At 35.8% G+C, this 72089-nt stretch overlaps 4 protein-coding genes across 5 annotated transcripts in view; 2 read left to right on the forward strand and 2 right to left on the reverse strand.

Annotated features, from left to right (window-relative positions):
* Positions 1–14743, reverse strand: part of LOC113108419 (lipopolysaccharide-responsive and beige-like anchor protein) — a 146360-nt gene extending 131617 nt beyond the window's left edge. The window contains exon 1 of the mRNA XM_026271549.1: positions 14432–14743. Within this exon, the coding sequence (XP_026127334.1) occupies positions 14432–14563 (132 nt within the window). The 5' untranslated portion in view covers positions 14564–14743. The remainder of the gene's footprint in view (positions 1–14431) is intronic.
* A 4490-nt stretch (positions 14744–19233) lies between these two features.
* Positions 19234–22883, forward strand: LOC113108413 (40S ribosomal protein S3a). Its single transcript, XM_026271540.1, has 6 exons — positions 19234–19378; positions 19900–20003; positions 20851–21038; positions 21838–22046; positions 22319–22428; positions 22709–22883. The coding sequence occupies exons 1-6, from the start codon at positions 19317–19319 to the stop codon at positions 22837–22839; spliced, it is 804 nt and encodes a 267-aa protein (XP_026127325.1). The 5' UTR covers positions 19234–19316; the 3' UTR covers positions 22840–22883.
* Positions 22884–24202: 1319 nt separating this feature from the next.
* LOC113108381 (SH3 domain-containing protein 19-like) lies at positions 24203–36365 on the reverse strand. Of its 2 annotated transcripts, none has more exons than XM_026271489.1 (16): positions 36236–36365; positions 34157–34315; positions 32537–33287; positions 32331–32444; positions 30958–31043; positions 30368–30408; positions 29975–30215; positions 29816–29884; positions 29574–29717; positions 29386–29461; positions 28628–28758; positions 26117–26181; positions 25775–26001; positions 25406–25452; positions 24461–24647; positions 24203–24334 (listed from the first exon to the last, which is right to left on the reverse strand). In XM_026271489.1, exons 3-16 carry the CDS (start codon positions 33066–33068, stop codon positions 24318–24320), a joined length of 1977 nt encoding a protein of 658 aa, XP_026127274.1. In that variant the 5' UTR covers positions 33069–33287; positions 34157–34315; positions 36236–36365; the 3' UTR covers positions 24203–24317. The 2 variants fall into 2 exon arrangements, with proteins under 2 accessions (XP_026127274.1, XP_026127266.1); XM_026271481.1 differs by having other exon boundaries at positions 26117–26184; positions 36236–36364.
* Positions 36366–39275: 2910 nt separating this feature from the next.
* On the forward strand, positions 39276–55580 carry LOC113108438 (protein FAM160A1-like). The gene is made up of 13 exons (XM_026271570.1): positions 39276–39414; positions 43942–44070; positions 45514–45720; positions 47047–47739; positions 49522–49680; positions 49887–49973; positions 50059–50226; positions 50756–50835; positions 50957–51156; positions 51851–52801; positions 54016–54194; positions 54713–54833; positions 55062–55580. The coding sequence occupies exons 3-13, from the start codon at positions 45616–45618 to the stop codon at positions 55253–55255; spliced, it is 2937 nt and encodes a 978-aa protein (XP_026127355.1). The 5' UTR covers positions 39276–39414; positions 43942–44070; positions 45514–45615; the 3' UTR covers positions 55256–55580.
* Positions 55581–72089: the final 16509 nt, after the last annotated feature.

Below are 72089 nucleotides of genomic sequence, written 5' to 3' on the forward strand. Positions count from 1 at the left end.
TTAGTCAGTTAATAATTTGGTTAACTTGTACCTCAGCCAATGTTTTATTAATCAGTTTGCAGATTTTATTAATCAGTTTGCAGATTTGGGGTCAAAATTGGGGTCAGTTTGGTTATTGGTTGCAGCTGTCACACTCATTAAAACCAAAATGCTTTATGAACACGAGTGTATTGAGCACAAAATCTGACAACCATATTAACCAAATCATAGTTAAACTAGAAAACTCTTCATATGAAGCACCTGATCTTTTCTGAAGCCGTGTCACTGCTCTTCAATACACAAAACACATCAATTTGCAACCAGTTAACATCGCACACAAACTATTTATTTTCAGCCAAATCAGAAAGTGATCAGATATTTCGAAGTGGCAAGAATACATTTAAGTTTCTACAATTTCATTCAAAGACTCGTGTAATGCGAAATATAATGCATCAGAAAGTTGTTCTGTTTAAGATGAACCCATTGCTCGAACACAATGCATCGTCTTGCTATGGTTGGAATTTCTGACATTTCCCATGATTACAACGAGCTCTATTGTTTGGAGGAGATGGTTCGCTCGGTTTCTATTTCCTGAAATAGAGAGAGTGCTGTTGCTACAGTTTACTTTATCCCAAGAGTCATGTAAGCAGGTTCCACAGCTGGCTGCTGTTTTAATCACCAATGCACCACAGTCGCCCGCCTAAAAGATGCTTGGAGCATTGCTACTACAGGCACTGATGTGATTTTAACTGCACAAAGCAGTGGAGAACTACAGGCACCCAATTAATCACATAATAATTGAAACCGTGAGTTCTAAAAGTCTGCAGTTTCATAGAAAAAAATACAGTCTGTATGTGATGCATGCTTCAAAGCATAAAGGCTCCCCTTTGTTACTGCATGTACGCATGGGGCTCGTGATACAGCGTTTTCAGAAGCCCCTGAGCAGATCACATGCTCCACACTTTGAGTTTTTGAAGCTTGAAAAGTCCCTTCGCTTCATGTCTGCAATGTGGTTCGTTTTTAACATGCATTGGGACCACAAAGCGCTTCAGTTTCACTTTATTTTCGCATTAGAGTTCTTCCAAACATTTTTGTAACAAAACGCACTGTGGTGTTTACAGCATTTCCTCACATTAGTAAAGAGAAGCTGATTAAAAACAACACAGAGAAGCTCAAGAGGTCATTCATTATTTTTCCAAAATGCTAAAAAATAGGCTTGAGGACTGAAAGTTAAGAAGTTTCAGACAAATACTTTACTTTTGCAATATGATATTTAAAAGAAGGAGAAGTTTTGTGAATGTAATATAATTTTTTTTTTTCTAAAATGCATGTGCACATAATGTATTATTAACATGTATTATTAATTTAACATAAAATGCTATATTTGAAAGTGCTAAATTGACTGATAATTGTATGTTGCAATGTTTAATATGAAACTAAATGTAATTTAATTATATTAGATGTGTCTTTTAATCTAATTTAATCATAATTAATGATAGTTGCATTGTAACTGTTGCGCACTTTATACACTTGAACAACTGCATACAAACAACACCTGACTAATTAAACTGGATAATAATGCCAGAGTCTCAACACCTTTTCATTGCCTTCATTTTATTCAAATTTCTTTAAGTGTTGTAGTGATGCGCAACGACTGGTGGGTAAATTTCTTTTCTTACTTCATGTGAAGTGATCCCTTAATCCCTATGGCATTCGTAGTGCCCTTCAAAATGTTGCAGCTTCCTTTATACGTATAATGTTTATTTCCTGCTAGTACTAGTCTTTTATCTTCTTTTTTTAAAGCATTAAATAATAGCTAGAATCTTTATCTTTCTTGACTCATGAGGCGACATATTATCGTTACCAGAGGAAATAATTAAAATCCAGACTCCATCATCTCAATTTACATGAGGTTGTATCTGAGGCAGAACATATTGTAGAGCGTTAAGCACGTGTTCATGTTTTTATAACCTCTGCCTCTAACCACAACAACATCAAATGAAAGGCTGACCAGACCTTCACAGACAGGTGACCACACAAGCTCAGCCAATGAAATGCATCCGAGCACTATGGAGTGGACCTTGTTCATAATAGAATCATTTATAAGTGAATGAGCAGCTCACTGGACGCTTGTTGAGTTCAGTGTGAATGAGCAGTGACCTGCATCTTACTCTAGCCTATTTACATTATTGATCATTATCTAATTTTATCATACAGTACACCTTATCTGATTTAACAGTAAAGTCCGCTCTTTCGGGACTTTTTATCTGTGCTAGATCAATAGATCAGTTAACACAGTTTATGGCTCTTTGGAAATGTTCCAGTCCACTCTGAAAAAACTTGTTAGCGTGTTGCATCAAAAACACATTAAGTTCTAAAAATAAATGTAGCAGTTGAATTAATGTGGACAGTTAAGACTTGACTGTCCAGTTCGTATGAGCTTGTATGTGCATGTTTGTGTTAAGAAACAGGACACATCCTGCTGAGCATGTTTCCTAACGAGACATGGCTTCTTTTGCGAGGGTTGGTTTGTTCATGAAACACTCGGCTGAATGGATGTGATGCCTCCAGAAAAGGCAAGCAGTGCTGCCACTGTACACAACGCTTACACTAACAGAAGTCGCTCTCTCTACACAGAGTACTATGTATCTGAGACATCAAAGAGCACCCCAAATGTTAAAAAAAAAACAATTTAAGCAATATTTGCATTTAGATTTATTTGGTAATGAACATGCACATGCATGGTATTTATGTGACGTGACTGAACATTATGAACTTATCATGGGCACTTGCAATAATTCTAGCTAAATCCAAATTGTTTTGAAAATGCACATAGACAGCACTGTATACTTTATGTTGCATTATGGGATGAATGAAAATGCTGCTTCACCCTCTGAAATAGCCCATTTTTAGGCAGTTATACCAGTTAACCCTGTACAAGCAGTGCTGCAAGGCTTTGTGTTTCTGACACCTGCTGCTCATGAAAAATCAAAAGAAGTCAAACAGTATTTAAATGTTTTCAAACAACCATTGAGATTATTGTATTCACTATGGTGTTTATCAAACAACACCAAAAACCTAAAGAAGCCACTTTGCAATCTGAACTAAAATATGCCACCCCAGACTATATATTCTTGAAAATATATACACTATAAAAACGCACTATAATTGGTTTAAAACATTTATTTTATTATTATGTATTTAAATGTTTTTTGTTATTTGAAAAAAAAAAACTATAGTAATTCATTAGGTAATCCATTTGGCAATTTCCAGCGACATGACAAGGTTGAGCAAAGTTCAACTTGAAGAAAATCACAGTCACTCCCACTGTCTGAATTCTCAGAGATCCGCCCTTGATTCAGTTGGATACTGCAATCAAGGAACTCCTGCTAGCAACAAACACAAAAGAGATTTCATTGCTATCAACGTTTAAGAGCCTTATGATTGTCCTGCACATTAGATTAGAGTACTGTAAATACAGGGAATTGTAAAAGAGAGTCAGTACAACCAGAGATTGTTTTACTATGAGAGTTGAGAGGGTCTGTATTACTTACTGTTGGAAAAACTTGGATCACGTGTGCCTTAATAACCAATCACATTACAGTCATGATGTCACTGAGTTGTGCGACTCTCAATCGCCGTTTATGGATAACATAGGAATGAATGAGAAGTGCCGTAAGCTGTATCACACCTGTCACAAAAAGTCAGTGACTTCTCTTATAAAAAAAATTTTTGGGTGTAAACTCTACAAATAGTTAAAGCCAAAAGTATTGCTTAGTGTAAAACATGTTGGAGATTAGCTGATAGGCTGTCCATCCATTAAATTATAAGCTGTTTCCTCCTCTAAAAAGCAGTTTATTTAGCGTAGTGAATCTTCTCCTCCATTGACATACATTAAAAAAAATTAAAACAGCCTCTAGTCTCGGAAATGTATGCATTCGCCGCTATGATTTTTTTGGCTAAACGTTGCAGGTTTGCTTTCTAGTGGCTTTGATACAACACCATGTGCCCCACATACATTTTGTCTTAAATGACAAATTATAAACAAAGGGATAGATTTACTAAAAGCTTGCAATGGGCAAACCCTCTTTTGCCATCATATAAAAACATAGTAAGGATTTACTAAAGCCATGCAGAGAAAAATTTGCTATTTTTGAGGCAGAGTAATTTTGAGTATTTTAATGAATCATGCAAGGGGATTTACTACAGTTTACTTGTATTTGCACCATTATTTAACAAAATAAAGCATGTTTTAACCCATTTTGCATCTGTTATTAGTAGATTACATGCAGCAGAATCAAAATAAAAGATTACTAAAAAGGTTCTGAGTTACAGCGCAACAAATATCCCCTTTTCATGTTGTAGCTGTACTAATTTTATGCTTCCATTAAATATCTGAGCTACAATCAGCCATTGTAGCATATTTTGGTGCAATTCCCATAATGAATGCCTATTTAAATTCATATTATGACCTTTTGACCTGTCTACTGCACTCATCCAATTCAGGATTTTAAACAGATAGAACAAGAAGATTCAAATCAAGTGAACAGATGAAAACAATATTATCCATTAAACTAAACCCAGAATGTCTGTTTTTGAGAGGACAGTACAGATATTAACATAATTGGCTCAACAAGTTGGCTGCTGTGGTTAAATACAGGCCAAGAGACGAATGGGGAACGAGTAAATAAAAATGCTTCATCAGCTGTGTGCTGTTTTATGGATGGTACTATATAACACACTAAATCTCTGTTTGTTTGTAATACTGATCATAAAGATAAAAAAACAAGATACAAAAAAAACAACATTAGTAAGGAGCAATACACTGCTTTATATATATATATTACTTCTTCCAACACACACATCCAAGCAGAGCAGCGTTTCTGTGCTCAGAGAATAATAAGACAACAATAAGACAATCTACTTATAAAGCACATAGTTTAGGGTTTACAACCACCCCTAAACTAGTAATGAACAGTTGAAGGTGTCTCTCTGCATTGCTAAACAGATTCATCGATTGTAAACAATTAATTATGCTTTATTATACAATCCAGATCTGAGTATTTGCACAGCTCTGTGCTAAATACTCCTCTCAAACACTACAGAGAGGACAGAATGACGAGACAGTGTGTTTAGTTTTTGCTGAGGTATTAAATTTTACATTTAAAAAAAGTGTTATATCTTGATATTTTACGGGTATTCATATAATAAGAACTGCCGAAATTTTGTTGTCTTGGGGAAAAAGGTGCCTGAGTGACTGACAGATATTCACTCACTTGTCAAAGGATGACGTTTGTTTTCTTTTAATATACAACATTCAAGCCACAAGCCATACAAAGCCACTTCCCTCCTCTCCATCCAGCCTTTGTCTGCTATATTTCCTGTAGCAGTGTGTATCTCTCTCCTGCACATAGCCTTAGTAATCACAGCTTAAGAAGTTCAACAGGGGTAGGCCTGTATCACAATTACTATAACTCAAGTGAGCAGCTTTTGGAGCTGGCAGCTATTTCCATTGAGCCTATTGTCTCATTTCCAGTGCAGTCAGAAAGAAATTAAGCCCAACACCTTTAGATGTGCTTCACATTATGAGACTTTGTGCTACAGTTACAGTCATGAACTCCTCAAAAAGATATGAGGAATGAGCCAAATTAGTTAAAGAGGAGCTCATTAATGTGCTCTGCGATATTTTTAAAGTATAATCAGAAGAGTTTATAGCATAACTTCACAATAACCTCACAGGAAATCAACAATGGCTTCTGTGTCCTAACTTATACATTTCCACAGGAAAGAAAGGAGAAGCTAGTCTGATAAAAAAAAAAAAATCACAATTCTCGTTGTTTTTTTTTGTGATTTGGAACACCATGCCAGCTTTGTATCTATGTTGTATATTCATATTGATGTCATCCAGAAAAACGGTCTAATAAAATATGCTTTAGGGAGACTTTAGTCAACCCAAACCTACAAGCGGAGTAGAGGCTTATTCGGAGCTTTCTTCTGTGTTCTGGTATGGAGAAGACTATTAGCTCTCATGCATAAAAGTCAATCAGAAAGTAGTAAATGGGAAGATTTTTTCCCATATGACACTAGACTATTTTATGTGGTATTATTTGCATAGTTTTACATTGTCATATAGGCCTATATAGGTGAAAATGGTAAGTCTAAAACTATGCAGTTCGATATATGTCAAAGACACTATATATATAGTATGTGGCATCAGGTCACTGGACTTTGATGTTGTTGGTGCACAAACCCAAAGGTTGTTTTTTTGTCACTGTGCTGCAGGACCACAGAAAACAGAAACAAAATGACAGAGATATCCTCTAGAGAGTAAACTGCTATTAATGTGACAACATTTTTATAAGGAATTTTTTCTGAGAAACTTACATTTGCCAACACATCTTTAGATATGTACTGAAATATAAAAGAAAACATTTCCCTGCATATTCTGACCCGTTTTTGTCACAAGAGGCCCTTGTAAAAGTGGATACCGTGGTACACTCAGGTGAACAAAGCATTCATTCTGTGTAAGCAGATAGACAAGCTTTCATCACTGTCCCTCGACACTTAATTTCATCCCTTCCAATACACTTCTCAGGTGCACATTCCAGCCAAACTAACTCTACTGGGACTTCCCACAATTACCTGGCTCTTCATCTAACATGCCAGTGACAAAATTATATTCTATACTGTCAGGCCTTGCCTGTGTCTGGACTGATATTTAAGCTATATTTAATGTGCACAGGAAGCCTCCCACCATATACTTCCTTACTGTGAAAAACAGAGAAGAGGAACAACTCTTTTTAAAGAAAAAACAATACAAAGTGACATTAATCTCAAACAAAATGCTTCTAAACAGTAGTTGTGCCACTTAATTACTTTTATTTTTTAAACACTGCCACTTCCAAACAAACTATTACAACCATCTACAGCATATTACAACACCATGAAGTAAATACTGTCAAAATTCATCAACAGGATTCATTGATTGCGAACTGCTCTGAAACACAAAGAACATGCAAAAAAAAACTTTTGAAGCTTAATGATCACATTAGGTTGTATTGCAATTTCTGGTTTTCAACTTCCAAATTTAAGTCGTTTGTTATAACACTTAAGATATTGAAGACTTTTATGACATTTAATTAAACTGAATTTAAGATTTTTGTTTTATTACAGCCTACAATTGCTGCGTCTCATTTGTGGAACAGCAGCTCAGCTTTGGGCAAAAAAAAGCTTAAACATGTTGCTTCTGAAATTATTGCAGAGAAAAGAGTGTATTTATGTTTCAGGCAACACAGTGATTTCATAAAAATCAATCACTGTTTAAAAATTTATAAACAGACTAGAATTGGACCATAAGTCATCAGCCGAAGAGCTCTATTGTAGATCAATAGCAGAATATTATTGGTTTAGTTTTATCTCCTTGCTGCCACAGGCTATATTTCTCTGTTAGGTTAATATAATTGCACATTAATGCTTATAGAATTAGGCAAATTCTATTGTTTAGATCTAATACTTTGTGAAAAAAAGGCAATGGTAGGGATGCACGATATATCGGCCATCATATCGATATCAGCCGATATATGTACATTTTTCTGTTATCGTTATCGAACCGATAAGAGAATTTGGCCAATATCTTAGAGCCGATAAATAATGCATTATTTCCTGCAGAGACACTTCAGATGTGCACTGTTCACATCTGTTTGAACTGGTTTTTAATTGCTTGAAATATCATTGGAAACACTTCAAAAAGGAAAATACAGTGAACTTCAACATCTGCAGGGCGAGTCTGTCATGAGATCATGAGATTATTAGTTACTGTAAAATAATGTAATGCAATCTTTGTTCACGCTTGTTTTAGCACATTGTTAAGAGAAGTGCGCAACAACAACAGATGCATTTATAGTCTTTTGTGCAATTGTACGTTGTAATCTTGTGTTTATTTTATGCATATAAATTAGATTTTTCTCATATAGAAAGCGTTTGGTTATGCTATAGCCTATAGAGGGTTAATAGAGTGCTTCAGTTTGCTAGTGATCATCTTTAGCTCAGCGCACGCAGCTCAAACAGCAGCTTATAACATTAATAACTATGATTGAGATTGTTATATATATATATATATATATATATATATATATATATATAATAATGAGAACACTACTATAATAAAACGTTATGAGTTTGTTTGGTTTGGTTTCCGTATTTCAGCGCATTGTAATATTAATTTAATAATAAAAGTTACCTAATATTAATAGATAGAAAAGCTGCTTTATGTTTGATTTATGTCGAATTGTTTAATTCCTTTTAATGGTGAGACATTTTGGTAATCTGGCTCTCAAAAATTATGTAAAAATGTGGATTTAGATTTATCGACCAACATATCGGTTATCGGCTTTCATATTTAAAGAATTATCGGTATCGGCCAAAATTTTCATAACGGTGCATCACTAGGCATTGGTATTGTTGTTTACTGTGCTTTAAAGTAGAGTTGACTGCTAGCAGGAAATCTGTATTAAGCCCTATTCGGACGGGACTAGTTTTACAGGGGGTCGTTAGAGACGTTTCACAGACGTACTTGGTGATTTTAATCCCGTCTGAATCTGCCACGTCTGTGTTTTTCTCACACAACCTCTGTGATAATTCCAGAGCAAATTACCTACCGTTTTTCAGCAAACTCAGTGATCCTCTGAGAAAATAATCCCATCCGAATGCGAATGTCTGTGACTGCCGGTGATATTTTATTTCACAACACGTTTCCTTGTGTGTTTTGGCCAACGTGAATTACCGTAGATGCTCTTACCGCGCGGATGTTTGATATATTTGCTTAGCGGCAAATAAATAATAATAAAAAAATAATACAAATAATAAAATCAAGAGCAAGATCGCGTAAACTGTTAATACCGGCTATTGTAAGATCAGCATCAGGTAAGATTACTCACGTTCATTTATGTACTCAGTTACATAATGTTTTAATTACATTTATTAAATATAAAAAAAAGGAAAACAAGTTCAACTAAAGGAACCACACATTAACATGGTTTTGCTATACTAGCCATTTAGTATTTATTGTGTAATAATACTAAGGCAATCATTCTGAATGAATGCAATGCACGCATACAGAGCGTGTGATCTCTGTGACGCCCAGATGCACAAATCAGACCCTCCCACCTCTGTAATAAACACGGAGATACTAGTCCAATCCGAATTGGTACATGAAAATCACAGACGTCAGGTGGTAAGAATCGAAACTCAAACGTAGTTTAGAAAACTAGTCCCATCCGAATAGTGCTTAAGAGATATAAATCCTGCTGAGAAGAGAAAGGTTAGTGCTTACTGTCCACAAAGGCTTTTCGTTGTACATTAAAGTAATAAGAACAGCTTGTGTTTGTCTAATGCAGTAAGACACAGACACACACAAACTCTGTGTCACATACACAAACACCCTTTAGTCAAGCAGAAAACAGAAAACACGAGTAACTGACAGACACTCAATCCTCACGGCTGTGTGTGTTTGTCAGTACACAGTGATGTTGACGCTCTGAGACTGCAGTATCTGATCCACCACTGGACATATAAAGGAACAGACTGGAAAGACAAGCAGAAAGCAGACAGCTCCATCCACCTCCACAGCAGCAGAAAACCCACTAGCCTATTCAGCCTCGGTTCAGAGCTTTCCTGACATCCTTTTATTGAGCTTTAGTTCACGCTTTACAAACTTTTTTGTGAAGTGTAGGCAGCCTCCTTAAAAACCACTAAAATCTTTTGAATCATTGAAATTGTTTGTGGCAGACTTTAAAGCCAAAGGTCACAGATGGAGTTTGGTTTGTGTGGGTGCATTTTGTAAACACTGATGACAGTGAAAACCTGTGTACTAGAATAGTCTATACTGCAGGTAATGTTTATGTACTGTACTATCTATGATTGTTACACACATAACTACTGTATAACTGCACATACTCTGCGCCAAGATTCTGTGCATTAATTTGTGCATTACCCATGTGTCCATTCTGCATAATTTTGGAGGACACTGTGGGAATAATGATTCAGATGATTCCTACCACATGTGCTTATAACAAACAGCAGAAACATTAAACATAACTGTATGAAAAGCTCAATGTGGTTGTGCCATTTTATCAGCATAGTGACAGTTTAACTAGATTTTTTATAAACACACACACACACACACACATACATATATACATATATGTGATGAAAGCATCCGTTACATCTGTTAAAAGATTAAAACAAAAAGTCATGGTGATCTATATGTGTGTTGCAAGTAATGTAAGGGGAAGATATGTTTCTATTTAAAGCAGACACCCCATATTGCATAAATTTATTTAATTAATGGAAAGGAAAAGAAAGAGCCTTTCCATCTATGAAGCCCACATATGAGCAAGAAACAGAAAACACACAATCAAAGTGGTGAGTTTCCCTCCATATGGAGCCTAGCAGTGAAAACAACATAACAACCTTGATTTAAAAGAACCACAGCCTGCACTGATCTGAGGCCAGTTACATTAAAACAAGTGCCATTAGATGAGCCTCACCATTACAGAAACCTTAAAAGTGCTACTCCTACCAGCACCCAACATTTGGTTGAAGGTTCGGTTTGGGTTACAATCTTCTGCATCTATATCTGCTGGGGTAACCAAATCCAGGGAGGTGTGATAAAATATTCATTAGAAAACAGAGATGGAAGTGTTGTTCTTGGATAAAGCAAACAAATGAGACAGAGAGGGCGCAAGAGACAAATGAATCCATCCAGTCCAATATGAGAAGGCTGGCTATGTGTTGTTGTCAAAATACCAACATTTCAGTAGTCTAACAACACCAGTATAATTTCACTGTCCTCTGGACCAATTTCAGCAATCCTAAAACTAATGGAACTACTTCACTTTTTTATATAATTAATTGATAAGTTAATAATAATAATAACAAGTAATTTAAAAACATTAGCATTTATTGTTTTCAATTAAGTAAACATTTCTTTAAAAAGGTCAAGTGAAAAAACCTGTTATAAAATGAAGAACAAAGAAACACATTTGGCTATAAGTTTGCGTATTCACTCCAAGACAATGCAAAGATCTACTCAAAGATCTCTGTTCTATCGACACTGCAGAAAGGCAGGTATCTTTTTTTCAGTACTTTTCAGTACTGACTAACTCGTAGTGAAAGTACTGGTATTTTAATACTGCCAGATTCAAGCCTCTCTAGGAAAATTATGACAGCACGGTAGGAAACAAGTCTGAATTGGGAATCACTTCCTGCAAGTCAAAACCTGTACAGACAGGTGAGAGCAGGCTGGTCACCTGCCCTCATGGTTTCCATGGTAACAAAGACAGGTCACATGCCTGTTTGTTGAGCCCTCACCTCAGGCTATCTAAGGTGCTTCACTTCCAAACCCCCCTCAGTCCCCAGAGACTGACGGAGACATAAGAGATGATGCTGTTTCAAGGAACTTCTAGAGTCTGTTTGTGAGATTTAATAAGACGAGCACACATTTATGCTTTAATAAACCTGGTGCAGATTTACAATTACATATTGTGATAAAAAGTGCGCTTTGTGCTTCTTCTCTGTTGATGGAGATTATTCAGGAAGTGATCTATGATCTGAGTCTGAGACTCAAACAACTGTAAATGAACAGCAGAGAAAGCAAGTTAGGCAGATAATACAGTGCATTAGTTCCCGCCCAATTTTTCTCATTTTCCCACCAGGGATTTCTCAAAAGTCTTTGTTAAAGTCATGAACTAGCTAACCATCTATGTGGAGAATCAAGAAAAGTATTTAGAAACCGTAGAGAGACCGACTCAGATTTGTTGTGTTTAATGGGAATGGGCAGATCTCTTTTGGCATACTATGCTTGCCGTGACTCTGATTGGTGGAATTTTCTATACAGCATCATGGGTAATGTAGTTTTTCACCACAAATTCCACTATTAAACATGATTATAAAAAAAAAAAAATGAAAGCATGTACAAATGAAAATGAAAGCATGTACAAACTAATATCCTCTGCGCTCACAACGCATCTATCTTCAAAGGTTCATCAGAAATTATTAAAAATCAATTTCCCTATGTATGAAAATGAATGATATTTCTTACTGTTGCTCTAGAGTGCACTGTCCTACTGTTTTTCTGGGCTGTAAAATGGCCACAACTCTGTTAGTTCCTGTGCACCGCTCATTCATGCTGTAGATATACTACTACAGTTGAGTACAGTGTGAGTTTATTTATAATCACTTATTGCACTCCAGCATGATTTACTCAATCAGCACTCAATTCTTTCACAGGTTGGCCTTCTATTGCCAAAACCTCTCTTAATCCCTTGAAACTCTTCATAGGGACTGATGCTAAATGGGTGCATGATGAAAACTATCTCTGTAAGCAATGCTGTATTTCACCGTGCTTCTATCTATGTGCTGGACATCTCAAACAGCAAATCGAACTAAACAGGCACAACCCATTATTTTGTTTTCATGCTCCAGTACACGTTTTAAAAAATGGAGATGAATCAAAGACCTGGTTTTGTTTGGTCTGACAGAGGAACTGTTCAACAAGTTAAACAGGTCATATCGTGAATTTTTTGTATATCATATTAGTTTTCAGTGCACCTTCTCTTACATGGTCTATTTTGTGTTGCTGCAGTTGTGAGAAACCATCTTTGCATGCATTAAATGGTGCTTTCACACCAGTTTGGTAGTTTGTGACAGATTCATAAAACATGCGACACTGAAATGTGCGGTTATGAATAAGATCACAGTGAAATGGTCAGAACTTGTTAAAACAAAGGTCAGTCTTGTTGCATTACTCTGCATGCAACACATTTTGTTTTCAATGTGTAAATGTAGGCTACTCGTCACCATGAGGTGTGCGTTTTGCCTCAAGCTGTGTTACATCAGCACATTGTTGCAGCACGTTTCTTTCTTACTTCCTTCTTTCTCTCACTCATTCATTCATTCTGCAATGTCTTTTCAACACCACCATCTCTCACAATCGATTTCGGCTACATTGTGGGTCACATACAGGTCTCTCACTCAGGCTTGTAGCTCAGCTAATGTATAACAGGGGCTTTCAACTGGCTCGTGCACGTGGGAGGGGAGAAAAGTGTGCAATTTCCAGAAAGTGCTACTGACTTCCTTGTGTCTAGGGCTGGTCAAAAAGAGCTGTTATTACATCATGGAGATGTGCTGAAGTGATCTGTGAACTCTGACTGACAAAGAAAGCTACATTTGATTTTGTACCATACACAAAACTGCAAAACAATTTTAAAGCTGACAAAGCACTGCCATCATTTCAAGGAGGGTGAACATCAGGTCACTGCTGAAAAAAAATAAAAATCAACCAAGGATTCTTCCTCACACCCTGTAAACCTTCATCATGGATTAATTGATAAAAGCTTCACATTAGGACGGTCTCCAATGACAGTAGCATGGGAAAACGATCTAAAACAAGCAGTGTGTATAGAAACAGGTTGATCAAGCTTTAAAACCAACACCACGTCGCTAGAAACAGCAGAAAACAGAGTTTCACAAATAACTCTATGCATCTTCTAAGGATTCCAACAAAAACATATATACTTTTTTTTCTATTTTGGAGGATGTATAAAAGTCCATGCTACAAAACAGGTAGTTATATAGCCTTCTCTGTCAGAGGAAATGTTCATTTATTACACCTTTAGGGGTACAACAGCTTGTCACTGGGGCAGTAGTAACGAAAGGGATGACTTTATACATCTAGCAATAGTAAATTATTATTAATAATATGTACCTTAAAGATACAACTATGAAGCTTTTAGGGATAAATGAGGTACAAGAAAATATATATATTTGTGCATGCATGTATGTTTTGTATCATATTTGATATGACGGATACATGTATGTTTTGTATCATATTTGATATGACAGACTTCTATGGCCCATAGAGTAGGATACAGTGAGAATATAGCGCTCAAAACAATGTTATTCAAAGGCCTAAAAGTGTGCAGTTTGGTGCAGATGATATTTATATGTTAATCACAGAGCATAACATACTAAAAATATAAAATGCATATAAATTTAAGTTGATAAACCTGATCCACTCCAGCTATTGTATACAGTTATACATCATGACCTGAAGGGGGGTGTTTTAGAATCATCCCAAAAAGCTTTCGAGGGAAATAGATGTTTCCAGCCGCTGAGACAAGTTTTTATATCCCTAAAAATACAATTTTCTGCATTTTTTTAATCACATCAAATATATGACATGTAAAGTTACTTCTATCCACTTATTAAAGGCTCAGTCCTGATCAAGGACACAATGGGGGCACTACATGCATTAGCCAAACTGGGATTCGAACCGAGCAGCAGACTTTTAACCATTAAGCCACACAGCTCCACTCGCAGGCACAGTCTAAACATTTGGTCAACAACGCCACGGTGTCGTTAGATACTATTTTGAAGGCTTTAATCAGCTTACCAGATTGAAGATCGTCTCCACAACGTCCCGGTTGGAGACTTCTCCAGCCTCCAGGAGCCCCGCCAGAACGGCGAACTTCATGCGGATTCCTCGGATGGGAATCCCGACAGCGCTGTCACCTGCGCTCGCCATGACGGAGTCAGGTGAAAGGGAACAGGTGTGACACCTGTTTGACCCTACAGCCGAGTTAAACCACCGGGAAACGTACGGAAAATATGAGCGTTAACGTTTAGTTGACAGAGGCGAAGAACAGGTCCAGGCGTCCATTCACGGCCAGTTTGTCCGTTAATTTTGGCGGTTGATGTCACTTCACCTGACTGACAGGAATTGTTCTAACGTACTGTGGAGAAAACAAATCAGCTATAAACTTGTCCGAAGGAAGAGAAAACCGCGCTGTGGTGAGCCTGGATACGAAACACACTGATTGTCGATATCCACCGGATTAATAAAGGAAACACATTTAAACAAAAACGTCATTGAAGTGTTTCGCGAGTGTCAAACAGGAAACAGCGGTGATGAAGAGATTCCGCGCAGGTAACGTTAACATTAACGTGAGTCGCACCGATAAGCCGCAAAAAACTACAAAATATAAGGCAAGGAGCATCCAACATTGGCGTTTGGGGATCCCTCCGAGGAGAAGACAATCCTCTCGTTCGCTGTGGGAACTGCTGGAGTGAAGTTTCAGGGGTAACCGACTTTACAGCGCCATCTCTTCCTGAATCAGCTCCTACAGCGCTCCGTCTCCGCCATGACAGTGGAGCTCAGGGTTGCCAGGTTTTCATAACTAAACCCTCCACATTGCTACTCAAAACTAGCCCAGTTGCGTTCCGGGTTTTTAAAATACAGTTCCCTCCTCAAAATTTAAATTTCCGGTGGCTAAACCTCACATAATTGAGGTCGCTCCTATGGAGCGCACAAAAAACAAAGCCGCGGCAACAGCGTTAAAGTAGTCCAGTTGCGCGGGAAAACCACGGATTTGGCAACCCTGACAGAGCTGCAAGCTGCGCATGCGCAGTGCGCCGCAAGCGGCGAGAAGGTGGGTGTCTCAGGTGTGTGAGGTACTAAACTAGTGAGAACCTGTTAGGACGGAGTGACACTTCATACTGAGGATCTTGTGTCAAAGACGCTCTTTTGTGGTTGTGGTGGTGGTTTACGATAATGCACTTGCTTTGAGAATGGCATAGAGACATCTGGAGGACAGAGGGATGAAAGGCATGACCTAATCAGAAACGTGGTTTGCATCAAGATTTGACTTGGTAATATCAAATAAAATGTGCTATTAATATTCATATTATTATTTGTATTGTGGATTGTGTATAATAATTAAACAACTTGCATGCACAATATTATGTTTTCTTCAAATCAATGATCTATTAAACTATTTAAAAATAAATTATAGTAAGATCAAACTTATTGTTGAACTATATGTAGAGGAAGAACATATCAGAAGTCAGAAAGACCTTTACAAGTATGTTTACACACATACAATGAATTTTCAAGTGTAGAAGAAAGTTGAAACATACGTGATATTGCAGACTTATGTAGGAATTACACAGTAGAGATTAAATTCAACACTAAAATACAAACTAAAAAAAATGTATAATGCACTATATATAGATGATGAAATATAGAGAAAACATATAATTGTTTAAATGAATGTACAGATATGTTATCTACACATGAGATCCTCTTTTTTTGGAAGATAATGCAGTTATATTAGCTTTCCAGGATTTTAGACAATGGAGCGAAGAATGGGTTTGATTCCCAGTGAAACCAAGAAGTAGCATGGAGAAATATTGTGTAAATTGCTTTGGATAAAAGTTTCTTTCAGATGCATGAATGTAAAGTTATTATAGATGGTTTCTATTACTCAGCCTCATGTCATTCCAACCATGACGAACCATGATGTGCTCTTCTTTTTTGGGGGCTTTTTTTGTGCATGAGAAATGCAGTAAGTAAGCAATGGCAGAATTGGGTGAACTATCCCTTTAAGTGTGCATGAAATAAGAAATTTGCAGTATATTTTGTAATGCATGTATAGACAGTATTATGAATGATTTATACATGATACGTAATTTTTACTTTTTACTATTTTTACTTAATTTTTAAACATGATTTCAGAACTCCATCTTTTGATGAATTCTCTCTGGTTACATAAATTACATGAATTCATAAATAATTTAGTCTGATTAAACCCCATCCCTCTACAATCAGCTGCACGCTGGCATTAATCTGAGTGCAACAAACCAAGTCCCAGCCTACTTTTTTTCCATACTCCACTACATTTTGATGTGCATCACAAAATAGAATAAAAATCAGTCACTACTTCCATTTCAACGTGACTTCAAAGAGTAATTTGTTATTTCACCCATTGTATCTAAATCTGAGATCATGATATTTTAGATTCATTTATTCAAATTGTTTCACATGCAAAGATTGATTAAAGAACACAACAAAGCACATATCATTATTTTGTTGCATGTAAACGTTACTGTTAACTATAAAAAGACACACCATTAGCCTACACAGAGGTCTTGAATATTAACTATTTTCCTAACTAGCTTGTCTCATTATATTTAACGTGTAGTTTCATGACCCCTTTGAGTCGTTGCCAAGGAGTCAGCAGCTCATTGACTGTGTTGACTCTATACAGTCCCTCGGGGGCCGCAGAATTAAAGGTCTAGACTCTGTAGCAACAAAGAACAATTTGTCTCACAGGCACTGAACTTTATAATGACATCAGACCACACTGACGCATACATAAAGAATTCATTACAGAAATAAATTTGCAGAAAATGCTTTTTTTTTCTAATTCCAAATGCTTTCTTCTCAAAGTAACAGGATGTGGCAGCTAGAAGTTTGTTATATTGTAAATAAAAATGTCAGTTTTAATCATGCAGCTATTGCAAGTGAAGTGTGGACTTTTGTTCTTGGGGTGAAAGATAAAATTTTGAAATAATATAACAATAATTCTGCCTTTGGAAACAATAAGGAATGCCATATGATCATTTAGATATCGTAATAATAACAGCCATTATTGTTCTTATTATTAAATGACATGACTAACAAGACATTGGAGGATGGTACATTAGTAATTAATTTACTGAGCCATTTATTTATTTATTTATTTATTGTCTCTCTCTCTCTCTCTCTCTATATATATATATATATATATATATATATATATATATATATATATATATATGGACGATTAAAAATATAGTTCACCCTAAAATTACCATTTACTCACCCTCAACTGTTTGGTTACTAAAATTCTTCAAAATATAACTTTATGTTTAACAGTAGAAAGAAACTCGTACAGGTTTGGAGCAACAGTGACGGTGATCAACGTTGACATAATTTTTATTTTGCGGTAAACTATCCAAAGTCCTATCGAGTTATCTCTACGTATGACTAAACTTCCCATTTTTCACCTATTATATTGACAAGTGTTTCTTAAATGCCTTGAAGAACTGTTTTTTTTTATCTATATGTTTTACTATGGCTATTACTTTCTATAATTAGTTGTAATATCTATTAGTTATTTAATTTATTGAATTTTCTTCTGTTCTAATTCTTTATTTTTTTCTTTCTTTTTTATTGGTTATGTATTATGTTTGGGTTTGGTCTTAAAACGTAATTTAAAAAAAATATATTTTCTTGTAATAATATCTGTTTTAATATAAAGTTTGAACATAAATAAATGTTTTGCAGAAAATGAATCATTAAAAAGGAAAATAAAGTATATATACATATATATATATATATATATATATATATATAATGTACATATAAAGTATTTTTATTGTAATATGTGACTTCTCTGTCAAATAAACATCAAAATATAGAAAGTATTATAATAAGAGACCTCTTCTTCAACAAATTCACCAACTTAATTAAGAACTTTACAGCCATTAGTGAAACAGAACAAATAAAGATAATATTAGGAGAGGGACACACAGCAGCACTGGCTGTGAGATACGTGTAGACAGCAGGTGTGTGTGTGTGTGTGTGTGTGACCTCAGTGTGTCTGACCCTATTGTGCACCACAGTGATTCTTAGTATGTTTGTGTATTTCTATATAAGTTAAAGACTGTGGTATCAAATGTTCACACATTATAGTTTGTTACAGTTTAATATTCTAAGATGTTATAATATTCAGTTGCATTACTGTGATGTTCAATTATTTATTATTATTGTTGTTATTTTTTTAATATCTATGTACATTAAGCTTTGGCAATAATGAATCACTTACAATCATGCCAATAAAGCAATATTGAATTGAATTGAAAGTAGTGACATAATGAATGCAACACTTAAACACGTGTATGTTTGTTTTTATTTTAGAAATATGCATTGTATGCTTTTATATTTATGTTTGATTCTCTTCTACCTTTTATTTTTTAATATTTTTAATTGTTTTAGCTTCATTTTTAGTTTTTCATTTAAATCTTTTTTTAATTTTTTATTGTATGCATTTGTCATTTGTAATATATATATATATATATATATATATATATATATATATATATATATATATATATATATATATATATATATATATATATATATATGTAATAAAAATATAAATGTATATATATATATATATATATATATATATTTTTTTTTTTTGAAATGTGTATAGTAATATATTTATACAGTAGCTTTTAGTTTTGGATCTGATAGTAGTTGTTTCAATACTACAATTGATTGCTTGTGTTGTCCACACTTGTTGCAAGTCGCTTTGGATAAATGACTAAATATAAACACTATAAGGCAACATTGTGCGTAACTAGCGAAATCCCGCGAGATATTCCTATTCTCGAAGTCGCTTTAATCTCGCGGTATTTCCTCATTTCCTCCTCTTTCACTCCCTGTGTTCAACATGGCAGTCGGCAAAAATAAGAGGCTGACAAAAGGTGGCAAAAAAGGTGCCAAAAAGAAGATGTAAGTCACAAATGTATCTCTCGACTGTGTCGTTACCTCGATATAACCTGTTCTTGATAATGTTTGGTTTTTGTGGATGAAGGATGCGCTCGATGTTTAAGGGATTGTGTGTAGCGGTCTTGCTAGCATGACTAGCTCATTGACGGCCTGTCGTGTGTGTTTTCTCATAACTTTATCCTTTTATCCCAGAGTAGCGACGTCCTCGTATTGTTTTCTAATGCACTAGGCTTACGTCTTTAATAAAGGATTCAGTTTAGCCCAAAATGAGCGCGGGAAGCTGCTAATGCTAACTTGAAGGGTTCTTAGCTAGTTTTCTAGCATAACGTTACTTTACTGACTTCAAATTTTAATGTGACACGTGTTGAGAGGCTCGAAGTTATTTTAAAGCTTTCTCATATTTTAGGTAACAACCAAAGCAAATATAAGTCCGTGTCAACATTTGAGCTATGAAAATGTCTCCATTGTAATCTTAGCTTGCAGACGACCACCTGTCTCTCTCTGAAGTGAGTTTTCTCTTGCAGTGTGGATCCATTCTCCAAGAAGGACTGGTATGATGTCAAAGCACCAGCCATGTTCAACATCCGCAACCTGGGCAAGACCTTGGTCACCAGGACTCAGGGAACCAGTGAGTGCTTTTAAATGCCATAGTGTTTGTTGACACTTCCAGAATGACAATGTCCTGATCATTTACTCTCACTCATGTTATACAAGATGTTCGTGTCTTTCTCTCTTAAGTCGTGAAGAAACTAAGGTTTTTGAGGAAGACGTTTCAGGATTTTTCTCTATGCAGTGGACTTCGGTGGGGTCCATCGGGCTGAAGGTCCAAACTGATCGAATTAAAAATCAATGCTCGTCTTGCACCTGCTGGACAAACACGTTGGATATGTCATGCATAATCTGCTCTTCGTCTGTGTACTCTGTAAACGCATTTTCTCCTACTTTGTTGTTTTACTGTTGTTTTTTTAAAGGGCATTTAATTTTCTTTGCATGATTGCTTTGTAAACACTGGATCGTTGCTATCACCTAAGTCACATGTGACCTTTCCAACATGATTGTCATGCATGTAATTGACTTGGTGCAAGATGAGCATTTGTGGTTAAAGTGTATATAAAACGTATTCTTAATAGTAAATGAGTGAAGGTTTTTCTAGACAAGGCCCTTATTCCTCGAACCTTAGTTTCTTTGCGCCTTAAAACAGAAAGACCTGAACCTCTGGGATGACGTGGGCTGAGAAAATCATCAGGATATTTTTATTCTGGAAGCAAGCAAATTTTTAACACTGGTGGGAAAAGGCACATCCATTTGTGTCTCAATTGTTTGATGCGAATCCATATTCGTGCCGTATTGCTGTGGGAAGACATGATGACCGTAGTTTCAGTCCCAGATTACTGTTGTCAGATCACCTAAGATCTATATACATGTCATAGCTCTACAAACTGCACCGAGTTTAACGACATGTCTTTATAATGTAGGAATTGCCTCTGATGGTCTGAAGGGACGTGTGTTCGAGGTCAGTCTGGCTGATCTGCAGAACGACGAGGTGGCCTTCCGCAAGTTCAAGCTGGTCACAGAAGACGTCCAGGGCAAGAACTGCCTTACCAACTTCCATGGCATGGACCTCACCCGTGACAAGATGTGCTCTATGGTCAAGAAGTGGCAGGTACAGTCGAGTTAGCATGTCACCTTTACTCATTGGATGCTTTAGTTTAGGTCATTGCCATCACATACAAAAAAAAACCTTGTATCGCCCTCAAATGGAGTTAATGCTACACTTTTCATTGTTCACTTTCGTTTCTATGCATGCAAATGCTGAAAACTTGACTTTTTGTGAAGATGTGTGACCGATGGAAGACTGATATGGTGTGATCTCTTAGCTTAAGACTAACTTTGAAGCTGCAGGTTTGCAGCATTGCATTTTGAATTTGATTTGTTTTTTAATAGCAGCAGAATGTTGATATCATGACCTGCGTGTCTGAAGAAGTTTTGCATGCTCAAAGTCTGGTGTGACCACCCTTTTAGTGTTGCATAGTTGTAAATGAAAAGAAAATGGATAGAAGAAAAAAAAAAAGATTTGAAAGGTTTTTTTTTTTTTTAAGAATAGAATTGTAATAGTGAGTGCTGAAGTAAGAGGTTCGAATAAAGATGCATTTTAAGCTGATTATTTAACAACAGAAATAAAATATTTCTTAGTTTCTGCATGTTCTAATGAGTGATTGTTTCAAAATCATGAATCAGGTTTGTGTCCCTGACTTTATTTCATTTTTTAGAATTAAGATCTCCCAAAATTTTCATTTACTCACCTTCATGTCATTCCAAACCCTTAGGAATTTGGTTAACACAAGATATTTCGATATCCTACATGAGTAATGTGTATCTGTCGGATTTAAAGGGTTCTCCATACCTTTGCTTTTCGTGCAGGCTGTGTTCTAAAATGCTAACAAGCTGTTATTTCTAAATAGACAATGATTGAGGCTCACGTTGATGTGAAGACCACCGATGGCTATCTTCTCCGTCTGTTCTGCGTGGGCTTCACCAAGAAGCGCACCAACCAGATCAGAAAGACCTCCTACGCTCAGCACCAGCAGGTCCGTCAGATCCGCAAGAAGATGATGGAAATCATGACCCGTGAGGTCCAGACCAATGACCTCAAGGAAGTGGTCAACAAACTGTACGTATGATGTTTGTTCAAGATCTACAGGATGATTATTGGGTCTGTGTTTGAATTAGATTCTGCAGGAGGGTGGGCTTTGATAATTGAATGGAATGGTCTAAGATGTGTTTTAAATACTGAATGTTCACTGGTAAGATCAAGTGGTCAAATGATGTCTTGGTGTTTTACTAGGCACTTATGAATGCTTATGAATGCAGTGTCAGTAGTGTATCTTTTGACCTGTAATTGTCATGCAGCTGTAATGTTTTTATTTATTTTTTGTTCTGTAGGATTCCTGACAGTGTAGGCAAGGACATTGAGAAAGCCTGCCAATCCATCTACCCTCTACACGATGTCTACGTCAGGAAGGTTAAAATGCTGAAAAAGCCCAAGTTTGAGCGTAAGTTTAGACATGTGATGAACATGCATGGCTTGTTTAGACTTTTAAATATGCAAATGACTGACAAATGTTCGTTTGAGCTAGATGTTCTAGTACTTTCATGGCCGGGGTCCCTTGCATTGACACTTTAGAGCGTTATTTGATGCTTCATCTATTAAATTTACCCAATTTATCTTGTGTAAAGTAAAACCTTTTTTTGTTTCCAATTTTCATTGGACAGTTTTTAGGTTTAGAAGCATAATTGTATGAGATGAATGTATTTCTGAAACTTTATGTACAGTTGGTAAGCTGATGGAGTTGCACGGTGAGGGTGGAACCAGCAGTGCTGCTGCTAAACCTGCAGAGGGCGACACTGGGGCCAAGGTGGAGAGAGCTGACGGATATGAGCCCCCCATTCAGGAGTCCGTCTGAAACTCCCAACACAACAGCTGGTGTCAATAAACGTGTAAATTTGAGTCTTTGTGTGCTGGTGTTTGTTTGTTGTTCTCTTTAATCTGTCCCATCAAACAGTCTAAACATCATGTTCATGCTTTTATATCTCCAGTCAGAAATATCAGTTTTCCTTCGGTTTTGACGCTCATGTTGAAACTGAACGTTTCCAACATGGAATTTGATTTTAGTAACTTCCAGGTCTGGATGAATATAGGAATAACACGAGTGTGAAAAGACTTAGTTTCCAGAATATTGCCCCTACATTTTTTTTTTTTCTAAAATCTATTCATATTTTATATTTATGCAACTTCCAAAATTTTAGGAGCCTATTTCCATTATGCAAAAGTATGTCTTTGCCGTAAATGTGACCCAGGAGCACAAAACCAGTATTTTTTTTTTTTAATCCGCTTTCATTTGGTGCATGGTTTATTAGGATCTGACCATTTATGGCCGGGATACAACCATTTGCAAATCTGGAATGTGAGGGTGCTCAAAAAAAATCTAAATATTGAGAAAATTGTCTTTAAACTTGTCCAGAGGAAGTTCTTATCAATGCATATTACTGTTCAAGAATTACGTTTTGATATTTATGGTAGAAAACTTACAAAATATCTTCGTGGGACAAGGTCTTTCCATAAAATACTTTTTTTTTTTTTTTTTTTGTATAAAAGAAAAATCTATTATTTTGACCCATACAATGTATTTTTGGCTATTTTTACAAATATACCCCAGAGACTTGTGACTGGTTTTGTGGAGTCTGTTCACAAATGAGTCTCTTTTGGACTCGAATAAACTGAAAACGCTTGATAAATGTCAAACCACAATTATATCAAACTAATGTGTCGGAGGTTAATAAATGCAGGTTTGTAAGCGTTTCCCGTTTAAGAGCATGTTGTGAGTTCCAGAAAAAAAATGCATGAAAATGGATCTGCACTGTGAGAAAAAATATATTTTTACAGACTTGTACTTAAATTAAACTGGACTGGAACCACCTCAGACACTAATGACAAGTGTCCCCCCCCCCCCCCCCCCCTTAAACATATATCCATTTGGTAGAATATGGTATTGGACGTTTGTCCATTGTGTTTAAATATACTTAAATCTGTATAAATTTCCCCTGTATATAAAATCAGTAATGCTGTATACAGAAAAGTAAGCTGTAAGAAATAAATCTGTAATATAACAATAAATACTGGCAGCTTTTTACAGGGACATTATCCATTATTTTTTATTCATTAACCCTAAAACACAATGCAATGAAGTGCAAAATGTAGCATATTTTTACAGATTTAGAGTGTAAACACATATGAGACACTAAAAAGAAGTAACTCCCATAGCAGTTCATGAATAGATTTTTAGCAGACCGTGGATTTGGTATATTAACAATAAATATATATTAGACAAACAAAGCGGATATGAAAACGAGAGAAGAAAAACACTGCCTTTGAGGTTGCCTCTTACCAATTTCTCCCTCCTGCACAGAGAACAAAAAGAGAAATATTAAAAAGCTTATTATTTAAACAGCATGCAAAGTTCTGAAAAGTGTATTTCCTGCTCCTGTCCACTAGAGGGCTGTCCTGCAGTCACTCTATAAGCCCACCTGGAACAACCTCAACAAAGGCTTTGGGAAAGAAGCCTTCTCTGCCATTTATCCGTCCGCTCCACCATTCATCGTCTATGTGAGCAGTGACCAGGATCCTGTCTCCCTGCTGGAAATCCAGATCGTCCTCTGTCTCTGCTGTGAAGTCATACAGCGCCACGGCCCACTCTTCACTCTTACATTCAGCCTGTAGACAAACAATAAAAGCTTGGATCTTTTTTACATTTTATATATTTTTATACTGTTACAAAATGTAAAAGGCTCTGTATGTTGGATGTATTATGTGCAACTTTATCCAGAGAGACCAGATTTTTTATTGCATCACTAAATGTAACTTTATCTGCATTCATACAGATTGCTAAAAGAGAGCATTATATACTGTAATAACTGCTTGATAGCTTGTATTGTCACAAAATGTAAACTATATTTACTCTAACCTGTAAAATGTTACTATAAGGAAGACATTTTAAACAAATAACATCGAGGTGCTTTAAAACACTTTTTTTTTTAAGTGCATTTCAAATAAATCTGTCTTGACTTATTTCTTGATTTAATGCATCATATCATAAAGAAATGCAACGTAAATAGTTGGACGTGTAAGTGTTTGTTCAAAGGGATAGCATACCCAAAAATTAACTTTTTGGTCACCGTTCACAGAAGACCAGTATCTATAGTCTTTTTTTTAAACCTTTTGTGTTTCACAGAATAAAGAGTAATAAATAATTCAAAAAGTGCATTGCAGAGCATTGCACTCTTAAGTGTTAAGCATTTACTTTTACAGACATTTTTTTCCATTTTTATATGCAGGAATGTATTGTCCACGAAACGATCTATAAAATGCATTTCGAAAACAAATATTGTGATTTTTTTTATTTCATGCCAACTTTAAGCGCTGTTCATACAGGAAAGATTCAATGTAACAGATGGGGAGATGGAGATGGATACCTTACTGGCTTTGTAAGACATTCGAGTGTTAGATGAACCGGCCATTCCTAAAAAATGAATCAGAACCCAGATTAAAGATATTATGTAAGCAAACATATGCAAGGATTAGAAAATGACAGAATTCTCCAGATCTGCTGCTGGACATTTTGTAAGAGAGAGTACCAAGAAGCACCCTAATAAACATTATTCCACTTTTTTTCTAAGCATTGCATTCTTTGCAAATAACTTTAACTTTTTTGCTATGACCTTTATATATTCTAATTCTGACTAATATATATATATAATGGAAAAAAATCCATAGGATCGAAACATTTTTTAACCTTAAATAAAATGTGAATAATTCATAGATGGATTGTTTTGAGCTCTTACCAGGCAGTGCAATCTTATTCGGAGCAGATTTCTGCACCGGGGCTGGAGGGAGATCCTCAAGCACTTCCACAAAGTTAAGAGGGAAAATACCAACTTGGCCGTTCAGTTCCCCACAAGCCCACTCGTCTCCCACATACTCTTTAAGCCGAATCACATCACCTTCAGAGAACGAGAGCTCATCGCTCTGCTCTCCTTCAAAGTCAAACCTCCCGACACACCTTGGGCCTCTGAAGAAAACACAGGCATTTCAAAAATGAGTCTAGTCATTGCAGTAGATCAGATTTTAAGTTATATTAATTTGTGTTTGAGCTTTCACAATCGAATCGTGTGAGGGCGACGTACCTGACAGGCTCAGGAGATGGTTTGGTTTGCCATTCATTGCTGGATGCTGGTGTGGATGTAACAGGCTTCTTATTAAAAAAAAAAACAAAGAAAGAAAGTTTATTAGTGATGGTAGTTATTTATCAGTTTCATCAGCACTGAACATACATGCTTGACCTTCCGAGCTATGGCAACCCTGCACCGGCGGCGCCAGGGGGGGTCCTGGGGGGTCTCAAGACCCTGCCAAAAAATGCCTTGACCCCCCATTTGACCCCCCACCCTCTTCCTGATTAAAAAATATATATATGCGGGATAAAGATCCAAAAATGTTTCTCTTCAAACTACGCAGAACAATAATAAATAATTATTTCGACATTTATTCGTACACTGAACCGAGAACCGTTTCTGTCGAACGCGTCCGATTCGAGAACCGAGGAGCTGATGATACTGCGCATGTGTGATTCAGCCTGAAGCAGACTGACACAGAGCGCATCTGAACCGAACTGATTCTTTTGGTGATTGATTCTGAACTGATTCTGTGCTAATGTTATAAGCGCGGGTAAACCAAAGGCTTGAATGAAGGGCGATCATCGCCAATGACGGCATTAAATCGAGCGCAAAAGAACCGGTGAACCATTTTTTTTTTCAACTGGTTTATTTGATCGAATTGTCCGAAAGAACCGGTTCACTTGAGCACCTGCTCCTTTGCCCCTTAAGTGCCCTTTTGTCAAAGCAAAATTTCCTCTAATTTTTTTTTGTAATAACATAAACTTTTGTGAATGCCTGCCCACGCCCAATCATAATATTAGTACAATTTATTAAAAATAATTTAGCCGTAAATAAAATGACCAATATGATGACCTTTCACCTGACAATGACCCCATCCAACCGGGAAGATTCCTCACGCTGCACACGCATTTTTTTAATTGCTAGAGGATATTTTCAACATCGTGGCAGCTGGTAAGTGGTGTTTCATTCTCAGCGAAGTGATTTTGATGTTTATTTACTTATTATTATTTTACAAGAACAATGTGATGTGAGAACATGCAGATATGTTGTTTATATTGCTGTGTGTAGCCTGTAGCACTAGCGTGCTGTTTGAGGGAGAAAAGTTTCACAGGCATCGAGGGGTCTGGTCTTTTTTATGTTATTTGACTAAACTTTTATTATATTACAGTACTTATTTATTTTTAACACGTAAAAATAATTATCACAACACTGGTAAGGCTTATTCAGATTTTCTCATTCTCTGAATTATCATTATAAAAATAAAAACAATTCAGAAATGAATTAAAATATAATTATATTTTAAATGTGATGCAAATATTTTTTCTACAATAGCAACAGTGTTTACAACAGCAAGACCACTTTAGCCTGTAAACTCAATATCTCTCTGGAAATAAATGTAAAAATATCAATGTCAATAAAAATGCATAATATACCTGACATGAAAGTGCAGTGTGAAGGATATGAATAACAACTGTAGCCTGTCATTTGTTTACATTGCAAAGGTGTTTTGTTGTTTAGTAGCAGTAATATGCAGTTATTAGCCATGTCCACTGTATTTTTTGTTGGTTTTCATGAGACCCCCCTTGAAAAGACCAGGACCCCCCATTGCCCCCCCAATCAAAATTGTTTGGAGCCGCCACTGCAACCCTGTTACCATAATTTAAGACATTATTAGAAATAATAAAAGAATGCAATTTGTGTGATTTTGGCGTTTTCTTGTTTAAATTTTTTTTTTTTTGAAGCAATTTAACAATGTATAATGTGAGCAAATTGCATCAGAATGAGTAACAGGTTTAGCCTAAATAGCACATCACTGAGTAAGAACTAGAAAGTTACAGTATGGTTTGTTTTTTAGTTTTATTACTTCCATTAAAAAGGGTTGCATGCAAATGTGGGATACAAAAAACATAACAGGACCACTTTAACAGCTGAACAGATAATTGCATAACAGTTATAGGATTGTTTGTTGAGAAGGTCACTGAAGTGACAGGCAATAATCACAATTATAAGGACAAAATACCAATATTTTATTATATACTGTAAATGTGAAAACTGCATGAAAGCTGAATAAATAAGCTTTCCATTGATGTGTGGTTTGTTATAATAAGACAATATTTGTCTGAGATGCATCTATTGGAATTTGAGGGAGAGAAATTCTGAGAAAATCATCTTTAAAGTTGTTCAACTGAAGTTATTAGCAATGCATATTACTAATCAAAAATTACATTTTTTACATATATTTATGATAGGAAAGTAAAACCAACATATTTTCATGGAACATGATCTTTACTTAATATCCTAATGATTTTTGGCATAATATAAAATTCAACAATTTTGACTCATACAATGTATTTTTGGATATTGCTACAAATATACCCCAGAGAATTAAGACAGCTTTTGTGCTCCAGGGTCACATTTATGTAATAGTTCTCACACACACACACAACTCAAAACAAACTCTTTAAAATTAGTCATGAGACATTGTCTACAGTATCTGTGGAAAATTCCCCATGCAATATTTACCAGAGTCTTCACGTAGTTAATGGGGAAGATCCCAGTGATGTTTCTGCATGTTCCCATGTACCACTCACTGTCCAGCTGTTCTACATTAGACACCACATCACCGGCATTTAACACCAGCTCTCCAGGCTTCTCTGAGACACAAACACAGGACAACATATGATCATTACAGGAGCAGCTACACAACCGCCTCTGACACCGATTGAAAAGGAGATACACTATATATAGTTATATATAACTAGTTAATTGAGTCAGTTCATGTAACCACTGTTGGTGTGTTTATGTCAGTGCTTAAGTTCATGTTTATTCCACGTCATGTCAAACCAAGCATTTGTTTAGTTTGTATTAAGTTCATGTTTGTGTTGAATAAAACTGCACTTGGATCTATCATGACACCGAGGCTCAGGATTACAGGTAATAATGTTCAGTTTCTGATTTTTTTCGCTTCATAAGATCTCAAAATATCGTCAGGAGCCACGGCTATTAATTTTGTGTTCCTTGAAGAGCTTTTCCATGACTCTTAAAGTGACGGTAGCCACTGACTTGCATTTTATGATTCACCAACAGCCACGTTTTCAGCTAAAAATCTTCTTTACTGTTCTACTGAAGAAATAAAGTCACCTACATCTTAGATGGCCTGAGGATGAGTCAAGTAACAGCACATTTTTACTTTTGTGAGACCTGTCCCTTTAAATGATGCTTTCCTTGGAAAACGGACCTTTGCTTTCTTTCACAGAACACAAGTGTCTATCTGTATTCACCTGGAGTGAAGTCATACAGGGCTTGCACTCGCAGAGATCCAGTGTTTTCCACCATGCCACTAAAAGAATGGTTTTTCTGTAGAAACACATTGAGAGCAATGTTAGCATGTCGACATCCCAAGATAATACTTACTGTACTTACTACTAAAACAACTATTCAACACTGAGTCGATAATAATATTGAATACCTGAGGTGCTGAATTGCTGGGGACATTTGTTAAGGGGGTGATAATCTTCATGTGTGTTTTCTGCACTCTCCCTTTAGCGTTCCCCACTTGGCATTCAAAAGTTTTGCGGTCTAATTCCTCAAGTAAGACGAGGACTTCATTTTTCTGTTGTAAATTAACGATGGAAATGCATTAAATTTCCAATGCATGAACCATTTGTAACTTGAGAAGACCCATTATGGGGATACTGTGAATGTATTGACCTGAAAGGAGAGCTCTCCAGTGTTAGTGCCATTGTAGTCAAACTCAGCAACACCGTGGGGGATCTCAAGCTGTGTGAGCCAAAAGAAGAGTGTAGTAGAGTTGCATTAATTTGTTCAGTTCTTCTGTGATACCATTAAATCGTTAAAATGAGATCTCACGGTGTATCTGTTGTAAAGACGATGTCCAGGGTTGGGTCTCGGCGGTAAGGCAGGTCCTTTTTTCGAAGCTCTGTGGTTTTGTTGCTGCCATTGAGGTTGCTGTTGTTTTGAAGGCACTGTTTGTGAAAACCCTGAATCTGAGGGCCGACGTACGGAGCCATTTTTCCGTGGAGGAGGAGGTCGTCCCGGGCCGGGTTTAGCGGGTGGCGGTCGAGCAGGGAGAAACTTTCCTCCACTGGGTCTGAAATATTATTAATTATTAATTATTATGCAAAATCAGTGTCACACATCCCTGGCTGATGCTTTCAAAACCAACCAGTCTTGAAAAGAGAATGCATGTTTAGTAAGTCGAATAAGAGAAACTGATACGTAATAAATACATGATTCATTTACCGTGGTGGAAGAGACAAATCAGATGAGATCCTGAAGGAGTCCTGGGGGGGGGGGGGCATTTCAGGGAAGATTTTTGTTTAAAAACATAATTTGTGCACTTACAATGTATATAAATAAATTAAAAAAGACAATATTTGGTTATAATATATAATGCCAGAAATATTTTAACACAATTTCTCAAATGCAGATGTGAAACTTGTCCAGTGTATGCGTGTTATTGTGGGATATATAGCTTCTGTACTAAACAGGGTTGTTATTATTATTCAGTTTGCTAGCTGTAAACATTACTTATAATGCTCTGCCAGACTCTCTTTAATTCCTGCATGCTTTGACTTGAAGTGGCCGTAAAAGTAACCAGTTAACACACTCAAAATCGTACAGAGTATTTTTCAAGGCTGAGGAAAGAGAGGTAAAGGAAAACAAAGAAAATTCCCTGTTGATCCATTCTGCTCTCTTTGACATTTCTGGAAAAGTGCATTTTTATTTTTCAGACGTGACAAATCTCAGCAGATTAAAGAGTCTGGCATCTGATCTTGTGAGCTAAACTGAGATTTTCGGACAGCTGTTTATCTGATTGTATAAGGACTCACTTTGAGAGAGGGTTTAGCAGGTGTGGGTGGGCCGCCCACAGGCTTCTGCACATATAAAGGTGGATCTTCTGCCATCTCTTCAAACTCTGAAAGGCAGAAACTCATACACTTACCATGCAATAATCATAATCATGCTGTTTACACGATGCAGAACATGCACTACTATTCAATCTGGGATCAGTAAGAGTTTAAAAAAAAGATAATACTAAAGTGATTTTGCTTTATGATCTCTGTGATCTCTCTTGGTTTATTTTTGGGTACAGATTGACAGCATGTCATGTCATGTACTGCAGGTGTGTGTCCATTAGTGGTCACTCTTGAGTAATTGGTTGTGTGTTGACCTTTCAGTTAATAATAAACCAGGCGTGTGCGACTGAGCGTTCATTAACGCCCTGTCCAGCACCCCTCAGTTGTTTTAAGTGGTAGACTTGGCTGCTTACACTGGCATTACTTTTCTAGTTTTACACTGTAAAAACACTGTACAAGTAGACAGGCCATCATTGTGCATTTAATACACTGTCTGGTCCAAAAAAGACGCCATTTGGATTTAATTAAGCAAATACTGCAGAGTCTAGGAAAGGATCATGTTGTATGTTTGGCATGATTCTTTCAACACAAGCAGTGTATAGCTTTTTATTTCTAGAACAACCGTGACCTGAACACCATTGAAAGGGCAGAAGTTGACTGTACACTGCCTGTCCAAAAAAGTTGTACACTCTAATATGTGACCCTAGACCACAAAACCAGTCTGAAGAGTCAATTTTGTGAAACTGAGATGTATACAACATCTGAAAGCTGAATAAATATGCTTTCCAATTCATATATGTTTTATTAGGATCTCACAATATTTGGTCGAGATACAACTATTAGAAAATCTGGAATCTGAGGGTGCAAAAAAATCAAATACCCTTTAAAGTTGACCAAATTAATTAATTAAATTAAATAACAAATTTTTTATTTTTGATATATTTAAGGTAGGAAATTAAAAATGGAACATGATCTTTACGTAATATCCTAACGATTTTTGGCATAAAAGAAAAATCTATAATTTTGACCCATACAATGTATTTTTTGGCTATTGCTACAAATATCCCCCAGAGACTTAAGACTGCTTTTGTGCTCCAGGGACACATATATTTCATTGGACTGCCTTTAGCTTTGATTATATTGTGCATTCACTGTGGCATGGTTTCAACAATCTCATGCATCATCAAAGCATTTATTTCCAGCAACAGTTGCATTGAATTATTTACAATGATTCAAAGCGTTCTGTAAAATCGCCTCCAGCACATCCTAAAGACTTCCAACTGAGTTAAGCTCAGGACTCAGGACTATTTTGGCCAGCTTCCTCAGATTATTGGTAATATACTCACTTTTGTCAGTCTTGCTGGGGACCCTGATGACTGTGGGTCTCTTGATCATTCCCAGATTGTTTGACCCCATGTAGTTGAATCCTCTTTGGCGCTCAGGTTTAGAGGGAGAGTGGTCTGAGAGGGAAAACACATTCATATACATTAATAAACAATACCTGTTAAATATATATTTTTAAATTGTAGTACGGAAAAATATTTGCACTTACTTGTGGGAGCATCCATATAGTCATTGCTAAGCATGTTCTCTGCAGATGCAATGGTAGACAGAAGTGCGGTGGAGTTGTGATTGTTGGGGTTCAACAGGTCTTTGCTAGGCTTGAGGGGTAGATGAGGTCCTTTCGATACTGTTTCCTCATCCTGGGACGGTATATTCTTTACTCTGACCAGTGAAGGTCGTGATGGAGGGATGAGGGCCGCCCTGAAGGGAGACTGAGAGTCGGAGTCATCTCTTGAGTATAACGATGGTTTTTTGAAAAGTTGAGGTTTTGGCGCTGGCATAGGAGGCGTGTCGACATCTTCGTACAAGTGACTGTCAAACTCTGAAACCTGCTCTTCTTTGGGCTTTTTGAACGAGGGCCGGAGGGCAACAGAAGGTTTTGGTGCCAGTGGAGGTGGTTTGGTGAAAACCTTGCGAGGACGGGGGAAAGGCACAGACGTTTCATCGTTCTCTGTGTTTGATTGGCTTTCAAAGGCTTGTATTTTTGACCGGATGTTGCGGTCGTTGTGAAGGGAGGTCATGTTCTCACTTTGGTTCTCTTTAGATTGGTTCTTCTGTTACTCAGTTCACTTTGAGGTTCTGAGCTGAAGACATCTAAGAGTTTCTACAGATACTCGCCTGAATGAGCATCAGAAGTCTCCACAGGTGCTACAGGACACACTTCTCAGCCGTCTTGCAGTGGTGTTAGGTTGCAAGGCAATGATGGCCGAGGTGTTGTTGTTTTCTGGAACTGTAAAAGACTAAACAGGAAAGTTTTTTGTTCAAACTGCCAGCAAAAATCAGATTTTTGGCATATCCAGATATTATCCAGATGGATTTTTGAAAGTCTAAACAGCAAAAAAATAAAAAAATAAAAACAAAACCAATGAAATCTTATTTCATTACATATGGTGATTTAAAAATGCTATTTCAATTTGATTTTTACAGATGTGTCTCAGTCCGGATGCTCTGACTGTTCAAATCGGATATAAAATTGACTTTTAACGTGACACTAGGATAAATTTCCATGAGAAGTTAATCTGGGGGAATTTTGGAATCGTACAAGCATCTAAAATGTAACTGAAATGGTGTTAGTTATCATACATTTAGCTTGATTTAATGGCTAGCTAGCTGCTGTTTAAACGCATGTTGATTTGTTTTTTTACACCGTAGATCAAATATATCTATTTACCCTAATAATATCATCAAAACTTCCTTGACTGCACAAATCCCGTAGTGTGACTTTAAAAGACCTGCAGATTCTAGAAATAATCCATGCATGTGATTAAGGACAGACATTCAACCGAATTTGCATTAAATTACTATGCTGCAAGAAGTTTTTTTTTTTTTTTTTAACTAGATTTAAATGTAAATGTCCTGTTATAGGTTTATTCACTTACATTCCCATTAATTCCCATGGAAAGTTTTCAAATTGAAGTGAAAATTCTTGGAATTTGCAAACCTACACACAACGATAACGTCAAAGCCTGTGACGGAAATTCCAGAAGCATTCATAACAGTATTCAAACAAAGCTGTGACTACATCCGATTTGCCTGCAGCCTGATAAGTGAAGCGTAAGTGAAATAATTTCTGGTTTGCGCAATCAAAACCTTTTCAGTATGCACTAACCTCCGCCGGGATGTTGGTTGGAATCTGGATGTGTCACATTCTCCTCTAGTGAGTCAGTCTGTGTGGCAAAGGTTGTTGAATGGAGATGGAGATGTTGTGGAGATGGTAAACCTGCTCCTCGGTCTTCTCCTTGATCACCTGCTCTTAGGATGGTGGGAGCTGAAGCACAAGAAAAGGGAATTACTCGAAAGCAAGCTTCAAACCATGCTAACACATCACAAGCGTGCAGGACATATACAGTCCTAGAGAACAGAGCATGGGAAGCACAAATTACAGGAAACATATCAGTATCTATTTGTGACCGTGCAGCACAAAAAGAGTCATTAGGGTAAATTTTTCAAAATTGAGACTTATATGTCATCTGAAAGCTGAATAAATAAGTTTTCCATTGACGTGTAGTTTGTTATGATAGGATAATATTTGGCCGAGATAAAATTTGGAATCTGAGGATGCAAAAAAAAAAAAAAAAAAATCTAAAAATTGAGAAAATCATCTTTAAAGTTGTCCAAATGAAGTTCTTAGCAATGCATATTACTAATCGAAATTTCTGCCTCAAAATTTTAACCACATATTTGAATGGATTATATTGCATTATACTGTCTACGCTGGCAGCTGTATCCAACACAAACATGTCTGATACTAATTAATATCTTAGACTGATCTAGTTTGTTCAAACAATGTTGTTATCCACAAAGTCTGGCTTTTGGCAAATCCTGATCCGTCCCATCACTTCCTATTAACGATTCACAGACTCTATTTGTTAAAAATGTTTCAGTAAATAATTATATTCCAAATAAATGCTGCGCTATTCATTAAGGGATACTGGAAAATATGTATAATGGTTTCCACAAAAATATCAAGCAACACTGATAATAATCAGAATTGAGACTTGAGCAGCAAGAAGACAGAATGATTTCTGAAGATCATGTGACACTGAAAACTGGAGATATGATGCTTTGATCACAGCAATACATTACATTTTAACAGATATTCACGTAGAAAACAACTATTTTTTTATGCTAATAACATTTCATGATATTACTGTATTTTGACCGAACAATGCTGTAGGATACTTCTTTCAAAAAATGTATAAAAACATACTGAGCCCAAACTTTTGAACACATATATCCATGTACTATTAAACCTAACATTTCCACAATCACCACAATATCTTCATATAAATGTTAACTTTTATTGCATTACTCTAAAACTTTGCTTTAAATACTCTACATCTCAATTCCAGGTTAAGTGTGTTCAACAGCACAATGCAATGCATCTGACAATAATACTGAGACTACAGTGTCAAAAAGACAGCAAACACAGGACAACTGAGTAATGCACAAGACCAAATGCGTCTTTTTCATCAGATTAGTAGATTTTAGAGCAAATAACAGCATCTCTTCCAAAAACGACAGTGTTCATTGGTAATAGCTTTTCAATCTTTCAAGCTGAAGACTTGCATTCACTTCCTCACTATGTGGAGGTTTTCTGCATAGCTGAAGTGATGTGTCAGAAGCTCAGAAAGTGATTTAAAACATTGATTTGTTTAATGAGGCACTGTTATAAAATGTCATGAATTTGTCGCGGCTAATTAAAGCAACACTATTATGCATTGCCTGAATGTTAGAGTACTCTTAATTTGTCCATGTGTGAGTGTTTCCTCATAGGGTTTTTCGCCCAAAAAAAAAAAAAAAAGAAAAAAAAGGAAATGATGTCATGATTTGCTCACTTCAAACTTTGTAACATAAATGAAGATTTTCAGAATTTCTTTTTTCTGCTTTCTGTAAATGTGACATTAAAACTGCTTTGGAAATATAATTCTCAAATGCCTTATAATCTATAGATTGTATCGAATTATTCTTATCCCACTTTCAAACTTAAATCTTTTTTTATGTTCACTTATTTTTTTACGATTGGGCTGCCAAATCAATTAATTGTGATTAATCGCATCCAAAATAAAAATTGTGTATTTATATATATACATATTTGGATGCGGTTAATCACGATTAATTTGATTTGAAAGTCCTGATTTACATCTAATATGAAGTACTGTGTGAGGATATTGTGTTTCCATCTTACCTTATATGTAGGTGTTCTGTTTTTTTTCTTTCTGAGCGGTCTGCGAAACACAAAGCATAATAAGCACAATTTTATTTAACTTTCTGTGAATGCTTCATTCAGCATCTAAATCCTCAATCCCAGCTGGCAGCAGTGACGCTGTCTCTTAAACAGTGTGGTGTATTCCTGATCAACCTGTTTTAAAGAGCAGAGCTAAAGGACAGAGCTAGAAGCTTCAATGACAACATGTAGTTTTTCATGAAATATGGATCACTCAGGTCCAGTCGAACAGCTCTTACAGCAGGTTCCTGGTTTCACAGGATTCATTTGTGTCTCCCTTTCACTTTTGAACACATTTCCAGCATATTTTAACCTTTAACTAAACTCCAAAGCTTGCTGAACAAGACCAGCATGTTTCAATACACAAAAATAGCATTCTTGATTCTCCCGACAGCATCATGCATTTACAAAAAATGTTTAACTTTCTCTCAATGACTGTTTTACCAAAGACAGCTTTGTTGTAGTTGTCTACTGACCGATAACTGTCCTCAAACTCACCCGCTGGGTTCAGTTTCTGCTCTCACTGTGTGTGTGTGTGTGTGTGTGTGTGTGAGAGAGAGAGAGAGAGAGAAAGTGTAATAACCTACCCCACTTATAACAGCATTTGTGATTTGAGTTTATTATGATTTAAATCACTGTATTATTTACATATATAAAAGATAAATAATACACTTAGCTGCAATTACATATTAAGAATATTATTGAAAATATATAGTCTTACCTGCATTTTAGAGAGCACAGTAAATGTGTGAGAGGAAGCACCACTCCTGGTAAAAGTGACGTCTCTTTTTTTCATTAGGTGTGTTGACAAAGTCAGGGTGCCATGCAGGAATGTGGTCAATCAGGAAGTATTTCTCTTCTGACATTTGTGAACCAAAACAATAGTTAACCAATAGTCAAATTGGCCCTATCCCTATCGGTACAGATGCAAACCTTACTAATGTGAGCGGGTCATTGTTTTAAAGAACTACATCCTGATATGATCACACTACACCATCAGCTTCATCACGGTCAGTGCTCCAGGAAGATGGTGTGGTTTTGTGCTGATAGCTCACTTAAAAGAGTCCTGAAACTATTACATCATACCCTACGATCCCTATGGAAATTCTGTTCATTAGAAAAATCAGGCCTGACATGCTGACAACTGACCGGTCGTGCTAATTGACACTGCAATAAGCAAAAATAAATAAATAGTAAAAATAAATGACAAACTTATTAAAACTTTTTTGACTGGTTTTAAAAAATAGCCTTAACCGGTTCTTAAAAAAATCCTACTAAACAAGTACAGCGACTGAAATGCTTTATGCATAAATGGCAGCTTATGTCTATCTATCTATCTATCTATCTATCTATCGTAGAAATTTATTTCATGACATGTGAAACAATTTTTTTTATCAAGTTGCTCTGAGATGCTGCAAATCATGAACTGCTCGTGTATAAAAGAACACAGTGTCATGCTTCACTCTAAAAATTAGCTTGTCAGACTATGGCATTTTATAATCTAAACCATGCATTGCTAAAAATTTATTGACTAGCTGTCTAGTAACACCGTTTCAAATCCTCATCAATGGTGATTTGCACTTGTGTTTAATGCTCAGCTAGAGTTTATTTTGGACCCTTGCTGAAATGCTAAGTGTGCGCCACACACACACAACCACTAGATGGCGCCACTAGTACAGAGTATCCACACATTTATTATTTTTATTTTAAATGTATTTGAAAATTCACCTGTTTTCCATCAGATTTACACAATTTGTTTGGGTAATACTTTTCTGAAATCTGTATAAATAAAATAAATAATAAATAATAATAATAATAAATAAATATAAATAAAGATCTGGTTCGGCATATATGACATACAGCACCTTTAAACAAACAAGTTCATTTAACGATTATTTACAAGCACCAACGTACTGTATAAATTTTAAACATTTTCAAAAAACATTTTATAAAACAGAGGGCTTTCCTGGCAGGTCAGCAGATAATTCTTTGATACTGGAACACGTTAAAACTGGTCTGTTTCTTCATGATTTTAGGAGACATTTATTAAGTATAGGGAAGAGATTCAGAGAAAGGCTTCTTACACTATGTATGTATAGAGTTTTTGCTTATACTTGTTTTTAAACAGCTTTTTTTTATTAATAGTGATTTGCAAACAAAACAGAATTTTGATGTTTTTCAGAGGGCCTTGATGCACAGTAAGTGATGGTCTGCTGCCCCCTGGTGTTTGTTTCCAAACATTCAGCCTGAATATTAAAAAATATATATTTCAGAAAAACATAAAATAATCAGTTTTGTTGAAATTACAATTACAAAAACATATTTCTGAAACATGATCTTCTCCGCTCCTTGCTGTGAACGATTCTTCCATTTAAATGCTGCTGTTTGAGTCACATTAAGTGTCACACATCAGTCTCATTTAACAGCAATAAATGAACACGGTAAGTTCAGTAAGGCAAATGTTTTTCCACAATCTGAATGTTACATATAAATAGATGAGAAACGTGTATTAATGTGTGTTAAAGTGTTCCTCTGCATGTCTGTGTTTGAGCCTAAATGGAAAGACTCAATCAAATGAAAGGAAAGAAATCACACAAAAAATGCACAACTAAATAAAAATGAATAACTATTTAACATGAAAATAGATGGAAGTACTCTGTTTTGTAACATTTTGTAACATTTTGTAACAACATTTTCAAAAGAAAAGCCATACTTAAGAACACTTAATAAGAAGAAATGTAGCACATTTTTGTAGATGTAGATAATAATTGATAGCTAAAATTATAAATGTAGATAATAATTACTGTAATGTTATTAATAGGCTAAATGTTAAATGATTCTAAAAAATAATCTACATTGAAATCTGAGTGAGCAAGCGCACAAGCGGCAGCCAATCACGGCTCGGGTGTAGAAAGTTAGGGGCGTGGCTTGGGAGCTCACCTTTCTAACCCTCGCTCAGGTGACCGAGAGAGCAAAGTGGCGTCGGAGATCCCCGGATCTACACAGTATGATCTGTACTGAGCCGTCATTATGAAATCAATAACGAGAATGTATTATGATCGGGTTAACACCAGCGGAATATGACACAGGAGAAGTTTGACAGGTGAGGAAGAACAAAACCTCTGGACACTGAAGGCGAAGTATGTGTCATTTCACACTACTGTCCATGTTGTTGCTGTTTTATTTCTATATGTTTTATGATTTCTTTTCCTTTCAGTATATAACGGATGATTATGTTTTGCTGTTAGTTCCATTGTTTCTCTGCCAGCTCCGACAGAAACAGGTTGTTCTAGATCTCGAGATGGAGCCATGACTACTTCAACAAAACCTTGTTATTTGTTTAACTAACTACAGAGTTAATAAAATACCTAGTTACATTCCCAAATCTATTCTGATAATCTCGTGTAGTGCTGAAATGACTTCTTTGGCTTCTTTGTTGACATGACTTGAAAAATGCAGCAGAGGTTTTTGTTGTTGTTTGAATTCGTTTTTTATTCACCAAAAGTAATAGGAATCCTTTCACTGTTTAGTAGAATTAGGGTTGTTAGTGCACATGAGAAAGTCCCTGTGTGTGTGTGTGTGTGGCAATGTTTTTCTTCGCAACAGGTGAAACAAGTCGCACACCTTTGTTTCTGGATACACCTGTGATGTTTTGTGACTTTATAGTGGTCTGTTTTTACCAAGCACAAACAAGCCGATTAAGATTGTCCTTTTAATTTTATGTTAAAAAAATATGGCTTTATTGTTTTAAAAATGACTGTTTTCAAAGTTGCCTTTTGTGCATATCATTCCAATATGCACTCCAGCAGCTGAATAATATTAGTATTATTTATATACTATTAATTAATATTTGAAATTATCATTTGTATCTTTTCATTTTAGTTAAAAAATGTTTTTTTTGTTTTTATTTATTTCCAGTTTTCCTGGATGAACATAATGGATTGTCTGGTTTTTCATTAACTTCTATCTAAACTTCAGTAGACTGCTCCAGCTGTAGCTCCTCCCCTTGGGTTGCCCTTGCCTGATTCAGCCTTGTCTTGTGCTGAGGATTAACACACACACACACACACACACACACTAACCTTCACGACTGCGTAGCTGTGATATTAGACTCACTTGGGAATGCTGTAGGAATAGTGACTGATTATAGCATCACCTAAACTATGAATGTCACAGTATTAGGAAAACAATGTTTTTAAATCCCTGCCTTCAGTAATGTCGCTCATTTCTGATTTATTATATTCTATTCATAAATCTTGTTTACTCAGACTGAATCATCGGAGACTCCTGGTGAAAGGGTGGTGTTGAATGCCTATAGCTTTCAGGGAAAAGAAAAGTCTCAATGGGACTGAAAAGAGCGTTCAAAAAGTGTCTCTCTCATCTCTGCGTTTGATCGGACTTGTGTAATTGCAGCAAGCATGCGTCTCTCTTGCTTTCTCATAGGGGCTTTCTGTTTGCTAACTATCTCTCTCTTTATCATATTTTTGGATCTCTCATTTTGTGTGTCCTCCTCCTCTGAAACCTACGCAAACAGCGTTTTCTCAGTTGCTCCATGTGAACATCCCACATTTTCATGATAAACTCAATCTAAGCAATCTGTGATGTAGCATGCCTGTTATATCAGGATCTCAGCAGTGTTTATTTTTCCTCCAGCATTTTCAGAAGATGAAGTAATGTGTTCATTTAGATTTTTTTTTTTTAAACTTGTTTAGTTTTGTTGCGGCAGATAATTGGCTGATAATCATTTTAAAGGTGCATTCAATATGTCTTTTTTTACTTTGTGCCCTCTTGTCTCTGTCCTATTGTTTTGGGATTTATTTATAGCCTCTAATTAATCAAATGGATTCATATTTAACTTCTTTTTTTAATCGTTTTAACCTTTTTTGTCTCGTCTCTCTAACTGCTGATTTGCACCCTCCCTTTCTGTTTTTATTTCTAACAAGTTAAAATAGTTTTGTTTTTGGTCTGATAAATGACATTTTGTGTTTGATTTGGTTTTGTCCCTCCTCCTCCTTTCATCTGCAGCTCTGAAAAAAATCATCTCCCTTTGTAAAGCTAATTTTTTTGGGAAGGATTGCCGCCTTTTGTGTCATAGAGTTTCAGTTTCTCTGGATATTTTCTTACTGCTTGTAAGTGTGGACAAACGCTGCAAACATAATATAAACACGCACCATCTTTTGGTATGGAAAACTGCAAGCATAGCACATTTGCATGGATTCTCACATTATTTAAAGTCCTCGTCTTCCCACCTTACCTCCCTGTTTGAAAGTGCCAAGAGGATCGCAAATGTCTCTCCATAGTTACAGGTCTCAAGTTACCTCCAGGCCTGTGCAGTTCCACCAATCAGGATGGAGACAGGTGTTGTATTAATATTTATGCAGATCATGTGCTGTGAACTCTTTGGTAGGTTCCTGACTGAAAAGCGTAAACATACAGCAGGTTTGCATGCCATAACATTATGGTAAGTTCTGGTTATCTTATATAAAGATCTGAATGCATTGGTGCTCTTTATGATTCCAGGGACAGGTGTAGCTTGTGAAAATGATTTCATGTGTGCGTTCACCGTCGGGTCAGAAATCAAGCCCTAAACCAGGTCCAGTACTCAAGGCTATAGTTGTCTCCAGCCCTGTTTCAAATGAATGATCTGACTTCTGGCAGTCGGACATGTGCTAGGCAAGTGCTAGTTCATGACTGCACAGAACACAGTCTCCAACACAAGTTACGACGGCAGCCATGTGTTAGGGTGGGACTGACTTGCTAGCCGTGTTTCTGTCTCACTTCAGCATGAAGAGCTCCATGGACACTCCCTTACGCTTGCAGGGCGTGAAACACAACCCATTCTCAAAGGAGAGTCAATTACAAAGGGACTCCGAGCAAACAGTCCAGCCCTGACCAGAATCACATTACTTTTATAACATGACGGCCTTTTATAATTTGAGGCAGGAACTCTGCCTTTTCTCAGTTGTTAAACGTTTTTTCGTATGTGAACAGGTGCTTTAATGAGGCCCAGTGAGATTTGCTGTGACTACAAACACATGGAACCTGTTTTTCAATGGTGTGACATGACATTATAAGAGTGACGTCATTCCATGCCTTCTGTATATAAAGTGTGCTCTGATAAAAATCAGTTTCTCAAGACCTATTGAGCAAAATGCGTGCCTTAAATATTCTTGCTGAGGTTTGTAGTTTCTCAGGGAGTATCGAGTTAACAGAATTAACCTTAACTAGAGAAGTGTGGTTATTAATCTGAGGCAAACATATGTCCAGTGTGCTCGTACTGGAGCATTACTATGATAAGACATCTCTGCTGCTCATTTCCCTAATGTCCGCCCCAGATTTGTCCCAGTATCTCTTCTCATCTCTTTGCAGAAGTAGAACAAGATCAAGAATCCAGTGTAGTTTCCTCTCCAGAGGTTTTCTCCGTCCTCTGTTCTAGCATTAAGACATCATGTAAAGAAACTTTCAAGGCATCATAACCTTCTGAAAATGATCTCCAGCAAATTTAAAGGGATAGTTCACCCAAAAATGAAAATTACCCCATGATTGTCTCACCCTCAAGCCATCTTAGGTGTATATTTCTTTCTTCTTTCAGATGAATAGAATCTGAGTTCTATTAAAAGGCACCTATTATGCCCCTTCTTACAACATCTAATATAAGTCTCAGGTTTCCCCAGAATGTGTCTGAGACATTTCAGCCCAAAATACCCCACAGATCATTTAATATATAATTTTGTAAATGCATATTTTAAGTGGAAGCAGAAAGGTGCTGTATGTTTGCATGCCTTTAAATGCAAATTAGCTGCTGCTCCCCACCCACATCTTTTATTAACCCCTCGGAGCTGTCTAGAGAACTTTTTATGATGGATGGACAAATTTTTTAGAGCTTCGAAATCTGTACCCTCATTCACTGCCATTATAAAGATTTGAAGAACCAGTGCATTTTTTAATATAGCGCCGATATAATTTGTCTGAAGTTGTACATGCATAGGATGGCTTGAGGGTGAGTAAATCTGAATTTTTGTTTTTGGGTTAACTATCCCTTTAAATGGGTTTTAGACATAACCAGGCAAATTTTAGTGATTACACTGAGTAAATAAAAACAGTATAAGTGAAATGTTATTACAATTTAAAATAACTTTTGAAATATATTTTACCTTCGTAAGTTATTCCTGTGATGTGTAGCTTTTTTTTTGGGGGGGGGGGGGGTGTTTGTTTAATTAAATGTTTAGAATACGGTAACTATTTTTACTTCAAATAAATATATTCTGACATTACATGCAAACATTTTATATTTTTTTAAATATACATTTAAATTTGCAGGGCTGGTCTTGACAGAAGTTTAACTACTTCATCTCCTCCAGCTGCAGTGGCTCATGCAATCAGTGTTTTCATGCCCTCTCTGTCTGTTCATTTATTGAATGGGGTTTAAGAGTGGCTTTATTTCAGGTTTTATGCAGTTTTACAGACAGAAGCTTTCTCTATCTCACCCCCCCACCCTCCATTTCTGAATTCCCAGCTCTTGTTCTCGTGTCTTCCTGATTCTCTTCTGCAGTACCGTTCTAAACCTCTTTATCACTGCTCTGATTCATCCAGTCATTTCCTGGCCGTGCTCGTCTCACTCACACTGCTCTCGTTAACACAGATTCCAATTCTTTTATTTTTTTCAGAATCCCCTTGACTAGATCTCAATCTAAATTATCTCAAAAGTGCTCCAGAACCCTCTGAAGATGCGGATGTTTTCTGCTTTACGAAATACTGTGTCTCCTGAAGCCGCTTTGAGCAGGAGTCTGGCTGAGGTAGGTGGAGATTCAAAACCTCTGGTTTCTGTGCTTTAGTGAGAGTGGACGCTCCACGTGTAACCAAAAAAACGTAAATGTTTCTGGCTTTTTTGTGTTTCAAACTGGGCTTTCTGCAATGATTGGCTCTGAATTAATGCGTGGGCAGTAGTTTCTGCATCCTGATTGGCTGTTTAGTATTGTGTAAAGATTCACATGGCAAATTCACAGCTATGGCGTGTGTGATGCACTGATTTAGGATCCTGGTTGTAAAGATTTCTACATGCTGATGCTGAGATGGAGGACACCTCGTTAAATCTTTTGACCACTGATAATAATGAGAGTAAAATATGCATTTTTTTGTGGTGTCATTACATTTTTACATTTTTTTTTTAAATTTACTTTTATGTAATCTTTTTTTGGGAAAAAAGAAAAATCATTCTTGCATAATAATCTTTATTTGTTTTGATTGATATAAGATGATATTGATCAAATTCAAATCAAATCTTCTTCTGTAGGCTTAAATCAAGATCAAATGCTTGAAAAGTGCTTGGAATTAGTTTTGTAGAAAAGTAAAATGTGTGCCTATGTATTAAAAATAAAATAAAATGAAACTAACATAATAATAATAATAAAAATAAAAAAAAATCATTGCATGAGTTTGACTTTGATTGAATGGAAAAAGAATAAACTGTTTTAATGGCATCCCAGCATGCATCTCATGACATTTTGAGTGTGCAAAAATAAATGATTTAAAAAAAATAAAGATGTTTATTTTATTTTGTCATTACATAATTTGTATGATTTGTACTGTGATTTTTTTATTTATTTATTTTTTATGCTGTCTTCAGACCACATGGATTGTTGAGAATGCCATTTTTTTTATGCCTTTGCTCATCCTTTAGATAACACACACACACACACACACACACACACCAAAGAAGCTATAGATAATACTTCCTACACACATTGTTGACTAGAGACAGAGAGTGTCTTATATCCATCTATAACCACTGGTGCTTGCACACACATTTGGTTGAAGCCAATAGCTGTGATCTCAATGCTTAAGGCTGTGGGTCTGTTTATTGATTTGATAAAAATAGCTCGGCATATACAGTATGACTGAGATGAGCAGTGAGTTACAGTACTGTAACATTACTTTAGGATGCATTACATAAGACGCAGCATGTATGATATTGCATAGCACACAAAGCTCATATCCACATGCTGTTAATTAGCATCTTTTAGTGATTGAAGCGGAGTTAATTCATTCATTCGCATTAAGGCAGCCACATAATTGCAACACACCTCCCTTAGAAGGCTTTGATTTTCTAAAGATTACACATTGCTGTTGTCAAGACAGCCACTGAAATAATGATGCACATTAAAACAGACCGCAACCTAACCGTTCTCTGATGTATTGGTAGTGATTTTTTTATCAGGCTGTTCTGTGTTTATCTCCAGGTTGTCAGTGTCTAAAGCTACTGTGCAGTTATCCACGTAAGGTTGAAACTGGCATCAACTCCACCCTTCATGATGGTTTAGTCCAGCTGGGAGGGCAAAACAATGACATCCATGGTTGTCAGTGGGAAAAGAAGAGGCCAGTCACTGGTCCCGAAAGGAGTGGACCCTGAAACATGCATGATTGTGTTCAAAAACCACTGGGCACAGGTACTGAATATATTATACCTTTTATCTTCGTTCTTCATTTGCTGTTTTTCTGCAGTTTTCTGTATGCATGATGCAGAGAAACATATATGATGACTTTCATGTGAGGATTAACTTACAAAACAAAAAATTTTGCTGTGCACAAACCAAATATTATATGAGTAGTGTTACTTTGTTTATTTTATATGAGGCTTAATGATGAAATGCAATAATAAAACAATTACAAAGTATATTTACATACATATATATATATATATTTAAAAAATGTTTTGTAAGCTGTTAAAATCTTGTTGGTGTTACACTGTGAATGAGGATCCTAACCTCTTCTCAGCAGAATGCTCCAGAACATAGAGGCATTGTTTGGGTACAGAAGATGAGTTCAGGCCATTAGAGAAACTCTAAAGACGGAAATTAGGGTGATTTTTGGAAATGGAAACAGCATATGAGATCATTTGAATATTTTAGTACTCATTTGGATTAGTTTCACTCTTTTACCACTTCCTGCTTTTGCATTGATGAATAATGTACTTTGTTAAAGAGCAATGCCATTGGGCTCGCATGCACTTCCAATATGTTAAATTGTGTTAAAAAACATGTTAAAACATGCTAGCAATGTGCTAAATCATGTTAGCATTTTAAAACATGCTAGCAACAGGTAAAAAAATGCAAGCAGTGTATCATTTTAGGAACGTGTAAAATTGTGCTAGCCACATGCTTAAACATGCTAACAATATCTTAAATTGTGTTAACATGGTAAAACATGCTAGCAATGTGCTAAATCATGTTAATATGTTAAAACATGCTAGCAACATGTTATCAGTGTATCATTTAAGAACATGTTAAATTGTGCTAGCCACATGCTAACAGTGTGCTAAATCATGTTAACATGTTAAAACATGCTAGCAACATGTTATCAGTGTATTATTTAGGAACATGTTAAATTGTGCTAGCCAAATGTTAAAACATGCTAACAGTGTGCTAAATCATGTTAACGGTGTTAAATGGTGTTAAAACATGCTAGCAACATGTTAAAACATACAGGCAATTTGTTAAAACTTGCTAGCAAAGTATTAAAACATGGTAGCAACATGCTAATTCATGTTAGCAATGTGCTTAAACATTTTAGCAGTTAGAATGTTAATAGCATTTTATACACTTAAAATCAGCAAACTTAAAAGTAGGTATTTCAAGCCAACATTAAGTTTCCAAATGTAACTCATCTAGTTAACAAAATTCATTTAGCGACGTCATGCCTTAAAGGGAAAACTTGCTATAATATGACTGTTCTCTCCAGTGTGAATGACTTCTGGTCTCTTGACGTTTTCTCAGGTGGTGAAGATTCTGGAGAAGCATGACCCGCTGCGCAGTAATGTTGGTGGCCTGGGTGCAGGTCATGGTCTTGCTGGGGGCGGAGGATTCGGCAGGTTCCGTTTCGGTCCAATCCCTGGCGATGAGGCCAGCGCCGTGCAGAACTATGTAGAGCACATGCTCTTCCTCCTCATGGAGGAGGAGTGTGGTCAGAATGGAGCCATGGGGCCCATCCTGGAGTTTGTGGTGATGGAAAACGTGTTGGAGCGACTATTTATCTGGAGCCTGAGGCGAGAATTCACAGATGATATGAAATTGGAGCAACTGAAGATGTACGAGATGCTGATCGGACAAGCCAAGCAGCCATTACTTCATCATAAACCTGTGCTCAAGCCTTTGATGATGATCTTGTCGTCCTGCTCCGGCTCCCCATCGAGTCCAAGCTCCTCCGCTGTGGAGACAGAACTCGTGCTGCTCTTGAATCAGCTGTGCTGTGTCCTGGCTAAAGACCCGTCAGTCTTGGAGTTGTTTTTCCATACGAGCGAGGACCAAGGAGCTGCTAATTTCCTCATCTTCTCTCTACTCATCCCTTTCATACACAGGGAAGGCTCAGTGGGACAGCAGGCCAGAGATGCACTTCTGCTCATCATGGCTCTTTCTGCTGAGAACACAGTTGTGGCCAAACACATCGCAGAGAACACCTATTTCTGCCCGGTATGAAGGCCTATTATTATATATCCTCCTCTTTATGTTTATACTGTTTCGCTATTTATGTTTCTCTTTTTTAAAGTACTTGGATTCTGCTTAGAAGTGCTTATGATAACTAGAGTGACTGCTGTGCTGCCTTGCTTTATTTAATGCTGTGCATTGGATAAATTACCATTTAATTAAATCATCTTTAGGGACCATGGTGCTTTCTGAAGTGTTGAGTGCATAAAAACGCATTCCCATTTCACCGTGTAAAATACTGTATTGAATCCCAGTGTAATTAAGATGGTACTGATATATTGTTTATCTATAGGTGCATAATGCATATTTAATCGTGCATGCTTATATTTAGATGACTTTGCCATCATCTTGTGCTCAAAGAAATGCAAAACATTTAATAATACTAAAATGCATTCTTTAGTCAGCCTCAAAATGAATATGGATGTTGTGAACATTTAAACCTGATTGTTTTAGTTTTTAGTGTTTATTTTTAAACAAACTATTATAGAATATTGGATGTTGTAGGCTGTACATCTGTAAAGATGGCTCATTAAGTAAGGCCAACGAACAAACAGGGTTTGAATGAACATCTACTGTATCATCATCATCATAATTATATGAAGTAGCAAACCCTGACGAAATATGACATTTATAGCCTCCGCTTATAATGAGCATGAACTCTATTGAGAAAAATAACACTTTTGAGTAATCTCATATCTGGCTATTTATGAAATCGCAATGAAGCCAAAAGGTCATTTTTATTGATTGCATGGATTGTTTCTGAATATTATCACATTTTTATTTTAAATCTCTCCCGCCGTGGGTCCTGTAAGGGCATCCAGCTGCACAGTATGTGCTTATGTAAATTCATTAATTGCAGATAATTGCATAATCTGTTACACCATGGATGAGAGACTCATTTAACTAAGATGACATCAACCTTACATGACCTCACATTCATCTGCCAGTGAATGAAGCCAGGAGGCATGTAAATGATTGCCTTTCATTGAAGAGTTCACAAGTGTATTTTGAATTAATTGGCTATTAAATTTACTCACTGTCCATATATTATAATCCAGACAACCATCGATGTTTATCATTGATTTTGTTGATTTTTATGCTTGCAGAATCAGATAGGGCTGCAACAAATGATTATTTTGATAACCGATTAATCTAATGATCATTAGAATGATTTATTGACTAATCACTGATTATTTCACTGACTATTTCGTAGGCTTTGACGGATTATTGATCTTTGCAAATTGTTAACATATGAAATTATACATATTCATATACATATAGAGCTGCTTTCAAATGCATTCTTTGCTGCTTTTCCCCCTGCCGTCATGTTTCTTGTGTGTTTATTTTGTTATTGAGAGGAAAGCACAAAGCACATATGGTTTTTAACAGTAAAACACTGCTTGCTTATAGCAAACAACTTTTTAACCCTAAGCAAAGAATGAAAAAGAAATTCACCAGTAATATATCGCCCCCCTCTACACATGACAGTAGAATTTTTTATTTTTTTTTACTACTACTGGTTAGACTTTATGTGCACTTTTCATAAGTATGACGTCTTCCATTGGATTGCACAGCACCTCACTGGTCAAGCCACGTTATTGCATGTGTCATATGAGAGAAAATGACTTTTCAACAACAAAAATATTTATCAACAATTTTTTTATGGTGGACATTGTTGATAATGTCAACAAACCCTTTTAGCCCTAGTTACAGATGAATGAAATGGAGTAACAGTTGTATTTTTATTGTTTGTTATCTTTGGTGAAGGTTTTGGCTACAGGTCTGAGTGGGCTTTACTCCTCTTTGCCCACCAAATTGGATGTACCCAGTGAAGAGTGGCACTGCCTGCACCATGAGGATTGGCAGCAGCTGCCCGCTCTTGTGCAGTTTCTTAACTCCTTGGAGTTCTGCAATGCTGTCATACAGGTGTGTGCATGTGCTACTTCACAGGATTGGATCAATTTACGCATTCAAACTTCCTCTGCATATTTTGCAAACATTTTTCTTGAAGTCTTATGTCAGGTGACAAAGGCTGAGCTATAAATAAGCATTACTGCAGTACCCTTATCTGTATGTGCCCAGTAGATAAAAGGAATAAAAAATGTATTTAGACCATGTCAATTTGTGTGTAGGTGGCCCATCCTTCCATTAGAGACCAGCTAGTTGGCTACATTCATAATGGTTTTCTGGTACCTGTTTTAGCACCAGCATTACACAAGGTTAGTGAGGAGTAAGCCATTTTATTCCTAGATCTAATACCTGATATCAGTAAAATTGGATTTTAAGAACTCTAATCTTCTGTAGCTGACACTTGAAGAGGTGATGACCACAACAGCGTACCTGGACCTCTTCATACGCAGCGTAACTGATCCTGCATTGCTGCACACCTTACTAAGCTTCATCCTGCTCCATCGACATGACAATGTACACATTTTGGACACGCTGGTCAGCCGCATCAATACTCCTTTTCAGGTAACCACAATTTCTCAAAAAGCAGTACTTACTTGAGAACAGGCCACTGATCTAGTGCTGGGCGATTTGGTTAGCGCGACCTTCTGCACGCTTGCAAATCCTAAGTCCTAAGTGTAAACACAATGGAAATAAGATTCATTGTGTAGAGTAGTCAGCATCATTGATTATAACGGGAGATTTTGTAAGAGTGCAGAGCTTGGGTGAAGGTGAAAGGGCGAAGACAGGCTCCAAAAGTATTAAGAATTGGTTGATTAGATAAAGTAATGAAGGTAGATTACAGGCTCTTTCTATTAAATAAGACTAATATTTGAACTCAAATATTAGTTTGCACTTGTATTCAAACAGAAGAACCTACAGCACTGAGCCTTAAGAATCCTGTTAGGCATGAAAGTCAACTTTGTTCTATGCAATATAAATAGGAAACGGTTTAAATCTGTTAATTCCAGTTTTGTTGTTTTATTCGTGCAGTGTCTTCATTAAGCTGGTGTTTTTTTAGTAGTGTGTTTTATAAGCTGTGCTTTTGTTCCAGCTTGGCACAGTATCGCTGGCGCTGTTCCGCACTCTCATTGGCTTGCATTGTGAAGATGTCATGCTCCAGTTGGTTTTCAAGTGAGTATATTTATGCGGGTGTTATTTATATGCATCATGTGTATTTTTAATAATGTCTCAGTGTTGATGTTCATCTGTCTTTCTTGCGGCACTGTACGTGTGGTCCTTCCTTCCCGGACAGGTACCTGATCCCATGTAACCACATGATGTTGAGTCAGCGGAGAGTCCTGAGCGAGAGAGACTGTTACTCTGTATCGGCCGCCAAGTTTCTAGCCCTTACACCCTCCTGCTGTTCTCCAGAGGTCATCCCCCCTCCACTCAGACAACTGGACTCCATTCTGTGGTCAAAAGGCACTGATGGCTCCCCTATAGGAACTACAGGTATAATGTAGCTCCATTGCTTCCTGTTGAAGAGTTTGCTATTTTATGTAATTTGAAGTTGCATTGTGCATAAAGTGTCATTGTGATAACAAAACATATATACTTTGATCAGGGGTGTCCAGTTTTGTTTCTGTAGGGCCACTGGCCTGCAGAGCTTAGCAGTAACCCCAATTAAACAGTTAAACCAGCTAATCAAGGATGACTAGAAACATCCAGGCAAGGGTTTTGGGCCAAGTTGGCACTAAACTCTCCATTTGCCCTCCAGGAGCACAATCCTAACACTTGACATGGATTAATGCAGAAGAGTTTTTAAAAGTAATCGTTGAAGGTGTTTTTTTAAAGAATTTCTAGGTTTTAATGTTTCGTGTTGGTCTCCGCAAAGCCATGCCCTTTAAATTTGTTGACTAAGATCAAACTAAATAAAAATGTATCAGATTAAGGGACTGTTAAGGGTGAAATGGTATTCAAGTCTCAATGACTTCCGTCTTCTGAAATAAATCTGCAACTTCAAAAGTGCTGGCTTCAACTTGATTACTTCATTCCAGCCTATGCAATCCGCTTATGTCTGTGCTTGTTATTAAATTTTTTACAAGCTGATATAAATTCCAAGCAATACTTTTGTTAGGATAAGTATTTGTGAAAAAGAGGTCATGAAATGTAACAATTTTAATATTGCTTGTACATTTTCCTCTAGAATCAAAAGAGGTCCTCTCAGAGGAGGACGACTGTGGTAACTCATGTGTCATTGGCTCAGAGATCTACCTTGATGTCAGTTACCTACACTACTTGTACGATGCACAAAACAGCATTGGTCATTGTATGCGAGCATGCCGTGTGTGGTCGGCCCCTTACGATGGGGAGAACCCTTCTCCAGAAGAATACCAGCGCAGTACCTTGGAAGAAGCAGGTAGGACTCGGCCACCAATTACCAGCAAGAAAACCCCAAATAAGATGCATGACTCTGGTAAACCCCTCAAAGATCTCACTGCTACTCCTGGATTGCTGGAACTGGAGTGGGATGATAGTTATGATGCTTGTCCTACACAACCGCATCCAGAGGAAGATCAGGAGATGCGTCCCATCCCGGACGAGCCCCCAAAACACATTCAAGACCTACGGAAAACTGCTGTTATGATTGTGAAGGGCTCTTACATTGAAGAGTCTGAGTTCCAGAATGATGTTATGGTTTATGAACTGGTAGCTAAGAAGGATGCTCATGACTCTGGTAATAGCTATCATGCACCATCCAAACCTCCCGAACAGGCAAAGCAGGAGGTGTTAGATGGACCAATAACCGACCAGAAGACTACAAATTCAGAATCCTCGATGAGCAATGGCTTGAGCTCCCCATTAAATGAAATGGACAGTAAAAAGAGAGAATCCCAGTCAGACCACAAGTCGTCACTGGAAGGGGAGGACCTCATGGCCCAGTATGAGGAGCTCATAAGGACTCTGGCTGCTCAGCACAGTAGTCCAGCAAAAGCAGACGGTGAACTCAAGAGTCCTACAGTCCTCATAGGTGATGAAGAAGATGAGATCGACTTTAACTCTTTCTCACCAGAAACACCAGAGACTGAAAAGTTGCCATCGCCTTTTGGGACCAAACCCCGTAGCGGGAGCAGGGCACATGCCGTGCCTTTCACAGGTCAGAAAGCATATTTTGTGATTTTGCTAAATTATTTGAATTCTTTCCCATTGTTCTTCATACACTTATTTATATACAGTAGTGCACTATTTCAAGGGACATTATCGAGTGCACTCATTCTAAACCATAATGCATGTTTAACTGAGTACATTAGTGTATACAGCCCGCTTTTAAAATGCTGTGTAAAACATTACGCAGTATACTATTGTAACGGAGCCATTTAGCCTCCTTGTTAGTGCGTCCGCCTCCCATGCCGGAGACCCGGGTTCGAGCCCCACTCGGAGCGAGTGTGAGGAGCGGTGGAGAGGACCCGGGAGAGAGGAGTTACATTGGTGCCGTGACCCGGATGGGAGTGAGGTTAGGGGGTTGAGTGTAACAGAGGCCAGCGAGTAGTGCTTTGCAGGTAAACCTCACTCCCCGATCTCAAGAGATGCACTAGCGACAGACGCTGGTGGCTGTAGCCATTTAGCCTCTTTGTTAGTGCGTCCGCCTCCCATGCCGAAGACCCGGGTTCGAGCCCCACTCGCCGCGAGTGCGAGGAGCGTCAGAGAGGACCCGGGAGAGAGGGGTTACACTATATCTATATTATTCCAGCAGTAATTACTAGTAATTATCTTAAAGAGTGGCATCTAGACACCATAAACATTATGTAGCACCATTGTTGCCAGGTGGGTGGTGGTAGCGCAGTGGATAAGACACACGTCTGTGGTGTGGGAGACCCAGGTTCGAATCCACTGTGAGACACCAATGTGTCCCTGAGCAAGACACTTAACCCCTAGTTGCTCCAGAGGCGTGCGACCTCTGACATATATATAGCAATTGTAAGTCGCTTTGGATAAAAGCGTCAGCTAAATGAATAAATGTAAATGTAAATGTAGGTCTGTGTAACAACACAAACCTAGCTAATGCTCAAAAATAGTCCAATCTTTACTAAATTGCATTTCGTGGGGGTTAATATCTCTTTCTGGGTTTCCACCTCAGCCAAAATAACAATCTGGGAGAGAGAAGGGTTAACCACGGTTTAAAAAGCAATCTGTGGCAGCAGTATAAAAGTACACTAGCCCAAATCTCATGAATCTTGACCTTAGTTAAATTCCTCAGTTTTGGAATCGATTTAATGTTCTATATGATATTTTTGTTCTGACTGACTTATTTTGTATAGTTGAGTTTATTTCCCTTTTAACTAATATTTGTTTCACTCTCGTCTTTCTCAGGGCCATTTCTGAGCGTACTGCTGTCTCGGCTAGAAAACATGGCGAGTAACTCACTCCATGTGAACTTGCTTCTGACTGGTATTCTGGCTCAGTTAGCTGCTTACCCTCAGCCCCTGCTGCGTTCCTTCCTCCTCAACACAAACATGGTGTTCCAGCCTAGCGTCCGCTCACTGTACCAGGTACTGAAGCGCATGCAATATCTGATCGATTGAATGAATGTGCTTTTTAAGGCATGCTTACTGAAAATTCATTGTAATTGCATGCTTAATTTGAGTTAGCACAGAAGAAAAAGAGACCACAAAATGCAAAAAATGCTGTCCTCCAATTAACATAAGCTTTAACTCCGATTAACATGCCAGATATTTTGATATGTATGCAGGTCAGTTTAGAAATGTCACCTGTTTAGACCGATGTCTACTGTGGGACACATTACGAGCTCATGTGATCTTTGCTTCGGATTTGAGCCACATTCAGTTGGGGTGTGAATGTAGCCTTTGTCTCTATAACCCTAATATTATACAGATGCACAAACCCATAGTGTCGCAGCAACGTTTTATACTCAATACGTAGGGTATTATTTAGATTTGCCCTTTGATTTCCGCTTCTGAAATTGGTGTAAATGTGCATCTTTCATGCATGCATTGCATCGAGGAGATTATGGAATCTGTTTAATCATCCCTTCTTCTTGATTTTATAGGTCCTGGCCTCAGTGAAGAACCAGATAGAGAAGTGGTCAGCGAATAATAAAGATTTCCCTGAGCTTCTCACAGCTGCTCAGCACAGCTTACTGGCCAGAGAGAGTTCATTTAGAGGTAAGAGTATGTTGCCTTGCTGTTTCATGATTTAATAAACATAAAACACACTTTTAAAAGCTTAATCATTTGATCAATATGTCTATATTTGATTTACATGACCCAGTAATATAATATAATGGATAAATGGTTTCATATGTGTTTGTTCTATTACTCCTCCTCGTATAGGTTTGAGTTTTCTGTGACCATGTTTATGTATCGTACAATGACTTTTTGAACCCCATTTCAATCTAGACTCTCCACAGAATGGACTCCGTGGTTCTGAAGAAGACAGAATCCAGAAGAACCCGACTATCCAACCCAAAACTGTGGTTCCCTTAAATGAAACGGAGGTCTATGCCACGGTTCTTTTCACAGAGTTCCTTAAAGAGCTCGCAGCCTTTGCACAAGAACACTCCATCCTTTCTCATCTTCCCACGGAGCAATAGACTTTGATTCTGTTTTTATGTTTTTGCTGTTAATGTTTCCAGGAAACGTTTGAACTTCTGAGATTTTGAATGATTTTAAGTTCTCGCCGAAAGCACTATAAGCTCTCAATGAATGTGGGAATGTTTTTCTGAGTTTTGATATTTTTGATGGGGGTTCTTTCAGCATGTTTTATTCGGTTGTGAGAACAATCCTTGAAACTTCCCTTGTTTGCATTACCAAAACTCATTTCCTAGCCATAAAACAGTCGGTTGATTTGCCTTCATTTCATAAAAGTGACTTAAGGATGCAACATGCTGGAGATAGAAATTTCAGGCTTAAACTAAATAGTGACGGCCATACAGCATTGAGAGGCATTAGATATTAATAACACTTGATGACCTTATTCTTATGAAGACTGTTCAGTGCTGCTGAAATATTTCACATGATGGCCTTGGATACTTAAAGTGCCTATTACTTTAGTCCTCCATTTTCAACATTGTTTGTACAGTTTTTAATACGCTAAACATACTTTTGGACATTTTATACAATGGACTAAATGACCTGTCGTCTGTAGGATTGCTGGATTTCCTCTCACTTTGAGAAACACATTGTTTCTGGTTCTTTGTAGAGCATCTAAGGTGTTAATTACGGTTGTTAATGAATGTTTTAAACTTGCATCACACCTGATTGTTAATTAGGATGAGGCATTTTTATCTTATTGGGGTAAGATATACACTACTGTTTAAAAGTTTTAAGGTCAGTAAGATTTATTTATTTATAAACAAAAGAAATATGTTTATCCAGGAAATGAGGACACATAACATTGATCAAAAGTGACAGAAACAACTCAAAAGTGAGTGAAAAATGCATCACGGTTTCCACAAAAATATTGAGCTGCATAGTTGTTTTTATAATAACAGGAATTGTTTTTTAAGCACCTGAAAATTCAGCTTTGTAAATTACATTTTAAAACATTAAAAAAATAAATCACATTTTTTTTTTTACCAAATAAATGCAGCCTTGGTTAACAGAAGAGACTTCCTTCAAAAACATTAAAAAATCTCACCAACCCAACACTTTTGAAAGGTAGTGTATCAAAACTATTTTAGACGGATATCAAATATTGTATTTTTACAAACATGATTTTAAGACATTGCCTTTTATATTTTGAGTTGTGTTTCTTTGTTGCTTGCATGGCCTCTAAGAATGGGCTTGGAATGCACTGCTTTTACTGGAACACATTTAAAGAGATCGGGTTCATACATTACTTTTTTCATTTTTTCTTTTACACGTGTACAAGAAAGCAATTGATATGCAATTCCAGTCTATCTGAACACTCATATGCAAAAAAAAAAAAGAGGAACAAAAAGTCTTTAGTATCAAAGTTGCTGCCTTGATTTGAAAGTGTTTTTACAGTTACATATCAAAACATGCATGAACAAGATCAGTAATAAATGCATATTGAAACTCAAATTTGTTTTTAGTGAAAACTCAAATTTGTTACATGCAATGTGTAAGCACACCACAAGCAATGGTGATCTAACAGTGATTATGCTTTAAATACAATTTCACAAACAGCCAATATTTGAAAATGTATATTTTTGTCACCATGTGCTTCATGAATTGCCTTAAATGTCTTCATTGGCTTTGATTATTCTGAAGACTTTTTTTTAAAGGTAGACGATTTGCATGAAGCCTGTCCCAAATGACGTCAATCAAAACTTAATTACCAGAAGTCCTGAGGCCACGGTGTATCATGTGAATCCAAAGATATTTATATTATTTTTCTTTATGTACCGCTGGTGACCTTATTAGAGGGGCTCAAGAGCTAGATTAAAAACTCTATATTAAATCTCCTTTACTGGTGGTAAGCAATACTTAAATTTAATCTCTGAATAGATGTGTATTTCTTGGTAGTAAAAAGAAATGCTGAATCTGTAGGAATGTCACCAGCACATCTGTTCACCTGCTCAGACAGGAAACTGTTAAAACATGTTCTGTATGTCAAATGGAAATATATATGAAGGCATGTCATCTTGAATAAATATATCTCCTTTAAACTGACACATGAGTGAGTGTGGTGTAACATTGTCAGTCTTCTGAAGTTCTGTAGAGTTATTAATAGACTGTAAATAGCTTTTCTGCTACTTGATTAATTTATCAGCTCCATATCTGATAATTTTTTAGAATATTCTCTATTTTTGACAGTGCTATATATATTATAGACAGAGAGACAGACCAAAGTTATGGTAACTTAAGAAAGCATTTTAACATTGAAACATTAATGCTATTGTAAATATGATCTTTCGGTTGGCAACAAATATCATAATTTAATGTGTTAATATTGGCCATGTACAACCCTGGATGAGGATACTGTTGACCTCATTTAATCTTAATCTAATATTTTCTAATTCATTTAATGGTCTCCCAATTTTCTAAAAATTCTAAAATGTTTCTATCATTTACTTTATTTCATCAAAGGAAAAACATATTACCTACTCATTTGTATTTCATATTCATATGCATCTCTTTATACAAAAATTCTCTCTCACTATATAAACAAACAAACATTAGGAATTTAGAGATGACTCTCTTGACATAATAGCATGTGAAATTCATAATCCACCAGAGGGCGCTACTTACTAATATAATACAACCAACTCAAAACTCTTTACCCAGCAACATTAAGTTATCATATATATTTATATTTTGATTCAATATGTTGGGTCTGACTGAAAAGCACAGTCTTAGTAATAATTCCATAAATATTGCATTTAGACCCGGACTGGTAATGGTGATCAAACACCATACGTTTCAAGCAACCTTGTTCTGACCTGCTAAAAGTCTAAAAGTGATGAATAATCCCACAAAATCCAATTCTGGTGGAAAATCCATACGGACTGGAGCTGCAAACAACTTAACGCAGCTCAAAGAGACACAAGAGTTTCTCACAAAACCTGACTATCAAGGAATCAATGATCACTGAGTGATAAATGTCTCAGAGGCCAGAATTAACTGAGCCGTGAAGAACAAAATCCTGAACTCTTTAGAAATAAAACAAACACAAACACATTTGTTTTTTCAGAATAAGAAATATTAAGAGGCTGTTTGGCTCTATATTTTACAGTGTCTGTGTGTTTCTGGTAGGTACCGTATGAAAAGTCTATTTCTCAAATAAACTGCTTGTCCAGAAAACAGCATTAAACCACAAAGAGGCATGCTGGGTAATTCATGAGACCATTTACTCTAGAATGGATCTGTCTTGGACCGGTTCAGTTCTGCCTTTTGTTTCTCTCTGAACTTCACCCTTCTGTTTGTTCAGTATTTCCTCCTCTGATAAACTGAACCGGCAACAACAAGAGTTAATTTCCAAAAACATAGTGCATGAATAATCAAAGTTGGGAGACAGTTAATCTTTTAATGAATAAACAAACAAACAAACTGTTTTATGTTTAGTAATAATATAACATATTTGTACAGCCTCAAAATAATTGAAGAAAAACTTATTTTTTCTGATAATCTGAATTTGCAACAAAATTTATTTACAAAAATTATTGCAAAAATCATCAAAGTTGGCAAGCAGCTGCATAATAAATAATATAATATAATATAATATAATATAATATAATATAATATAATATAATATAATATAATATAATAAAAAATGTATATTTAATAGTTTTATTACATATCTATACTGGCTCAAAAGAGTTCAAAATCTGAACCTGCAACAAATTGATTTGCAAAAAAAAAAAAAAAATATTGCATAAATTATCGAATGTGGCAAGCAGTTCATCTTATGAATGAACAAATAAACAAATAAAATAATATTAAATTTGTGTGCAGGCTGAAAATGTTAAAGAATTTTTAATGTGGATAATTAACAGCGTTTTTAAGGTGTTTATAAAGTAGATTATTAACTGAGTTTTTAAAGTGGATAATTAACTGTTTTAAGGTGGATTATTGACTGAGTTTTTAAGGTGGATTTTTAACTGAGTTTTTAAAGTAGATTATTAACTGAGATTTTAAAGTGGATAATTAACTGCGTTTTTAAGGTGGATTATTAACTGAGATCTTAAGGTGGATTTTTAACTGAGTTTTTAAGGTGGGTTATTAACAGAGTTTTTGAAGTGGATTATTAACTGCGTTTTTAAGGTGGATAATTAACAGAGCTTATAAAGTGGATTATTAACTGAGTTTTTAAAGTGGATAATTAACTGCGTTTTTAAGGTGGATAATTAACAGAGCTTATAAAGTGGATTATTAACTGATTTTTTAAGGTGGATTTTTAACTGCGTTTTTAAAGTGGGTTATTAACAGAGTTTTTAAGGTGGATTATTAACTGCGTTTTTAAGGTGGATAATTAACAGAGTTTATAAAGTGGATTATTAACTGAGTTTTTAAGGTGGATTATTAACAGAGCTTATAAAGTGGATTATTAACTGATTTTTTAAGGTGGATTTTTAACTGCGTTTTTAAGGTGGATAATTAACAGAGCTTATAAAGTGGATTATTAACTGATTTTTTAAGGTGGATTTTTAACTGCGTTTTTAAAGTGGATTATTAACTGAGTTTTTAAGGTGGATTTTTAACTGCTTTTTTAAGGTGGGTTACTAACAGAGTTTTTAAGGTGGATTATTAACTGCGTTTTTAAGGTGGATAATTAACAGAGTTTATAAAGTGGATTATTAACTGAGTTTTTAAAGTGGATAATTAACTGCGTTTTTAAGGAGGATTATTAACTGATTTTTTAAGGTGGATTTTTAACTGCATTTTTAAGGTGGATTATTAACTGCGTTTTTACGGTGGATTATTAACTCCGGAGCCTTCCACATCTCTTGGAAAATGTGTGCTCACCACAAACAAATGGGAGAGCCTTCCGACAAATCCTTTCAGAGAACAAGAATTAGTAACATTGAGACCCAGGATAATTCATTACTGGGAGCTATGGCTTCTTTCTGTGTATTCACTCAATCTGGCCTCAATCACACTTTAGTGAAGTATAAAAGATAACGAGAAGTGATGATTGAGGCAGTTTCTGATCACTGAGCTGGAGGAGTCCCAGAAAAACAGTCCTGTACACACATCCCCAGGCGTGGAGTCAACACAACCTCCATTATTTATTATTTACTGACTGGAAACAATGTTGGTGAGAAGGAATAAAACAAATAGACTCGAAATAAGCTTCCAGCACACACACACACACACACACGTCTCCCTTTTCTCTTGGTATTATTTATTATAATTTATTGGATGCATCACAGTTATTGAACCTCTCAGAGACTTTCAGACTGTGACTACTCAGATCTCCTTTTTCAACCAGCCAATCAGCTTCCTCGGTTGAGCCTTGGTCTTCTGAACAACTCTCTCAAAGCCTGTCCTCATTCTGTAATGGAGACGTTATCACATTATTAAAGTCTTTTCAATTAATATTAAATATCTATGATGGAAAAAGTATAAAACATATAACAAATCATGAGATTTATCAAAAACTAAAGAAGCCTGTTTCCACCTTAGAATAAAAATAAGATAAAGTGGGATAAAGTTTAGGAAATAAACTTGCAGTTACGAGAAATAAAGTCACAATTTTGAGATATAAAGTCAGTTATGAGAAGCTTGGATTGTGAGATAGTTGCAATTGAAAGTCTAACAAGAAATAATTGCAATCATGAGAAGTTGAAGTTGGAATTATGATCAATAGTCACATTTAAAATAAATATTTGTAGTTGTCAAATGAAATCAGAATTACAAGAAACAGTCGAAATTGTGACAATTACGAGTTTGTGGAAACTGTGAGATAAAAGCAACGAGAAGTTGCAATTATGAGATAGTTGCAGTTACAAGAAATAAAGTTGCAATTATGATATAACAATTATAAGAAGTGATTGAGAGACGGTAACGTTGCTGAGAGATAAAGAGAGAGGATGCATGTGCATGCAACTGGGCAGAAGGTGTGTCTCGAGGTCAAGAGCGTGTTCTTATCAGGTGCACAGACAAGGAAGCATTTGTTTTGTACAAACAGCATGTGTGTGTGTTGTCTCATGACCCCTCTGTCTCTCTCACACCCTCGCTATACCTATATTTGTTTCTGCCAAAAATGCAGCCTAAATGGCAAAACAGACTTATTTACACATAGAAACCCGATCTATGAAGTTAAGATTTGTTAAAACATTTTTTTTAAAGAATACTGCATCCATGTTCTCAGCAGTAATATTGTGAAATATTATTACAGTTCAAAATAAATGTTTTAAATGTGAACATATTTTAAGTTTTATTCATTCCGGTGAATTTTCAACATTACTCCTCTAGGGTTGATTGTCACACGATCCTTTAGAAATTATTCAAAAATGCTGATTTGCTGCGCAGAAGAAACATCTTTTGTTATCAAGGTTGATTTTTTTCAGGATTCTTTGAGGAATAGAAATAACAGCATTTATCTTAAACTAAATTTTTTGTAAAGTCTTTGTGGTCCCGTTTTTTTTTTTTTATCAATTTAGTGTGCCCTTGCTGAAAAACAAATTATAAAAAAATATTCAGATGTTCAAATCAGTGTGTTGGCGCAAAGGGGCTTTTCAGTCCTTTAGAAATGTTTGTATTGGTTATATTCTGTAGCTGGCACTGCATGACTTGCTCTGTTTCTTTACTGCTATCCCTTTCTTCCCTCCTTCCTGTGTATTATCACAGCGACATCACTCTTCCTGTCCTCTTCCTCCTCTGTTTCGTTCTCTCTCTTCCTCCATATCACATATTCACTTTCATCCATCTCCCACACTGCCTTATCTGTCTAGAAACTCACTTTCCTTCCACCTGTTTTCCTTTTATCCTGCTCTGTCCATCTTCCTCTTCTGTCCTTCTTTTCCTGACTCCACAGGATGGAGCAGATTTGTGAAAGGTTCACCGAGGGTTATGCTCACCTGTAGTCTTCCTAATCCCTCATCAGAATTGTGTTACTGGTGAGAGAGAGATGGTCATAAATAAGTTATAGTAAAAAAAAAAAAAAAAAAAAGCAAGCGTAGAATGTTATGGTAGATGATCCTATGATAGATGAGGGAAACATATATAATTTTTTTATTTTATTTATATTACTGTATAATATTTTATTTTATTATAGACTACTTTTTTGGTGAAAATTTTAATTTGTGAATTTTTGTAATAACTCACCATTCTACGTCGATGTTCTGCAACACTATTAACATCAAAATCAATACATGTAATTTTAATAATAAACAGACAATCCTACAATAGAAATATACAACTTTTTCAATACCTTCTTAATATACTTCAGTTAAATTTATTTAGTAAAACTTGGCTTATTAAAGGGACAGTTCACCCCAAAAATGAAAATTCTGAATAAACAATGACAGAATTTTCATTGTTGGATGAACCGTCACTTTAAAAAAGGACACAGGTATCAGCGATGCAACTGTTCAAGCTACATTAAACAGTATTATATATATTTTGTTTATTTTTAGATTAACCTCATGATTATTTGGGGATTAATATGAATGTTTAGCTCACTGTATACTCAGTTTGCATGGCTACTAAGCAAATAACAAAAGTTTTGACTAATATACTGGTGGTTTGTGCTAGCAGATCATATACAAGTGCTGGAGGACACAGCTGTGAGAAGAGACTTTATTTCATGAACAGATGCTCACAATAATCATCTGTAGAGATCATGAGTTAGTGTGTATTTCTGGTGCTGTCATGTGTACAAGTCGACACATGGCACAGCTACGGAGGTCAAATGACCGCATTCATCTTCTGTCACAGATGGACAGAAAAAAGAAGACCGAGAGAACAGTATGCGGCCCATGACTAAAAGTCACTATTCACCAGCGCAGCTGAATCTAGACTGCCACAACACAATAAATGATATTTTGGGAGTCGTGAGGTTGCATTTTGAATTGAACATGAGGTTAAAAAAGAACAGTATTTATTTGAATTCGATTTTTATTTATTTTTTTGCTATGTAAAAGTCTTTACCACCCTGAAGATCTTATGGGTTTGGACAACATAAGGGTACAATTTTCATCTTTTGGAGAACTATCCTTTTGAACAAGCTTTTTTTATGTTGGTTCTATTGTTGAAAACCTCCTGATAGTACTTCAGTTTTACGACAACGCACAGTATACTGTATAATAGCAACCCCTACAAGACTAAATGTATTAAGGATTCATTCAATTGTATAACTTTCTTTGATCAGTGTAAAATGGAGTTAAAAGAATCATGCCATTCTCAGAATCATACATTTTTTATTTTTCTTTAATCCAACCGGGAGATCTTGATATCCATAAAATTCTTTCTCAGTATTCTTACCTATAGCTTTGGCCAGGTACATCACGCTATTGATATTTGTGACCTCTGTCCTCACTCCCAAACGCTCTCCAGATCGATGCACGGATGCATTGGCATCAACTCTAAGCTGAGAAGAGAGAAATGAGGGATCTGATAAGAGAATCACTCCAAACAGTCTTTACAGTTCACACATCCATGGCTTTCAAAACCCCTGCTTAACAAACAGTGCATGCATTTGAATCTGAATGATGTATCTGCATGGAATAGAGTACTCTGGAGCGCCCTGTGAACTGTTGAATAGTCTGCACCAGATCAGATGTATTTAGCTTCAGAGGGTTTTTATTAAACAAGAGCTACTGAATTTTTCATCACAGGAAGACAATAGGCTGACAAAACCTTATTGTCTTCATTTAAAACCAATTTTGCATATACAAATCTTTAATAGACATCTTGGTGAAAAATAAAAATTGTAAAAACAGGTGTTCAAAGAGTGGGAACATTTTCGGTAAATTTTGGAAACATTACAGAAACTTTGGAACCTTTCCAGGACTTTTTGGAAATTTTCGGAACTTTTTGGAAAGCTTCAGTTAGTTTACCAGAAATGTTCCGCCTCTTTGATATTATATGTAAAAATAAAACATAAAAATATTTGACAGATTAAAAAAATATATATTACAGATTTTAACATTATCAATATTTCATTCTGATTTGAAATACTGGCTGGAACTTATATTATTAAAATCACATTTATTTAATTCTATTGACAGCCATGATTTTATTTTATTTTCAGGTTTATGCACAAAATAATACAGACATTACAGAAAACACTGTCTTTATAGAGCTTGAAAGAAATTAAATGTTTTGTTTCTATTACATATTTTATTCAGCAGGAATGCATTATATTTATCAAAAGTGGCAACAAAGATATGAATGCTGTTGTTTTGAACTTTATGTTCATCCTTTGGGAAAAAAAAATATCACAAAAATATTATTTCAGCTATGTCTAATAACTTATATGTTAAAATGCATTAAAACAAAAAACATGGAAGCTTGTTTTCGCCACTGAATAAAAATAACAAAAGTGAACTACAACCACAATTCAGATTTTGTTCTTTAAATTGTGAGAGAAATTATGTCTTAATCGTGACTTTATATATCTTGCAACTCTAACTTTATTTCTCGCAACTCTGAGATAAAAGTCGCACTTACTTTTTTTTTTTTTTATGTAGCGGAAATGGGCTTCCATAATAAAAAGCATAAGAGACTTCTTCCAAACCATTTTTTTTTTTTATTTGGTTTTAAAACTTTGTATTTATATACTATTTATATACTATATATACAGGAGGGTTTCAGAAGGGGAAACCAACTTATAAATCACTTTTTTTTTCTTTAATAAAATGTGCTATTTAATGATGATAAAATAAATCTTTTGGGAAAAAGTACATTGAGCTCTGGTGTTGTAAAGAGTAAGCATATGCCTCTGTACAAACTACACAAAAACTACACTAAGCTTTATTTTTTTAGAAGAGAATTCCTGGTGAAGTACTACATTACCCACGCTGCTCTAAAAAGATTGACCAATAGGAAAAGCCTTTGTTACCATGGAAGCAGGAAATGTAGCCCCTCACAAAACACTGAAAATCACCCACTTCACTTACCTGTACTGAATATTTCAGACTGCTTAAGTCCTTCTGAAGTCAATGGATTTATGGTTCACAAATTTAAATGAAAGTTCAAGATATTTTCACCTTTTATTCTACAATATACAATCCTTCAGTGATACTCCCAAATGGCTAAATGGGACATGAAACGTCATGACACCGAACTCATTTACTCACTAATGCGCTTGTGTTTATAATCACACTTGCTAACTATTCCAATTCAAACTTTCAGGGAACTTTTTTTAAATAAAGACAGAAAGGGCTGTCTTAATGGTCATGCAAACGTTCGTTTATGTTTAATTTGTTTAGCTTTTCACTTATGCAGACTGTTCTCAGGATCTAAATAAAAGATGTTTTCATTTGTGAAGATTATCATGATGAACAAAACGTGAAAGAATCATAAACCTTTGTTGGTCACAGTTTTTATTCTCTGCAATAACCCAAATTTTTATTTTTCATTTTGGTTTGATACTAAATTCTGGGTTGGCCTACAAAAATACGTCATGGCTGCAATGCTCTTTTGATATCACTGATTATTTAAATTATTCACAATTTCCTCATAAATATTTGCAGAATTTGCAGTGTTGTGATTCATCTCAGGACTGGCTGAATTGGCTTAAAAAGGTTTATATTAATAAAAATAAAAAAATGTCTGCAACCAAGGCCACTGAGAAAGTGGTCAGGAATTGCTGAGAAACTATTGAACTAGAGATTGAGTGATGCTTTACAAACTATGATGAATTCTTATTAATTTATTTTCTAAATGCTGTCAGGATAATATTTACAGGAAGTGGGCTTGGACTGTATGAAAAGCACAGAAACCTATTCATACCAGTTGATTATCAGAGCTGAAACATCGCTCGGAAAAGTCCTTGAATGTTTTATTCTTTAAAGAGCTGACACTGTTATTCATCCACATTAGTGACATCTATTCTGTCTCTTGCCTTTCCAGCATGGATTGCCATCACTTCTTCATTAAAGAGTGGTGCACTGGATATATGTGCATGTCTCTTTGAAAAACGTTTGATCCATAAAGCAGCTAATCCAAAAAAACATTCACATAGAGCTGGCAGTGCAGGAAAAATGTTCTCGTCCATTGCATTTATGTCATCAGCACTTACACAAAGATAAAACTAAGCACTTACAGTATAATGTTACAAAAGATTTCCATTTCAAATAAACGTTGTTCTTTCTATATTAACATACTTTAAAATATAATGTATTCCTGTGATTTCAAAGCTGTATTTTCAGCATCATTCCTCCAGTTTTCAGTGTCACATGATCTTCAGAAATCGTGAAAATATGCTGATTTATTATCAATGTTGGAAACGGTTTTAATGCTTAATATTTTTTTGGAACTTCTGATACTTTTTTCAGGATTCCTTGATGCACAAAAATGTAAAAAAAAAAACAGCATTCATTCAAAATAGAATATTTTTTTAACAATATACACTAACATTTAAAAGTTTGGGGTCAGTATTTTATTTATTTATTATTATTATATATTTTTTTAACAAATTAATTATTCTTTTATTCAGCAAGGATTTCCGTGTCAGAAAATCAAATGAATTAATATATATATATATATATATATATATATATATATATATATATATATATATATATATATAATAACTAACTTCTAAAATCAAATGTATCTCTCGCCATAAAGAAATATGAATAGCTTTGGAGCTGCAGAACAATGTTGCAAAACGGATAATAGAGCAAAAATATGCTCACCATCAGGGCTATTCTAGGTCAGGATGAGTTTGTTTCTTCATCAGGTTTGTAGAAATTTAGCATTGCATCAGTGTCTCATCAACGGATGCTCTGCAGTGAATGGGTGCCGTCAGAACGAGAGAATCTTAATAATCCACAGCACTCCATTTCAAGTAAAAAAAAAAATCCATCATTAAGCTTCCATAATCAATAAAAATGCATCCTCCAGTGAAAAAGTGTTCTGGTCTGAATCAGGAGAGAAATCTGCACAGATCAAGCAGCGTTTAAACAGATCTAAACAAATATGTGGCTGGACTTTGTTGTGAAAGACAACAGGAAATGGATTTTTTTTTTTACTTGAGGAAGCCTTATTATGTATTATGAATTCATATTTTATCCAGAAGCAATGTCTTAATGATGGATTTGTTTCTTAAGAAGATTTGAGGACAAAAGTGGGTTTTATCAGAATTGTTTTGACTGCTATACAAGTCCTTAGCAAATTGTGTTGTTTTTACTGCAGCATCCATAGATCCAGAGCATAATCAAGATGTTGTTACAAACAGAACGTTCTTCTCCCTGATGCTGTTGATTTATTGTGTATCTCTTTCTCTGTGTCCAGCAGAGTGGGCTCCATAAGTGACGCCTTACTGCTGTTTTCCCCTCGCTCAGTGATTTCTCATGCCACTCAGACTTCAGTAGCCAGACAGTGATTTTCCCAGCGTCTCTTTTCCATTTAATGTCATTCAGAGTCATTATAGAAGACCCTCCGCTTTTACCCTGTCTATCTTGTCAGCCGTAAACAGTCTCAGAATTGAAAATCAGGGGAATCTTTCTATTAAAAAGCTGCATTTGAAGACTGTTGTTTAGAGTGCACAGGCATTTGTCCAGACCCACAATAATTTTTCCTAAAATGCGACTATTTTGAGTCCTATCATCTAGTCTTATATTGTTTCACAGGGGAATGAAAGCACTAACTCCTCTGACTTCTCATGTCCTCTAATTTCTCCTATTTTTTCCTGAAACACACAAATTCAAACAGATGATCGAGGAGCCTCAGAATAGACAGTGATTTCTCTGATCAGACTTTAATTCAGTTTTCCACTGGAGATGAGCATTACAGAAAATTGTGCTGAAAATGCTCTCAAATGCAGTGTTACAGACCTCGAAGTAGATGGGCTTCAGTAGCAGAAGAATGTTGTCTGGTTTTGATTGTACGGTGATTAAAAATACAGTCATATAAGTTCAGATTTCTGTCTTCCATTCAAGCTCATAAAATGTTTTTTCAGCATCATGCTGGATAAAATGCAGCATCTTTATATGCATGTAAAAAAATAAATAAAAAGTTAAACGTTAAATATTTCAATATTACTTTCCAGCAACTGAATACAGGTTAACATCGACAGCTTTAGTTAGTTAAATCTGCTTTCATTAGGAATCCTTGCACTACAGAATCGTTCACGAGAAATTAAATCAAATGAACAAATGCATGTCATTATTTATTTACTGTTTTCATTCAAAAGGTTTAGGTCAGTAGTAAAAAAAGAAGAAAAAAAGATATCTTGCACTCACCAAGGCTGAATTTATTCGATCACAAACACAGTAAAATCAGCAATATTGTGTTTTATTTATTTTTTTGTTTTCTATGTGAATATCTATTAAAGTGTAATTATTTCTGTGATGCTCCGCTGTATTTTCAGCATCATTCCTCCAGTCTTCAGTGTCACATGATCTTCAGAAATCAGAATAATATATTTATTTGCTGCTTAATATTTTTGTAGAAACCATGATATATACCAGGATTCTTTGATGAATAAAAAGTTCAAAAGAACACATGAAACTTTCGTAACAATGTAACAGTCTTTACTGTCACATTTCATTCAAATGAATTTATGCAAACTTGTACTTTTTATTAACATTTTACTTTTATGTAGGCTATTAAACCATTTGTATGCACTTAATGGGTTGTGTTTAACAGTCGAAACTGTGAAAAGCTACACTTGACCGTAGTTTGAACCTCAAACTTTAATTCTGTTGTTATTCCAGTCAACTCTCAGTCTAGTATATTCAGATCCATATCTCCCTTCAGATCTGCCTAATGCATGAGCAGATCTGAATCTGTCGTTCGTATAGATCCAATAGAAGAACCGTTTCCCGCAGGGTGGAAATGAAAGACTCGAGGGCACTCTGTAGCATGCAGTGAGTGAGATCGGAGTGAATACTGTGGAGATGGAACGGAGCTGCATTAGAGAACTTCTCACAATGACACTAAAGTGCCACATATTCCCACAGCAATAACATACATCAGCACATTATGAGGAATGGCTCTGATGACTCCAGACTCTGTATGAGTGGACCGGAGCCTGGATGCGTGCACACACAATTTATTTAATGCAAAACCTTCAAAAACAGGAGTAATACAAGACTGCTCACATATTAGAGCTTCTGTTTCTCAGTAGAGGTTTTCTTTGTAGATCCCTGACCTCACCTGACCTCACCTGACCACACGTTTGACAACCCACCAGCACCTTAAATTACTCAACTGGACAAAACGGTGTAAACCTTTAAACTTTAGACATCACTAAAACTTTGTAAACAAATTGTACATGCAAGAGTTTCATGCGGACTAAAAGTCAGGATGACACAACTGTCTATAATGAAGAAAAGGGCTTAATTACAAGGTAAAAAATTCATGAAAAGAATCCTTATTAAATTATTCCTCTTTTATTAATATACAGAAGAAAAAAAAATTATATACACATATATATTCATCAAAACTGATGCACTGTCTATTAATATTAGACAATCTTACATAAAAACAAACTGATATAGTCAAATCAACACAAGCAAGTAAAAATTATTATTAAAAAAAAATATATATATAAATATCATGTAGTGCAACTCCTATATAATATAATATAATATAATATAATATAATATAATATAATATAATATAATATAATATAATATAATATAATATAATATAATATAATCATTTTAAATAATACTTGTATGTATTATAATGATACTAAATTTAGGTAATAAATATAGTATAATAATAATTAATAATAATAAATTCTTTTTAAATTGTATATGTACAGTATTATATATTTAGACATTAAAATTATACATATATTAAAATGTTATTACATTAAAGGGTTCATATTTAATAATAGAATTTATGTTACAATTTGTTACATTATATTTTTTATATTTAATGCTTTTTATAATTATATTTTATAATTATAATTATATTTTTTAATCTGATGCTACATAAAAAAAAAACATTTACAATTTTTTTTTTTCAAACCATATGAAACCAATTTTTATACTAAAACAGGACATTTCTAAAAACTTGACATTTGTGTATTATTTTTCCTTTTTTTCCCATGGACATATTACTGTATATCACTAGTTTATTTATTCATTATTTCATTCATACATTTACATGGGTTACATGTTGATTGGAATTTCTGATGCTGATTTATTATGGTTGTGTTCTGTATTTGTTCTAAATGAAATGAAAAAGTCAAACACAGAGCAGCTTTTTATCTCACTGTTGCTGCTGTAGCTATGTAGTGTCCCTCTCAGGATGACGTCTCTCTTGAGAAGGCGGCAGACCATAATGGAAATCTTGTATTCAAGATAGTTGTTGCCATGTAGGACTGTTGCTATGGAAGAGTCAGAACAGAGCAACAGCTGCATGAAAATACCACCAGAGGGCATTTTTCACATCTCATCATTTGCTTGAGATATATGAGTGAAAATAATTGAGTTTTTTTTTTTTTTGATTCATGTGATTTCTACATTAAGGTAGTTTGAATACACAAACAGAGACATAAATACAATCACTGTGTCAGCACATGTGCACATGCCTCATTTGCAGAGATGTATCACACACATTAGATCAGCTGAGAGCTAAAACCTGTTATTGCAGCTGTCTATGGCACAGTAATACTGTGCATCAGTAACAAAGCAGCTCACAGATGGTGTGGTTTTCCCATTTAAATAAGACTCTAATTGAGTCATAAAGATCCGATGGTTTGGCCTCAATTGTAAAGCTTAAATAGTCTGTCGCTCCAGAGGGGCAACGTCCACAATGTCATCATCACCATAAAACTTCACCTGCCTTCTACTTTACACAATTCATCCAAATATTGACTGATCATGCATTTGTGTGTGTGTGAGAGAGAGAGAGAGCACAATGGAGTGTGTGTATTGCACGATTTCTTGGAACACTCTTAAAGGCAGTATTTATGTCCCCCGAGACTAAAGCTAAAAAACAGATGAAAAATGTAGACCCTCGTATTAAATACACTTCAGCTCTGCAGTTCATGTGCTTAAAATGATCAATAACAAAGTATAGAGGCATCACAGTTATAAAGTAGGATGTTCGCATAGAGCAGAACGCAGTGAAATGCAATACAAACATAGTTTATTAAATCCTATTTTGCATTGAAACTGCAAACTTAATTATAATCTCTTTTGCATTGCAACTAATAATGTAATTTGGGAAACGTGACCTTTTTGAGAGAAAGAGATCATCATATTCTAAAGAGGATTATTTGGCTGTACTTTAACAATGTAGTCATCTGTGTAAAATATAAATAGCATACATCCACAATAGTAATTTATTTTTCCTCTTTAGTTGTCGATCAGTCAAAAATCAGTATTTGTTTTTCACAATTGATCGTTAAATTCAAGGAGGGCCAGTGTTTTACAAGAAAATACAGCTTCTTTCAGCATTAAAATGTCATGTTAATTATATGTGTAATTATTTGTGAAATGGAAATTGTTTAAAAGTAAATCTAAAACCTTTTCTGTGAACAGTTGTAAACCTCATTTTATTGTACTAAAGATATTACACATATTTAAGTGTAACATACTGATACATTTTATACTGATTGTTTGTGTATGGTATGATTGTTTTTCCAATATTTAAATGTATCAGTTTCAATGTAACACATGCAAACAACAGCCACACTGTACAGTTATAATAATACGAAACATAACATATACTGTTGATTCTTGTTTGATCATAAAAATTACGATTTTATGACAAAAAGTTTTAAGCTTTCAATTGGCATCCAACAGGGCTGTTTCCTTGGCAACTAAACCGTGTCATAGTTGTAAAGAGAGGCTGATGAGTTTTAGAAAGCTTTCAGATTGTGGCCCTGCA

This window comes from Carassius auratus, chromosome 1 (assembly GCF_003368295.1).
Source record: "Carassius auratus strain Wakin chromosome 1, ASM336829v1, whole genome shotgun sequence".
Classification (NCBI taxonomy): Eukaryota; Metazoa; Chordata; class Actinopteri; order Cypriniformes; family Cyprinidae; genus Carassius; species Carassius auratus.

Coding starts and splice junctions, on each gene's coding strand:
- LOC113108413 (XM_026271540.1), top strand. CDS start 19,317: ATGGCAGTCGGCAAAAATAAGAGGCTGACAAAAGGTGGCAAAAAAGGT. Junction 21,039..21,837: donor CTATGGTCAAGAAGTGGCAG/GTACAGTCGAGT, acceptor ATTTCTAAATAG/ACAATGATTGAGGCTCACGT. Junction 22,429..22,708: donor GAAAAAGCCCAAGTTTGAGC/GTAAGTTTAGAC, acceptor CTTTATGTACAG/TTGGTAAGCTGATGGAGTTG.
- LOC113108381 (XM_026271481.1), bottom strand. CDS start 33,068: ATGACCTCCCTTCACAACGACCGCAACATCCGGTCAAAAATACAAGCC. Junction 30,409..30,957: donor CTGCTAAACCCTCTCTCAAA/GTGAGTCCTTAT, acceptor CCCCCCCCCCAG/GACTCCTTCAGGATCTCATC. Junction 29,718..29,815: donor CTGGAGAGCTCTCCTTTCAG/GTCAATACATTC, acceptor AATTTACAACAG/AAAAATGAAGTCCTCGTCTT.
- LOC113108438 (XM_026271570.1), top strand. CDS start 45,616: ATGACATCCATGGTTGTCAGTGGGAAAAGAAGAGGCCAGTCACTGGTC. Junction 47,740..49,521: donor AGAACACCTATTTCTGCCCG/GTATGAAGGCCT, acceptor TCTTTGGTGAAG/GTTTTGGCTACAGGTCTGAG. Junction 51,157..51,850: donor CTCCCCTATAGGAACTACAG/GTATAATGTAGC, acceptor ATTTTCCTCTAG/AATCAAAAGAGGTCCTCTCA.